The following is a 72,089-nucleotide window of genomic DNA, read 5'->3' as shown; positions in this document are numbered from 1 at the left end:
TTTTAGTTCATCAATGCCAGTCCAAAGGTCACCTAAAAATGAAGGATGAAAAACACGCAAACTGTGTAAAAATATTTGCACATCTACATTAAAAATTTGAAGGTTCTCTCCAGATAAGTAACATGCTGACAAATACACAGAGACTGGAAGTTTGAAGTGTTGAGACGTCTATTTCATTTGGGAACTAAACTAAAGTAAAAGTACAGCATGTACTGTGTCTTATGGACAAAGATAATAAATGATCATCTGTTTACAAAATTGAAAGCTAAACCCTCCAGTGTTCAGGACAATTTTTTCATAAACCTCCCCAATTTCTAAACCTTGCCAGTCCTTTTCTTTCATCCTTCTTCCCTTCCCTTCAACTCTTCTGTCAGAACAGGCCACTGGCTATGAAAGCTAGCAAATTTCCATAACTTTTACATCTGTTTCCTCCTGCCACCACTTGGTGAGTGATTTTTTATCTATGTAATTATATTATATTTTCAAACATTTATTATTTATGAAATTTAATTATTCATACATCAACAAAAGATATTCAAACACCTCAATATAGTGGTCCTGAAGATTTTAATGCACAGATGCACACAGAAGGTACCATTTCTGTACAGTTCCATAAACTGTTCAGACCCATGCACATCTTGTCATTTCTGGCTATCTATGAACAAAGTATTGACAGAAAACGCACAGGAAAGGATGAACATTTTGAACTGTGTACACCTACAGCTGTGCTGTACCAAAACTACAATTCGGTAGTGTTGAACACTACATAAACGACATAGTAAATATAAGCATTACTGGTTGTATTGGTAGTCTTTGCAGGGAAAGAAACATAAATGAATGTGTGTGAGAGACAAACTTGAAGCCAATGACTTCTCTTTGTTTTTCTTTGCACATAACGTAAACCACACATAGTTCAGTGTTAGTCCACTATGTATTGTATATTCTGTATTCTTACAAAATATAAAATGGATTTTATAAGTAATTAAAATTAGTTGATAACATAACTTCTGCACTTTTATGCAACCAAAGCAATTACTTTCAATTCAGATTCAGTTTACATGCACAAACATGAAAAAACCTATATTATTATTGATGTTTTTGGATTCAAAAGAACATTCTTCGTCATGATCAAAAGTAAGTGCAAAACTTGTTTATGAGTAGCAGACACATGTTTTTCAGAAGCTCAACAGAGCATTAAAGTGATGTTGGATGCGTTTTTGTTTTGCAATTTTTTTTTAAATTTTACCTCTCTTTAGGGTTTGCATTTTCTACCACTACATGACAAATCTGTAATTTTTTAATTTTTACAACAGCAGCACACTGTTTCATATTACAAATCAACCAATTTTTAATAAAACCTGGATTAAATATTGGCAATTTCGGTTTTGCTATAAATACTGTTTATTTTTAAGTAACATACTAGAGGATAAATACGTAGCACAAAAATTTTCCTTAGGTCACATGGCTCTTCATATATCCTTACTCAGTTTCTAGATGGTTCACCATCTCTGGTTTCTAGGGTAGCAAGGCACTGATTGTATACATAAACAAAATGATCAAAATGAGTAATGCCTGCGAAGAAGTCAACACACATAAAGTATAGACGATGTGGTTACTGCCCAAAGCTCCTGGAACTACTGTAGTTTACAGTGACTTACAATGGCCTATGGTAGTTTTACAACTATATTTACACCACATTTCTAAACTTACATTAAAGCTATTGTAATGGCATCAAGGATGTGGACACCATTTAAAGCCAGGATGGTCATTTTTGCCCCAGGATGCTGTGTGCAGGATGGTGTCTTGTGTTCTACCAGTACTACAATGAGCACATAATCAGAAGAGTTCAGTTAACATTAATATTCTTTATTCTGCAAGATTTGCATACAGAGGTTAATGATGGCATGTCACTGGCATATGTTAACAGCCAGACAGTGATTGCTACCTCAGCGTAACACATGCCGATGTGCTTGGATCACAGCAGTATGACTATGTAAGGCGATTGTGCTGCGTCAACAGAAGGCCATGGCTGGCTCTGCTGATGTAAGGTAGGCACACCTGATGGTCAGCAGGCTTATGTCACAGTGGACATGAACAGCAGCCTGGCATGCAGATGCCCAATGCTGAGCTTATGACCTTTGGAGATGCCTGGAAGAAATTAGAAACAGAGCAAGTATGAGTCTAATGTTCAGCCTGCATACTTTACAAATCAAGGTACCAGTGTTACGTCCGCGTTAACAGCCTTCCTTCCCTTCTGTTGTACTTCCACGAGTATGACAAGTTTGAGAACTTGGCACTACTGTCGTTTCATACTAGTTTACTTGTTCTCTCTAACTGAAGCATGTAGAAGTATAAGGCTGGTTGTGACTTATTGTTAGTTTGGAAGATGAATACACAGTCTTGCTGCTGTAAGGTGACACTGACAAGGTGAAATGACCTATCATCAAGATGAAATGGTATTTAATGAAACTGTGTCTTGTGAGGCTCTGGAGGGTGTAAGACAAAAAATAATTGATGCTAAGTACACCATTACATATGTGTTCCACTAGAGGAGAAGTGATGTCTGGGATAAATTTCATGCTATAGTCCACGCTCCAGGTGGACACCATACACATTTAGTCCAATGCAAACAAAATGCTTGTATTCTAACTTATTCCACATCCACCATGCAAAAACATTTGTGCTGCATCAAACAAAAATGGAGCACAGGGCAATCTCATTAGTATTTTCGTGCAAAAGGTGTGCACTACTTCTGTATTCATTTGGCTATGGCCTTTTGTTTATATGGTGACAGCAAGTTTTGTAGCTTATCTTTCACTTCTGTAATTTATTTTAATAATTAATCACCAATTAGAGATTGCACTTGATCCTCATGTCATATTTTCCTGATACTGTCATCACAGACTTGGAAAAGCCTTGAAAGTGAGTATATGTCAATGTAATTGTTAGACATTCTCTGAATAGATATTAACTAGTAAAATAAATATACAGCTGTCTTTGAAAACGTTTTGTCTATAAAAATGCACGTATAAACAGAACAATGTTCTCTTCTAGCCAGTCAGTCATTATACTGGCATATAACAGGCTTCTGCCATTTGGGCAACTTGGTCACTTTGTCATATTTCAACTTGCACTTGAGAATAGCTAAAATCACGACTGTGTGAAGTAAATGAATAGCAATTTGCAGTTTAAGGCAGAATTTTTTTTCAAATGGTTGCATACGTAGTATGAATGTAATGAGTCCACAGTTGTACTTGTGAACTTATGTACTCACTCTCCCTTCTGAATAAGTCGAATCCATTTGCACCCAACAGACTCAGGTGATGAGTGGGCTGCAGCAGAGACTCGCATGTTGAGCCTGTGAGCACATGGAGACAGTAAGTTCAGGGATTGTGTCACTGGACCTGCTGGTGAGGTTAAAGTGAGTATACAGAGCTCATTTCTGAACTCTAGTGTCCTGAGTGCCAGATGAAGACACCCCTGAGGGGATCTTCCCTTGGTAACACCAGTTCAAGAACGGGAACTGTCAGTTCTAGCAGTGGCTTGTAGACCAGCAGCTAGCTGATGACACTGCTAGGCAAAGTTGAAGCTACTAGACTTCAAATAGGACTGTCAGCTGGCCTGGAGACAGCATCGGCTGTACTCAAAAGTCTCCAAACCACTTGTTGTACAAATACAAGTGCTGGTACGAGATGAGCAGCAAGTATTTGTACTTGCTCTGCCCAGCTATGTTGTGACAGGGCCCTGCCTCTGGTCACGTAGGTTCTGTGGAAGCACAGTATTGTTCCTTGGCATTTGGCAATTCATTGTGGCAGATTGAGGCCTTGCACCACGCTGTGCCAGCACTATTCTATCACTGGCAGCAGGATTTTGTAGGCAGCTCACCTGTCTACCTATCAGGAAGTTGTGGAGTCTGAATGGGGGTTATTGCTGCTGCACTACAAAATCTTACAAACTGTGTAACAGATAACTAAGTCATCCATTTCTGATGGACAAGAGATTATAGGAAATGTCAACATTCACAACAGGACAAGAGCTGTGCCATAGGTGTACAGTTTACATAGTGTATGTATTACACTAGGTTCCTGAAGAGGGGCAGCAGCCTTCTCAGTAGTTGCAGGGGTAACAGTCTGGATGATTGACTGATATGGCCTTGTCACGCTAACCAAAGCGGCCTTGCTGTTGTGGTACTGCGAACGGCTGAAAGCAAAGGGAAACTACAGCCGTAATTTTTCCTGAGGGCATGCAGTTTTACTGTATGATTAAATGATGATGGCATCCTCTTGGGTAAAATATTCCGGAGGTAAAATAGTCCCCCATTCAGATCTCTGGGCGGGGACTACTCAAGAGGACGTTGTTATCAAGAGAAAGAAAACTGGCGTCGGAGCGTGGAAGGTCAGATCCCTTAATCGGGCAGGTAGGTTAGAAAATTTAAGAAGGGAAATGAATAGGTTAAAGTTAGAGATAGTGGGAATTAGTGAAGTTTGGTGGCAGGAGGAACAAGACTATTGGTAAGGTGAATACCAGGTTATAAATACAAAATCAAATAGGGGTAATGTAGGAGTAGGTTTAATAATGAATAAAAAAATAGGAGTGCGGGTTAGCTACTACAAACAGCATAGTGAACGCATTATTGTGGCCAAGATAGACACTAAGCCCACGCCTACTACAGTAGTACAAGTTTATATGCCAACTAGCTCTGCAGATGAAGAAATTGATGAAATGTATGATGAGATAAAAGAAATTATGCAGGTAGTGAAGGGAGACGAAAATTTAATAGTCATGGGTGACTGGAATTCAACTGTAGGAAAAGGAAGAGAAGGAAACGTAGTAGGTGAATATGGATCGGGGGTAAGAAATGAAAGAGGAAGCCGCCTGGTAGAATTTTGCACAGAGCATAACTTAATCATAGCTAACACTTGGTTCAAGAATCATGAAAGAAGGTTGTATACATGGAAGAACCCTGGAAATACTAGAAGGTTTCAGATAGGTTACATAATGGTGAGACAGAGATTTAGGAACCACGTTTTAAATTGTAAGCCATTTCCAGGGGCAGATGTGGACTCTGACCACAATCTATTGGTTATGAACTGTAGATTAAAACTGAAGAAACTGCAAAAAGGTGGGAATTTAAGGAGATGGGACCTGGATAAACTGAAAGAACCAGAGGTTGTACAGAGTTTCAGGGAGAGCATAAGGGAACAATTGACTGGAATGGGGGAAAGAAATACAGTAGAACAAGAATGGGTAGCTTTGAGGGATGAAATAGTGAAGGCAGCAGAGGATCAAGTAGGTAAAAAGATGAGGGTTAGTAGAAAAACCTTGGGTAACAGAAGAGATACTGAATGTAATTGATGAAAGGAGAAAATATAAAACTGCAGTAAATGAAGCAGGCAAAAAGGAATACAAACATCTCAAAAATGAGATTGACATGATGTGCAAAATGGCTAAGCAGGGATGGCTAGAGGACAAATGTAAGGATGTAGAGGCTTATCTCACAAGGGTTAAGATAGATACTGCCTAGAGGAAAATTAAAGAGACCTTTGGAGAAAAGATAACCACTTGTATGAATATCAAGAGCTCAGATGGAAACCCAGTTCTAAGCAAAGAAGGGAAAGCAGAAAGGTGGAAGTAGTATATAGAGGGTCTATACGGGGGCGATGTCCTTGAGGACAATGTTATGGAAATGGAAGAGGATGTAGATGAAGATGAAATGGGAGATATGATACTGTGTGAAGAGTTTGACAGAGCACTGAAAGACCTGTGTTGAAACAAGGCCCTGGGAGTAGACAACATTCCATGGGAACTACTGACGGCCTTGGGAGAGCCAGTCCCAACAAAACTCTACCATCTGGTGAGCAAGATGTATGAGACAGGCGAAATACCCTCAGACTTCAAGAAGAATATAATAATTCCAATACCAAAGAAAGCAGGTGTTGAAAGATGTGAAAATTACCGAACTACCAGTTTAATAAGTCACAGCTGCAAAATACTAACGCGAATTCTTTACAGACGAATGGAAAAACTAGTAGAAGCCGACCTCGGGGAAGATCAGTTTGGATTCTGTAGAAATGTTGGAACACATGAGGCAATACTGACCTTACGACTTATCTTAGAAGAAAGATTAAGGAAAGGCAAACCTGCGTTTATAGCATTTGTAGACTTAGAGAAAGCTTTTGACAATGTTGACTGGAATACTCTCTCTCAAATTCTGAAGGTGGCAGGGATAAAATACAGGAAGCGAAAGGCTATTTACAATTTGTACAGAAACCAGATGGTAGTTATAAGAGTCGAGGGACATTAAAGGGAAGCAGTGGTTGGGAAGGGAGTGAGACAGGATTGTAGCCTCTCCCCAATGCTATGCAATCTGTATATTGAGCAAGCGGTAAAGGAAACAAAAGAAACGTTCGGAGTAGGCATTAAAATCCCTGGAGAAGAAATAAAAACATTGAGGTTCGCCGATGACATTGTAATTCTGTCAGAGACAGCAAAGGACTTGGAAGAGCAGTTGAACAGAATGTACAGTGTCTTGAAAGGAGGGCATATGATGAACATCAACAAAAGTAAAATGAGGATAATGGAATGTAGTTGAATTAAGTTGGGTGATGTTGAGGGAATTAGATTAGGAAATGAGACACTTAAAGTAGTAAAGGAGTTTTGCTATTTGGGGAGCAAAATAACTGATTATGGTCGAAGTAGAGAGGATATAAAATGTAGACTGGCAATGGCAAGGAAAGTGTTTCTGAAGAAGAGAAATTTGTTAACATCGAGTATAGATTTAAGTGTCAGGAAGTCGTTTCTGAAAGTACTTGTATGGAGTGTAGCCATGAATGGAAGTGAAACATGGACGATTAATAGTTTAGACAAGAAGAGAATAGAAGCTTTCGAAATGTGGTGCTACAGAAGAATGCTGAAGATTAGATGGGTAGATCAAATAACTAATGAGGAGGTATTGAATAGAATTGGGGAGAAGAGGAGTTTGTGGCACAACTTGACTAGAAGAAGGGATTGGTTGGTAGGACATGTTCTGAGGCATTAAAGGATCACCAATTTAGTACTGGAGGGCAGCATGGAAGGTAAAAACCGTAGAGGGAGACCAAGAGATGAATACACTAAGCAGATTCAGAAGGATGTAGGTTGCAGTAGGTACTGGGGAGATGAAGAGGCTTGCACAGGATAGAGTAGCATGAAGAGCTGCATCAAACCAGTCTCAGGACTGAAGACCACGACAACAACAACAACATGTATTACAGACAAGCAATCTGTTCTCCTGCAGTGAGTGGCCAATCTATTAGTATAAAGAAAAATTGTTCATGTGGCTATCAAATAAATTTCATGATACAATAAAAGTGAAGTTAAAAAGTTTTTAATGTGGTTCATAATGAATGCAATATATGAGAATGATCTCACAGACAATCAGTATATTTCTTCACCATGTTTCTTTCACCATATGATGTTTTGATTACAAAACCACCATGAAGGAATACTGCATCATTGAAGTCCTTCATCCTTCTTGCACAATAAAACAGTATAACCTATCTACCAAAAGAAAGTAACTGACATAACTTGATCTAAATATATCCACTTAACTGAAATCGAGTTTGTTTGTATCTTTATTTAACGAAGTGAAGAATTCATCCAGTGTAGTAGGGATTGTGGAGTGTAGCTAGGAAGGAACACTGAACTACTAACTTATATTGAATGTGACAGTTAATTTTCTGGAAGGGTTACCAAAATCAGATCAGAAACTACTGAAGGAAAAGCCATCTTTAAATCTCTGCTGATCTGGAAAATCTGTTAATTCACAAACCAGACTCAAAGGTGCAATCTAATTTTAACACCTAAAATAAAGTTCATCTTGGCAGTGACAAATCTTAAGAGCAACAAAAGGAAACACTGCAGAAAACTCTCCAGAAATATTTAGCCCAGTGTAAGACAGGAGCTCAGGTAATAAGACAGGAGCTCAGGTAACCCTGACCCAGGTACCAGCCCAGATGCAGGCTACTTAGCATTGGAAAATGCATAAAGCAATAATGATGCAGCACTCAGATCAGCATGTAGAAAGCACATCTGCAGCAAGCAAAGGGTTAATCCAACAGATGTCTGAAAGATACTAGAGATTCCTGCAGATAATGTCAGTTTCAGTCACAATATTTAGGATGACCAGTGACTGATAATTTTGCTTCATGAAATTAGTCAGGCATATTCCTACTCTATAATTTACAATATAATGTACTAGTTTTAATCCATCCTCACATGGGACATAAAAGCTGTGGTGGACATGGAGCTGTACGAGTTTTGTGATGCCACTTGCTGTTATTTCACATAGAGGAGGCATTGCCATGTGTGAAATGTGAAATAAATTCTGCAATATTTCAATTTCTTGGCTTGGGGGAGGGGGCCAAACAGCAAAGTCATTAGTCCCATCAGATTAGGGAAGGATGGGGAAGGAAGTCAGCTGTGCCCTTTCAAAGGAACCATCCCCGCATTTGCCTGAAGCGATTTAGGGAAATAACAGAAAATCTAAATCAGAATGGCCTGCAAAGGTTTGAATCATTGTCCTCCCAAATGCGAGTCCAGCGTGCTAACCATTGCACCACCTCGCTCTGTGTGATATTTCAGCAATGGCTACCAGAAGCTCCAATGTTAGGTGCATCGCGAAACCCTTTAGGCAGATAGCATTCAGGATCAGAAAGAAAGCTAGTGTGGACAAGGCTGACTGCAACCATCTGCAAGTTGTGGCTCGTATCAGCACCAGCTATGCCTATCACTTGGGTTCCAAGACCATCCTCACTTGATACAGGCAGTTAGCAGATGTGGTGCAGGTAGCTGGCCTTGCAAATGGGGTACAGGTGGAGCTCACAATTTGCAGCATTGTTCCCAGAGTCGAGCACGGTCCTTTGGTTTGGAGCCTTGTGGACAATCTCAATCAAAAGCTTCATTGACTCTGTAATGGTCTTGGCTGAAGATTTCCAAGCCTACATTATCAGTGGAAAATTGTAGGACTCCCCTCGACAGATCAGAGGGCACTATACAAAGGAAGCAGCTACTTGGGTAGCAGAGTATTTGTGGAGTGGAGAACACCTGGGAGTCTTTTAGGCTAGGTGGTAGGCTGAGGTTCTCAGATGAACACTCACCAGGTGACTCGCAGATAGTGAAATTGAAGCTCGTTAAGAGTAGAAACACTTTGTCAAAATTTTATCAGTAAATTTTCAGAGCAGTCATAACAAAGTTTCCGAATTCACTGCCCTACCTACAGGAAACGTCTCATGCTCAAATTATTCTTGGACCTAAGAGCTGGCTGAAATCTGAAGTAGGAAGCTCAGTGATATTTAGCAATTCATGGAACATATTTCAAAAAGACAGATTAGACACCATAAGAGGGTGTTTTCATCATGTGTGCATTGCAGTTGACAAAAATATTGTCTCTACTGAGGATGAGTTTGAGTGTGACAGTGAAGTTATTATTGGGTCACATATAGCAGGTCTAGGTGAAATCAACTTAACTGTTCGATGTTTGTACTGGCCACCTGATTCCACTGTTGTGGTTTTACAGTTATTGATAGAAAATCTATGGTCGGTAGTATGAAAATACTCAGATGATGCAATATTAGCTAGAGGCAATTTTAACCTACCAAGTACAGACTCAGACGTCTATGGATTCACTGCAGGGGGTACAGATAGTCTTGCAAAGTTCTTTTGAATATATTTCCCAAAAACTGTCTTGAGCAGCTAGTTTGACAGCCCACATGCAATGGAAATATTTTAGACCTCATAGCTACAAACAGGCCAGACCTAATCATTGGCTTCAGTTTAAAGAAAGGAGATTAGTTACCATGATGTTTTCATAGTTACTTTGGTTACTAAAGTTAACAAATCAATCAAGAAGTCTAGGACAACATTTCTGCTATGAAGAGTAGATAGACAGTTGTTAGCATCCCATTTTGATAATGAATTGACAACATTTACTTCCAGTACTATGGACTGAAACAACCAGAGCTTGTAGAGAGTTTCAGAGAAAGCATTAGGGAACGATTGACAAGAATAGGGGAAAGAGATACAGTAGCAGAAGAATGGGTAGCTTTGAGAGATGAAATAGTGAAGGCAGCAGCAAATCAAGTAGGTAAAAAGACGAGGACTAGTAGAAATCAATGGGTAACAGAAGAGATCAGGAATATAATTGATGAAAGGATAAAATATAAAAATGCTTTAAATGAAGCAGGCAAAAAGGAATACAATAGTCTCAAAAATGATAGTGACAGGGAGTGCAAAATGGCTAAGAGGGACAGTTAGAGGACAAATGCAAGGGCATAGAAGCATGTATCACTAATGGTAAGGTAGATAATGCCTATAGGAAAATTAACGAAACCTTTGGCGAAAAGAGAACCACCCGTATAAATATCAAACCAGTCCTTAGCAAAGAAGGGAAAGCAGAAAAAATACAGTGTGAGTTAGGAGAAAAGGTACAAGCTTTGAGATGCGATAGTATTAATGATTCTGAACAAAAAACTTCATGTGGACTTATGCCCTATTGCGAATGGTTTCCAAGATAGAAGACATTTAATATCACTTTTGTACATTTTCTTTAATAACTCGAAAACCCCACACTCCAATGAAAACGTGTCTCAGTACACACTTAAACTAAATTAAATTTGCTACAAAAAAGGTCCTATTTATTTTTTGTCTAGGACTACCAGTTTGCATGAAGAGATCGTGAGAATATTGAAAGTCTTGCTTGATGTGTGAGTGCTGTAACTTACGTACTTTTTGTAGGCCAGTTTCGGGTAGTTTCCTGACTTGATTGACCACAAGCGTCCTGTATCAAAATGTTCATCTCAACTTCCTGTATTCTACTGTGGTACGTTGTAAACAATGACAATGAATAATACAGAAAATAAACAGAAATGTATATTAAAAGTGTTTTATCTCGGAAACCATTCAGAAATGGGCATATGTCCACATCAAGTTTTTTGTTCAGAATCACTAGTGCTATCACCCATCAAAACACATACCTTTTCTCCTGACTCACCCTGTATTGGGTCTATACAAGGGCAAAGTACTTGAGAGCAATATTGTGGTAATGGAAGAGGACGTAGATGAAGATGAAATGTGAGATATGATACCACCTGAAGAATTTGACAGAGCACTGAAAGACCTAAGTCAAAACAAGGTCCCAGAAGTAGACAACATTCCATTAGAACTACTAATAGCCTAGGGAGAGCCAGCCATGACAAAACTCTTCCATCTGGTGAGCAAGATGTATGAGACAGGCAAAATACCCTAATATAACAATTACAATCCCAAAGAAAGCAGGTGCTGACAGGTGTGAAAATTACCGAACTATCAGTTTAATAAGCCATGACTGCAAGATATTAACAAGACTTGTTTACAGATGAACGGAAAAAACTGGTACAAGCCAACCTTGGCAAAAACATCAATTTGGATTCCATAGAAATGTTGGAACAAGCAAGGCAATACTGGCCCTACGACTTATCTTAGAAGGTAGATTAAGGAAAGGCAAACCAATGTTTCTAGCATTTGCAGGCTTGGAGAAAGCTTTTGAGCTTTTGACAATGTCAACTGGAATACTTTCTTTCAAATTCTGAAGGTGGCAGGTATAAAATACAGGGAGCAAAAGGCTATTTACAGTTTGTAGAGAAACTAGATGGCAGTTACACGAGTCAAGGGGTACAAAATGGAAGCAGTGGTTGAGAAGGGAGTGAGACAGGGTTGAAGCCTATCTCCGATGTTATTCAATGTGGATATTGAGCAAGCAGTGAAGGAAACAAAAGAAAAATTTGGAGTAGGAATTAAAACTCATGGAGAAGAAATAAAACTTTGAGTTTTGCTGATGACACTGTAATTCTGCCGGAGACAACAAAGGACCTGCAAGACCAGCTGAATGGAATGGACAGTGTCTTGAAGGAGGATATAAGATGAACATCAACAAAAGCAAAATGAGGATAATGGAATGTAGTCAAATTAAATCAGGTGAGTCTGAAGGAATTAGATTAGGGAATGAGAGACTTAAGGTAGTAAATGAGTTTTCCTGTTTGGGAAGCAAAATAACTGATAACTGTCAAAGTAGGGAGATATAAAATGTAGAGTGGCTATGGCAAGGAAAGTGTTTCTGCAGAAGAGAAATTTATTAACATCGAGTATAGATTTAAATGTCAGGAAGTCTTTTTTGAAAGTATTTGTATGGAGTGTAACCACGTAAGGAAGTGAAATATGGACTTTAACGTAATTTAGACAAGAAGAGAATAGAAGCTTTTGAAATGTGGCACTACAGAAAAATGCTGAAGATTTTATGGTTAGATCATGCAATTAAAGAGGAGGTACTGAACAGAACTGGGGAGAAGAGGAATTTGTGGCACAACTTGACTAGAAGAAGGGATCGGTTTGTAGGACATGTTCTGAGGCATCAAGGGCTTACCAATTTAGCATTGGAGGGAAGCTTGGAGGGTAAAAATCATAGAGGGAGACCAAGAGATGACCACACTAAGCAGATTCAGAAGGATGTAGGTTGCAGTAGTTATTCAGAGATGAAGAGGCTTGCACAGGTAGAGTAACATGGAGACCTGCATCAAACCAGTCTCTGGACTGATGACCACAACAGCAACAACTATGGACATAGAGGAATTATGGGCAAATTTTAAACAGATTGTAAATCATACTCCGGAGAAGAATGTGCCACATAAATGGATTAAGGATTAGAAAGACGCACCATGGTTTAACAACAAAATTAGAAAAATGCTGAGGAAGCAAAGGCTGTTCCTCTCTCAGTTCAAAAGAGAATGCCTAAATAATGACAGGCAAAAGTTAACAGAAATTTGTTTGTTTGTAAAAAAAAATTGATGCATAAAGCTTACAACAACTTCCACCATCATACGTTAGCAGTAGATCTTGCTGAGAAACAGAGAAAATTCTGGTCCTGCATAAAATCACAAAGTGGGTCTAAGGTTTCTGTTCTGTCACTTGTTGACCAGTCTGGTGTGGCAGTAGACGATAGCAAAAGTAAAGCCAAAGTTTTAAATTTCACACTCAAGAAATAATTCACGTAGGAGATCATACAAACATGCCATTGCTTCACCATCACACAGACTCCCGTAGGGAGGACATAGTAATAAGTAACACTGGCATAGAGAAACAAATGAAAGTGTTTGAACCAACTGTAAGGCACAGCCAGGAGAATATACCGATTTAGATCACAGTTTAGTAATAATGAAGAGTAGGCTGAAGTTTAAGAAACTAGTCAGGAAGAATAAATGCCCAAAGAAATGGAAGGGGATACTGAATTACTAAGGAATGAAGTGATAGGTTTGAAGTTCTCTGAGGCTATAGATACTGCAATAATGAACAACTCAGTAGGCATTTCAGTTGAAGAAGAATGGACGTCTCTAAAAAGAGCAATCACAGAAGTTGGAATGAAAAACATAGATACAAGAAAGGTAATCGCAAAGAAATCAGTGGTAACAGAAGAAATACTTCAGCTGATTGATGAAAGAAGGAAGTACAAAAAATATTAAGAGAAATTCAGAAATATAGAAATTAATAAGAAGTTCAGGGAAAACTAAGGCGAAATGGGTACATGAAAAATGTGAAGGAATGATAAAGAAATGATTACCGGAAGGACTGACTTTGCTCATAGTCTTTGGTGAAATTAAAAGCAAAAGCCTTAACGTAAAGAGTGAAATGGGAATTCCACTGTAAATGCAGAGGAGAGTGCAGACCAGTGGAAAGAGTACAGTGAAGTCACTAGGTCCTGATAGAATTCCTATTTGGTTTTACAAAGAGTAATCTACAACACTGGGCCCCTTCCTTAGCTTGCATTTATTGTGAGTCTCTCTCCCAGTGCAAAGAGCCAAGCGTCTGGAAAAAAGCAACAGGTGACTCTTGTACAGAAGAAGTGTAAAAGAATGAACTGCCAAAATTGTAGTCCATGTCTTTAACACTGGTTTTCTGCAGAACCTTTAAACCTATTCTCAGTTACAATATATAATTAATTCCCTTGAGAGAGGAAAGCTTCTTCCACAAATCAGCACAGTTTTAGAAAGCACCCCTCTTGCAAAACTCAGCTTGCCCTTTTCTCACATGAGATCCTGTGAACCATGGATGAAGGGCAACAAGTGGTTTATGTAAAGTAGGTAAGTGAGTGGCTCAAAGACTTACTAAGTAACATAACCAGTGTTACGGTATATTGATAATTTTTACTTATGGACTGTCTGACAGCAACTGAATAAAACACAATTTTAGTGCCATATGCGTTTCGCCTTTATTTTCTGCAAGGCATCATCAGTGGCCTGGAATATGTACATATGTTCGCTATTTAATTTACATTTTTGTCACTGTGCCTATAGGTTATAAACAGTTCTGGTGGTTGGTATTTCCTATTAAGTAGTAATGTTTTGAATTGTACTTACAGGTTGCATGGACAATTTCTTACATATTACGCTCCTGTTGCATTTTATGTGTTATTCTTCTTCTTATGAACGCCACATTCGACAGCGCTGTGAACTGAACGCTTGTTTTAATGCAATGATTTGGTTTCTGTTGCCGACTGTCAAATGTTTTTGCCAAAGATCGAATGTAATTGCCAACCCTATGAGTGTAACTATTGAAGTATCTGTGGTCTGTTCGTGTATGCATATGTGTGTATGTTTCTGTGTGTGTGTATCTGTGTGTTTTGGTGTGATATATATTTTTTTGTGCTGTGTGTGTGTGTGTGTGTGTGTGTGTGTGTCCGTCTAGATGGTGTGGGGAAGAGTCTTTTGGTTTTATGTTATCATTTCCTTTACTAAGTGTAGTAGGGAGCCTGTGCTGATGTGCGTTTGTTCATTTATCACGTTTGTTTTCTGCTATGGTTTTCTGGATGTAGAAATTTTCTTGCATTTGTATAAGATGTTTGTCATGGTTGCTTATTCTCATTATTTTCATTTCTTGTTCCATGTTTGTAGGATGATGGTTATAGTATTTTAAATGCTCTGCAAATGTGGAATGGTTTGTTTTATACTTCCAACATCTGATATGTTCTTTGTATCTTGTTTCAAAATTCCTGTGTGTCATGCCTATGTATACTGCATCACAACTTTGACATTCAAGTTTATATATTCCTGATTGTTGGAATTTGTCCCTCGTGGTAGCTGGCTGGCTTAGGTGTGATTGAAGGGTTTGCCCAGGCTTATATGCTATTTTGAAACCCTGTCTCTTTAGGATGTTTGCAACTCTGTGTGTTGGTTTATGTGTGTAGGTCATGGTGTTCCATCTGGTTCTTTTCTGTGTGGCGTTGTCCTTGTGTGTGTTTGTTGAGTGTGTTTGTAAGTTTTCAGCTTGTGAGTTCATTTGTATTCTGGGAATGTTGTGTTTGTTTTGTATTTGTGTTTTTATTTTTTGATTGAGCCTGTGTACCACATGTGTGTCATACCCGTTGTTCCTAGCTATTTGTATGATTGTACTCATTTCTTGTTCATAGTTTCTCTTGCTGAGTGGGATTCTGTTTAATCTATGTAACATGTGTCTTTGTGTTGCAAGTTTTTGGCTGTGGGGTTGGTTGGATGTGGAATGTATTATTGTGTCTGTGGCTGTTGGTTTTCTAAAGATGTTAAATGTATGTTTGCCATTTTCTTTTTTAATTGTACTGTCAAGAAAATTATTTGATTTTCTTTTTCTTTTTCAAGTGTGAATTTTATGTTCTGATGAGCTTTGTTTATTTCTGAATGGAGTTCATCTATTTTTTCACTTGGCTCATCTACCAGACAAATAATGTCATCCACATATCTGTACCAATATATGATTTTGAAACTTTCATTTGTGGTTATCTTTTCAAATATCTGATTTTCTAGGTGACTGATGAAAATGTTTGCTAGTGTTCCCGATATTGGGGATCCCATAGGCAGTCCATCAGTTTGTAGATAATATTCTTTCTCAAACTGAAAGTAGTTTTGTTCAGTTGTCAGTCTGAGCATATCTGTTATTTCCTTTATTGCGTCTGTGGTGAGGTTGCTGTGGGATAAGAGATTTTGTTGTATGATTTCTATTGTTTCTGTGATGGGGAAGGAGGTATACATACTTTCTATATCGAATGAAATCAGAGATGCTGTGTGTGGTACCTGTATGTTCTGTATGTTTTCTATTAGGTTTCCTGTGTTTATCACTGTTCTGTTGTTTTCTACTTTATAGTGTTTTGTAACTAACTTTTGGAGGTGTTTGGCTATGCGGTATGTTGGGGCTTTCTTGAAGTTGACAACAGCTCTCATTGGCATTCCGTCTTTATGTACTTTTGGTTGAATGCGGAGTATTGGTGCTTGTGGGTTTTTCTGTGTTAAGTAGTATTTCTGTTTGTCTGTGAGTGTGTGTTCAATGTTTTTCAGTGTTCGTTTCACATTTGCCTGGAATCGTGTAGTTGGATCTGACCAGTTTTTGTATGGCATTGGTGTTTATGTATTCCTCGGTTTTTGCGATGTATTGCTCTTTATCCATGAATACTGTTACATTTCCCTTGTCTGCTCTTGTTATTAAAATGTTATCGTTTGTTAACTTTTGTTTTAACCTTTTCATAGTGGCACTAAAATTGTGTTTTATTCAGTTGCTGTCAGACGGCCCATAAGTAAAAATTATCAATATACCGTAATATTACATGCAACTGAGGAAGACAGGACTACAAAAAGGTGAAGATAACCAGCGTGTTGTCCTCGACGGCAAGTGTTCATCAGAGACAAGAGTATTGTCAAGAGTGCCTCAGGGAAGTGCGATAGGACCACTATTATTTTATATATACATAAATGATCTGATGGACAGGGTAAGCAACAGTCTGTGGCTGTTTGCTGATGATGCTGCAGTGTGTGGGAAGGTGTCACTGTTGAGTGACTGTAGGAGGAAACAAGATGACTTAGACAAAAACTCTAGTTTGTCTGATAAATGGTAGCCACCTCTAAATGTAGTAAATATAAGTTACTGAAGATGAGTAGGAAAAAGAAACCCATAATGTTTGAATACGATATCTGTAGTATGATACTTGACACAGTCACAACGATTAAGTATCTCGTCATAACATTGCAAAGCAATATGAAATGGAATTAAAATGTAAGGGCTGTAGTAGGGAGGACGAGTAGTAGACTTCGACTTATTAGGAGAATTTTAAGAAAGTGTGGTTCATCTATAAAGGAGATCGCACATAGAACACTAGCGCAACCAATTGTTGTGTACTGTTTCAGTGTTTGGGATCAGCAACAAGTTGGATTAAAGAAAGACCTAAAGCAATTCAGAGGTGTGCTGCTGGATTTGTCACTGTTAGGTTTGAACAACATGCAAATATTACAGAGATGCTTTGGGGAGCCAAATGGGAATCACTACAGGGAATGCAACATTCTTTTCAAAGAGCACTATTGAGAAAATTTAAAGACCGGGCATTTGAGGTTGGCTGCAGAGTGGTTCTACTGCCACCAACATACATTTCATGTGAGGACCATGAAGATAAATTAGAGAGATTAAGGCTAGTATGGAGGCTTATAGTCAGTCATTTTTCACTTGCTCTTTTTGCGAGTAGAACAGAAAAGGAAATGACCCTTGGACTGTCTCCCCGGAGGGTGAAATGGGACATCAGAATGATAGTAGATTTGTTCAATTAATTTCTTTTTCTCCCCTTGGCCACAGTACATCAGGAGCAACTGGATGGAGGTGTCGGTTTGCCTCTTATGTGAAACATTAGATGCCCAGCATTACTGGCAGCACAAAGAGTGGGGCCAAGTGCGGTGTCACTCAAATGCCACTGCCAGCGATGTCTCTGGCTGCAATCATGACAACAGCACAGCGGCACATCTGATGGTGGCCTTGAACATCAACAAGTGGGCAGCTCCCTCATGACTCAGGGCAGGCTGCCCTGTCCCATGTTCAAACAATTGACCCCCATACTGGATTCCAGGATGTCACTCTGAGAGTCGCAGGCTCATGTTGTAGGCTGTGATACTGAGGCAGTAATCATCTAGTATACAAATGGCTGAGTACTTATACACTACAGACTATGTTCATTTAGGGCTTAAGGCACGTACTCTAATCACTTCCATGGTGGCAAGTGAGGAAAGGCTTCAATCCTTCCACTAGCGTGTTGCACTGTCGGCTGTTGCGTCTCGTCACAACACAATGCCAGTCAGTCATATTTTGCTTTCCAATGCATAACGCTCTCACCCGCCTATGGCTGGTTCTGTTACAATGCACTTCCACTCTAGCATATTTTTTGGCCCAGTACAGTCAAACACTACATTGCCCTCCTTTTTATCAAGACCCAGTCCCTCGAGTCAACTATATTAGATTATCCTTTATACTAAGTTCCTCGTAATAGGCCCCTCTGCCCCTATTTTGCCTCTTAACAATTATTCTAATCAATAGTGATTGTTGTGTAGAGCACAAGAGCACTTGAATACCCTAAGTTTTTACACCTTGCAGGTTTATTGGTTATTTTTCTTTGAATGCTGTTAAACATAATGTATATACAGTAGCCTGAAATACACAGCACTAAATCCACCATGCTGTGCTACATTGCTCCTCTAGACTCTGTGAAACTGAGCATCAGGGTCGTGACCACACCTTCACCCGTGTACATTTTAAGTAGCATCTGCACATATGCAACTGGTGCGACGTAATTGCCTTACGGGCCAAATATATACCAATTTGATAAAAAATTGTGCAGTTCATGGCATGCACTGCTAGTCCGTTCCACTCGATTACAAGTTTATGTCAATGCCATCAGGTGGAAGCAAACTGCAGCAGACTTATCCATGTTTGCTTGTCATAAATCCCACTAGGTAGTAGCACACTCCACAGATAATGCAATTCACTCACTATATAGTAAAATAAGGTCTGACATCAGTATATGTTACAGTTTTATTCATAGAAAAACCTGTTTTGTGGAATTCTGAATGAGATGTAGTGTATTAAGTTTTGGATTTAATCATACAGTAATCCAATTGAGGCAGTAAGAACAATAAAGCACATCCTCAGTAATTATGGGACTGTAGCACTTATTCAAGCTCCTAGCACCTGTTGATCTTATGGTGTGTAAGGTTTATCTATACTGTAGACCTACATTGTATGTATATCTCGACATTCAAGAAAAGCTGTCTCATTGGTTTCTCTAATATTCATTTGAATATGGGAGGTTGCAGACGATGTGCTTTTGGCCCTTATGGGTTCAGGGCCTCATTTGTATTCTATTCAAGTGACCTTGTTGGTAGATAGTACAACTGGAATTTAATAATTTCCACAAATGGCAGTTTGCGTTTGGAGTTGGTTGTTTATTGCGCAGGAATCAGCCTTCCTGTGCAGTGTCAGCATAAACTCTGTTGAACCTATACTGACCACTAACAGAAAAGAAAATTACCAGGATAAGTTAGTCGCAAAGGAAGTAGAGCCTTCCAGACCAGACCTGTTGCCTGAGACAGTGATGAAATCAAATAAGCATGTCTACAAGTGAAGATTTAATGAAGCATAAGTTGTCGTGTGGTTGCAATGTAAGAATGCCTGATTTTCAGACCGAAAATTAATTCGTTAATTAATACATGTATTAGGAATCTTGCACATTTGTCTGAAAAAATAAAAAGCCATGTAAACTCCCATTTACACAAAAATGTGAAACAGGGAGTAATGAAAGCTGAAACATTATTTTATTCTTGCCATAAACTGAACTTAGTTATATACAAAACAGTATTCCACAAAAACAATTCCTCCTTTTTTCAGACAAGTTATGCATATTATTATTATTATTATTATTATTATTATTATTATTGACAGTGGCTGAAGCTGTATAAATATTTTGATAAGCAAACTGTTATACAGCAGATGCTATTAATTTCACGCTCTCATATTTACCTGAATTTAAAAATTTGTGAACACTCAGAATGTATTCCTATGAGCCACCACTGATTCTAACAATTAGTTCTCTTAACCCTATCACTTAATCTTACAAATTTTCACACTGGTCCACTCCTTAACTCAAACACCATGGAACTTATTTCATTACAACAGTTCTTGCACAATCATTTCTAACTATCTATTCCCAATTTACAAACTAAAATGAATCAATTATTCTTAATACTACCCCACTGTGCATTCAGCTTCCTTCTGCTGCAAAAGCTCGGAGCATCCAGTCAACGGGAATCTGAAAGACTGTTAGTGACGAAGCAAGTTGGGATATTTTTTCTTCCCCTCTTGTTTTGCCATCTGCCTACTTAAATTCGTTTTACATTTTTTAAATAATTACCATTAACATACATGAGTATAATCTGTATTTTCATAACAAAGAAAGATTGACCCTCAGTTTTAAAGAATATAACACCAGACCTAATTTTGTGCTTAGTTTTATGTATGTAATTGATTTTCTAATTTATTTTGATTATTCTTAGTCTCTTTCATTACAGGATGAAATCAGTAATTGTTTCGTAACTTAAATTCTATTGTTGAAATAAACAAATATAAATTCTGTACTAACATTTGGAAAACAAAATACTAGTAATCTTAAAGTGTTTATTTGGCTCTATTCAAAAACATGTTAGCACAGCCAGCCCTTTATTAATTCCAAAGTAATTAACAGTTTTGTCAAAGTATTGTTTGCATAACTATATATTTTAATTTCATCATTTAAACAAATAATTCGGCCTAAAACTTGTAGTAGAAGAAACTGTGAAAAGGAACAAATGTTTCAATGTATTCAGTTAATTTAATGAGTTAAGTTTTAATTGTAATTTCTGTAAATTAAACTTCAAACAATGTATAGTTTCAGCACCTATTATTGTGATGATATATAAGGGCCCAGTTTTTGGTCATGAGTCAGTCAGTCCACGGCTGACTTTCAGACAAGGGACCTGTGTTGGTTAGAAGAATAACAATGCTCAACTTAACAGTGTAGTAAGTGTTACGCAATTAGGCCATGTGTTAAAACAGTGACAGTGTCTGCTCCATATGTACATTTCTATTCTTCATTAACTGTGAATTTTTTGGTTACGCTTTTACTGCTCATAGATGTTCAACAGTAAACTACTGTAGCATTATGTGGATGGTTCGCCTGTTAACTATTAATGAGGCTTATAGGAAGTTAGAACAATAGTGCACTGGCCATAAATAACTGTATATTATTGGGGGTTGTGTTAAAGTGAAAGTAAAAGACTATGAAACGCAACTGTGCATCTGACGGCTACATCATTTACAGAAGACAGTAGTGCACAGCCACCCCCTATTTTTTCAGCCAGTACGTCAACACTGAGGACAACAAACAAAGAAACAACGTAGGTGAACTGCTACATGTTGGTCTGAGGTCAGTCCTTTGCTTTGTCTTCTACAAACCAAAACAAGTACTACACTCAGCAGAATAAGTGTCGCTGCAGCGGTTGTTATGGCAATAGTTGATGTCTCTTTCTGGTAATGAATTCTCCAATATGAATTTACATGCTGAAACGCGACTGGGTTTCCAGAGAGGCCGTCCCTCCTGCTGAAAATAAGCATATTTATAGACTGCATTAATTCCAGGCCTAGATTTAAGATGGTTAGATTTCTGATAGGCAGCACTTCCATAGGCTCCTGTGGCCAACACAAACGTGGCTGCAAAATATTCAGATGAGTTATCCCCGAAATTGTGGCAGGCAGACGGAAAGTAGGCCCCATTATCTCTCACATTGTTCCATTTAATAACAAACTACTGCTGTTTAATTCTAGCCTCTTTGCTGACATAAGCTTCCCCTGCTCTAGCCACTACTACTATACTGTTGAAGGCAGAGTGCGACCAATGTGCCTCGAGCTGCTCAGTTTGTAGTTCAAAAAATGGCTCTGAGCACTATGGGACTCAACTGCTGTGGTCATTAGTCCCCTAGAACTTAGAACTACTTAAACCTAACTAACCTAAGGACATCACACACATCCATGCCCGAGGCAGGATTCGAACCTGCGACCGTAGCAGTTACATGGTTCCGGACTGCGCGCCTAGAACCGCGAGACCACCGCGGCCATCTCAGTTTGTAGTTTCTTGATATTCTGATTAACTGCCTCTTCTACACCTCTGGCATACCCCATTACTTCTCCAGTCAGTTGGTGTATAGTCCTGTGTTACTCAGTACATCCTTCTCTAAACTCCACCTACAGTCAGGAATACTATTACATTCCTCCTCCTTTAATTCATTGCTGCTCCACAACTGCTTGTACTAATTACACTAGATTTATACCTAACCTAAAGAAAATATTAACTGATTATTTCCTAGGCCTCAATCCAGACGGGTTCCTTGTTACCATCTCATTCACAACCTCTTGTTTACCTTCTGATACCTTTCTCCTCATTCTCCCTTTCTGGTCTGCATCTCCCATCCCTGGAATAACTTCTGGGCTCACTTGAAAAGGATTAATCCACCTTACAGGCACAATTATCATTCTCGTTGGCAATTGAATCTTCACATTTACTGGCAACGTACCTGCACCAGTTGGTATAGCCCCTGATACTTTGAAAAAAAAAAATAAAAAAAAAAACTTTGTCTTTCCCTTCAGCATACACAAGGTTGATAGCATCACCCATTGACCAATCTTATACTGTGACATTCTTGATGTACAGCCCACTGCTTCTCCCTGTTTCTCCAGTGCTTGTGTATTTGCCCTCAGTACTCTATTCCAGATTTCCCTAATCACTCTAGCAAATTCCTTAACAGTCTCTCCAGTCTTCCACTTCTTCACTTTCAATATGTCGAATGGAATGGTGATGGCATTTTATGACTATAAACTACTTCATAAGGCGATATTCCTGTATTCGTATGCTGCTTTGAGTAGGAGGCAGAGACAAAATACTTCAAATAGACATCCCAGTTGGTGTGATGTGAGTCAACATGGTAGACAAGCATCTTCCTGATTGTCTATGCAGTCTTTCAGTTCTTCCCTTAGCTTGTGGAAGGAAAGAACTCACCCTTAGCTTCTTCACATTCAATAACTTCACAATTCCTTGAATAGATCTGAAATAAAGTTCGTTCCCTGGTCTGTTGTTATTGTTTCCGGCACACCAAACGTCAATATCCAATTAATCACAAGTGCTTGTGCCACTGTTTCTGCCTGCTGGTTTGACACTGCAACCATGTCCACATATTGTGAGAAATGATGTATGATTGTGAGTACATACTTATTCCTTGCAGGTGTTTTACTGACTGGACCTAAAACATGAATCACTAGAAATTTGAATGGTGCTAAGACTTCAGGTGACTTCTGCAATGGTACTCTTTTTCGATACAAATCTGCTCCCTGTGCGCACTGTATGCAATTCCACACATGCTGGTTTACATCTGTCTGCCTATTCCTACAACAATACCTTTCCACTACCCTTCTGTTGGTAGATTTACAACCTGCATGCCCCACTGATATATGACCATGAGCTTCTTGCAGAACTTCATTTCTTAGCTTCTCTTTAACTACTGTCTGCATTCTCAACTTGGTTTCTCTGCATGGTAACCCATCCTGCATAAAAAATTGTGGCTCCTTAAAAGACTGCTTACGTTCATCATCTGCTCTCTGTGCAGATTGCCCCCAATACGTAATACGTTATTTTTCTACTTAAGCCATCCACATTTCATGGGGTCAAAATCCAATTCACTTAGTCTTACTGCCCATTGTGCCAACCTATTGGAAGGATCCTTTAACCCCAACAATCCTTTTAATGCCACATGATCTGTTATTATTCTAAACTGTTTACCATAAACATAACATTTGAAATATGTGATTCCATAAATAGGTCTTTACATCTCTTTCTCTGTTGTGGAATAATTTCTTTCTTCAGAACTTAGTTGCATCAATGCATAAGCTTCTACCTCTTGAGACAACACACAGCAAAGTGCATAGTTTGATGCATTGCCTGATAACACAAATTCTCTATTAAAATCTGGAAATACCAATACTGCACTCAATATCTTCTTTTAGCTCCTCAAAAGTATGCTGGCACTCTTCTGACCACACACATTTAGTACCCCTTTTCGACCAATTGTGTCAACGGTCTGGCAATATCCACAAATCATTTTACCAACCGGCAGTAATAGTTTGCGAGTCCCAAGAATGATTGCAACTCATTTACAGATTCCAGTACAGAAAATTCATCTACAGATCTAATTAATCTTGAGCCTGAGACATGACCTAGGTATGCTACATCTTCCATCACAAAATTAAACTTTTAACCTTAGTAATACTTCCCTTAATCGCTGCATATGCTGTTCCATATCACTCCCATAGACGATTATCTCATCCAGATACACTAAGCACTGCCATGGTTTCAAACCTCTGAGTATTCCATCCAACACCCTCTGAAACGTTGCAGGTGCATTTTTTAATCTGAATGGCATTCCTCTGAGTTGGTAGTGTCCCCAGAGCGCCAAACATGCTGTTTTTTGTCAAGCCTGCAGTGCATCCTCTACTCTACAAAGCATTGTTGAAAAATACTTGAATTGCCCTAAATGATCAAGATTCCTGTGATGTTTGGCAAAGGGTAGGCATCTGTTATGGTTTTCGCAATTAGGTGTCTGTAATCATAACAAAACCTATATTTTCGTGTTCCATCTGTGATTTTTTTGTCATGATGACTATTCCTGACCCCCATAGACTATTACTTTTTTCAATTATTTCATCTTTCAGCTATTGATCGATAAATTCCTCCAAAATCGGCTGCAAGTACCTAGATATTCTGTATGGTTTGCAGTAGACTGGCAAATCATTTCCCATTGGAATGTGTTTCTGTGTAATATGTGTAGCTGATAATGGCCCTTTTGAAAAAAGTAAATCCTTAAACTCAAAAAGTACTTTTTCTATCTTGTCCCTATTGCTTCGCTCTAGGTGCTTCCCTTTTTCTTACAAGGCTGTTTCTATGGCATCCAGTGATTGTCTGTGGCTGTCACTCCTGGTGTCCCATTCTTCTTACTCCTGGATATCCATATTATCAATTAACAACTGCTTTGTTAATCCTATGTCCTCTGCACTAAAATTATCTAAAGAAACAAGTACCTTCTTTTCACCCTTTATTTCTTTTATGCACATCACACTTCATTTAACTAAGCAACCTGCCTGACCTAATACTTCATTTTCTTCTAACAGTTCCATCATATAAAAAATTCCTAACGGCAAGCTAGACTATACACTGACCCAAAGTGATTTCTCAGTACCCTGAGGTACACAATCATGTGAATCAAGTCTTAGTGTGGTTGCTCACAATTTAATCAGTTCGTCTTTTGTGACAGACTCCCCTTGTGACATCGTTACGCTGCAAATGCCTTCACCTGACAAACATTTTCCCATGTTCCACCCTAAGCTGCCGAAGCTCAATTAGGGCACAATGCTGATACACGAAATATAATCCCAGAATCATGTCCTATCCCTCACTCATGTGTGGCACACTGTTTAAATTGAACCACACCCAGGCAGAAGTCTATGGCCGCTGATCCTAATGGTGTGACATCTTTATGCCCCACTCCCCGCAATCTGCACCTTGGTGGATTCTGTTGCTTCTGTTTCACCACATCACTACTGGCAACCGACACAAATGCCACTACACCCAATAATATCCCGCAACCCTTTTTTTTCCTACTATTTCTTTTATCACACGATCCACCTCCGTATATGATTTCACAGCATCCAACCTTACTGGGAAGGGCTTTAGGTGGACCTGGGATTCCCCTTGGTGTTTAACACCTTATTCCTCCCCACTCTTCTACTTCTAAAATTATTACTTTCCCTTACTTTATTCACATCACCCTGAGGCTGGTGACACTGCCCCCTTCCAAGACCCATTCATCCACATCTGAAACATTTTTTATTAGCTGCAAACACCACCCATTTACCCCGCATTCCAATCGACAAATCGATCTTCTCCCATCCTATAGCTAACCACACTGCTGTGCGCAAATCCATTGGACCCCTGTCTGCACAGAGGTTGACATTTCCACATGCAACCCTTTTAAAAAAGCATTTATCACCCTCTGCTCAACTTCATGCAAAATAATTTCATTAACTCCAGTACTCTGTCCTAGTTCATAGGCACGTTCAATAATTTTCCTTATCCAATCTGCAAATTGTTCCACAGTTTCAGTTTTATTATTATTATTATTTCTTTCTTTTCTCAGACGTTATGTCTGGTCAAAAATGGAAAGTGACGCAGACCTTGATCAAGTGTGACTTCCTTTTAACTGTACGGTATATGTTATATTGCATTCAGGAACTTTCGGGTAATTGAACATGTATCAATAATTAGTGGATTTCTGTAGTTGTATATACAAGTTTGGATGTAGCTGTATTGCATTGATGTACTGGTGGATATTGTGTGGTATGACTCCTGTAGTTGATAGTGTAATTGGTATAATGTTAACTTTATCCTGATGCCACATGTCCTTGACTTCCTCAGCCAGTTGGATGTATTTTTCAATTTTTTCTCCTGTTTTCTTTTGTATATTTGTTGTATTGGGTATGGATATTTCGATTCGTTGTGTTAATTTTTCTTTTTATTGGTGAGTATGATGTCAGGTTTGTTATGTGGTGTTGTTTTATCTGTTATAATGGTTCTGTTCCAGTATAATTTGTATTCATCATTCTCCAGTACATTTTGTGGTGCATACTTGTATGTGGGAACGTGTTGTTTTATAAGTTCATGTTGTAAGGCAAGCTGTTGATGTATTATTTTTGCTACATTGTCATGTCTTCTGAGGTATTCTGTATTTGCTAGTATTGTACAACCGCTTGTGATGTGATCTACTGTTTCTATTTGTTGTCTGCAAAGTCTGCATTTATCTGTTGTGGTATTGGGATCTTTAATAATATGCTTGCTGTAACATCTGGTGTTTATTGTTTGATCCTGTATTGCAATCATGAATTCTTCCGTCTCACTGTATATATTGCCTTTTCTTAGCCATGTGTTGGATGCGTCTTGATTGATGTGTGGTTGTGTTAGATGATACGGGTGCTTGCCATGTAGTGTTTTCTTTTTCCAATTTACTTTCTTCGTGTCTGTTGATGTTATGTGATCTAGAGGGGTGTAGAAGTGGTTATGAAATTGCAGTGGTGTAGCCGATGTATTTATATGAGTGATTGCTTTTTGTATTTTGCTAGTTTCTGCTCGTTCTAGAAAGAATTTTCTTAAATTGTCTACCTGTCCATAATGCAGGTTTTTTTATGTCGATAAATCCCATTCCTCCTTCCTTTCTCCTTAATGTGAATCTTTCTGTTGCTGAATGTATGTGATGTATTCTATATTTGTGCCATTGTGATCGTGTAAGTGTATTGAGTGCTTCTAGGTCTGTGTTACTCCATTTCACTACTCCAAATGAGTAGGTCAATATTGGTATAGCATACGTATTTATAGCTTTTGTCTTGTTTCTTGCTGTCAATTCTGTTTTCAGTATTTTTGTTAGTCTTTGTCTATATTTTTCTTTTAGTTCTTCTTTAATATTTGCATTATCTATTCCTATTTTTTGTCTGTATCCTAGATATTTATAGGCATCTGTTTTTTCCATCGCTTCTATGCAGTCGCTGTGGTTATCCAATATGTAATCTTCTTGTTTAGTGTGTTTTCCCTTGACTATGCTATTTTTCTTACATTTGTCTGTTCCAAAAGCCATATTTATATCATTGCTGAATACTTCTGTCATCTTTAGTAATTGGTTGAGTAGTTGATTTGTTGCTGCCAGTAGTTTTAGATCATCCATGTATAGCAAATGTGTGATTTTGTGTGGGTATGTTCCAGTAATATTGTATCCATAATTTGTATTATTTAGCATGTTGGATAGTGGGTTCAGAGCAAGACAGAACCAGAAAGGACTTAGTGAGTCTCCTTGGTATATTCCACGCTTAATCTGTATTGGCTGTGATGTGATATTATTTGAATTTGTTTGGATATTAAGTGTGGTTTTCCAATTTTTCATTACTATGTTTAGGAACTGTATCAATTTAGGATCTACTTTGTATATTTCCAATATTTGTAGTAACCATGAGTGGGGTACACTATCACTATCACTATTAGTATTATTATTATTATTATTATTATTTATTACCCTAACTGTTACCTACAGCGTCTAGCACTATTTCATTTCATATGTCTCTGAATTAACTCTTTTTTAAATTCTTCAACTGATGCGGCTCTCTTAAGAGCTTCCGTGTAACCTACATAAGTTTTTGCTTCCCCTGTTAGTCTCAATTTTGCAACACTCAACAATTTCTTATCAGACCAAGCTTCCATCTGAGCCACATTTCCGAAGTCTCCCACTAAAGCCTGCACATCCTTGGTGCAATTTAACTTGCAAATGACAAATCTACACCCCACTGTGACAATCACAATTGTATCGACCCATGCAGTTCTGTATTCAGGGTTGTCACAAGTTTCACCTGGTGAAATTCCCTTATATTTCCCTGATTTCCAGACAAGTTTTAGGATTTTTCCCTGACAGATTTTGAGATCTCAAGGATAAGTTAAGATGTAAGGTGACAATCTGTCTTTGCAGCTACAGTACAAGAAACAACAGTGAAAATGAGGAAATATCTAAAAACAACTTGCAAGCAGATGGCGTTTGCTGATGTGAGCAAAAATCTTAGGTACTAACATCAACATCTTTCACAATTAACTGTTCGTAGATGGAGAAAGCAAGCCAAATGGAATATGTGTTTCATTAAGACCACTTATGTTATTTTATTTCAATAAAACGAAACACATTTGGTGAAAAAAATGCACCTTTCCTTGGAGTTGAGAGTCAGATTTAAAATACCTTCCCGATTTCAGAAATAATCTCAGAAAAATAGTAGACCTCTTGAAAGAAGTGTGTAAGGCAGGTAAGAATTCTGTGAACCAACACTGTAGGTGACTGCCAATAAAATGTTGCTTCTACTATGTTCGTTATTGTCGGTTATTATCTACTATGTTATATCTATTATTTTACAGGTATTATGTGATTTTTCTTTTGAGAAATATGTGATTACCTAGTGTACAAACCACCAGCAACTAACACAGTTTTCTTCTTCTTACTGTCCTTATTTTCTAATACATAAACTACTTTTGAAGTGACAAAATGTACTTGAACAAATAAAATTACTGTAAAACGCCGAACTCCACAATATACTTGCGGTGAAACAGATGCAATTTCTGAAATCCATCACCCATGGCCTCTGGCCTCCCTGCATTACGCCACACACAATCAGACCTGGCCTGCGGGCAGATCGCTAAGACTAGATCCAAAGGGCAGAGCCTTCACATTAGTGGGAACCGAATAGCTTCTGATCGGCAAGCCCAGTCCATTATAGATACCTTCAGAAACGGCCTGTGGTTTTGGCCCATCGCAGAAATCCACTCATGTGGCCTGCCATTCATGGGCCACAGACAGCAAGTCAATTAAATGAGAGCACGGTGATCAATCCATGCAACAGATTACTTTTTCAAAAACTCTGAGAATCAAAAATAATGAGCATTAATGGCAACTCACCATAAAGATGATTGCTGAGCCACAGACAGGCACATAGAAAAGACAATTATCCTCACACAACTAAATTTTCAGCCATAGCTTTTGTCAGAAAACGAGAGCACCCAAACATTCATACAATCACTCAGACACAAATCACGCACACACAACACCTGTCTAAGGCTACTGTGTCTACAGTCTGTGAGAATTAGATCCAAACAAACCACTCTTCAAGTCTCTCGTTGGCAGCTGCTAGGCTAGCAACAAGAAATGGTAACAGCACTGACTGCAAGCTGAGGGGAATAGTAGGAGGGGGATAAGCAGTGGTAATGAGAGAGTAGGGAAGCAGCACATATTCTCAGCTGCACCCAGCCAGTGACGATGCATGACACCTCAGTAAACAAACCATTTCATCTACTGAGGCAAAAAACAAGATTTTTCCAGTGTTTTTTTGAAATTTTACTGATGTGTTTGAAATTCTGATATTCCCTGATTTATAGAACCTGTGGCACCCCTGGTATTATCCGCTGTTAATTGTGCTACCTTTTCTACAATATGTTTACTGCTTCCAGCTCTGATACATCTCGAATCTCTGGTTCTGTCGAAGCTTTGTCCTTGATGACACTCATTATGAGGACTCAATTCTTATATCTAATCATGTTTCATCTCAACTCCCAGTATTGCCTAGCCATATGCCTCCATTGTTTACATGTATAACATTTTACTGGAACTGACCAAGCAAAGTGGTGTAGCAGATAGCACACTGGACTCGTGTTCAGGACAACGATGGGTCAAACCCATGTCTGTCAATCCTGATTTAGGTTTTCCATGATTTCCCTATATCACTTCAGGCAAATGCTGGGATGGTTGAAAGGGAACAGCCCATTTCCCCATCTTTCCCTAGTCCGAAGGGTCCGATGACCTAACTTTTTGGTCCCTCTTCCCCATCTTGACCAACTGTGGCGAAACAAGCATTGTGTCATTTGAGAGATACAGAGGCAAGCGAGCATGCCGGCACTTACCCCAGTTCACTGCTACTAATGCCACGTCATCATAGCACACCTGTGTGTAGCATACAAAGTATTGTACCATAATCGAAGAATGAAATTAAAAATTAAAGTTGCTTTTCCACACTTTGTCAACATATGCTTCAGCATATTAATGTTTAAATTGTCAAATCACAGAGTGATCAGATGAATATATTTCCCTAAATACATCATTAAAAAAAAAAAAAAAAAAAAAAAAAAAAAAAAAAAAAAAATTTTAAGTTACCTCTAATGGTTTTCAAGTAATTTACTAAAAATTAAATTTTAAACAAAAATGTCCTTATTGTAGTAAATTATCAGATGTATAAATGATGGTTCCGACTACAGCACTTGATTACACCTAGAACAAGTTTCAAGACTTTGATGTAAATAACAATCAATACAAGATCTCTTAAAGATGTAGTTCAGAGGTCACATTCTACTGTCAGTTCCACTCTAAAAATTCTGGACAGCTAAGTTTACATGTACGCGAGCTAAACCTTTTTCCGTGATTAAAGCCTACATAACTACATTCATACAAAAATTACAAAGATTCTAAACTGATACACAACAGTGTTGTAAAATGATGTGTGTCTAAGAAAGCGGCCATTTAGATACTGCTACTTGGGGATAGAGCGGATGACGGTAGATGTTCCCGACGGTCGTCCACTGCGCCCATATATAAATGCGGCCAGATAGGCAGTGACTTGACTTCACTTCACACCCAGCTTTCAATCGATATGCATCTGTCAAATGCCGGCTTATGCGCTGCGCTGCCTCGGATGATGTCACAGTTATGCTGCTGTTAAACGCATGTTTTTGGTTCAAATAGGAAGGAAACTTGCGAGAACTGTACTCTGTCCTGGATCGCTTAGATTTCACGAAAGTAACTGTTTGTGTGCCACCCATAATGTTAACAAAACCGTGTGGCAAATAGTGATATAATTTTTCCACCTTTGTGGCGAGCATTTAACTTTGATTATTTGAAGTCAGGACAAAAGACCATTTTATGGGAACTTACCATAGAGGTCACCTCTGAACTACTCATAGTGCTGTTTATGACAGAATCATCATCATCATCATCATCTTCATTATTATTATTATTATTATTATTATTATTATTATTACGTTGTGCGCGTGAAATTTTCTTAAACATAACTGAATCAGTTAGAACTCAAAACTTTTATTTCTAACTATAATTCCTGATCCCACTGAGTAAACAGAGAGTAGAAACATTTCTTTCAAGGAACAAAAGAAGAATGTCAACTCGTAGACTGGAAACTACGGTCAGTATGTTCTCCATCCCTTTCTGGCTTACCACAAAAATAGTTTTCAGGCTCTTGTCAGCAGACAGTGCCGCCACTCCACACAATCAACCAAATGGAACTGATTCCATACATGACGCTGAATGAACCTCAAGGCTGCTCTGTGCACATCTAACAGGCACAAACCAATCATGACATCCATTAACTCTAAAACTAGACAAATCCACTGGTTCTTTATTAGCAATAAAAACTACTTTAGAAAATTCATGACCGTCAAACTTCTTCTCTGTGACCAAAACACAATTTTTTGACTCGCTGTACTGTAGGCTGTAGGTTCAGACATTGTCCTAAGAAGGTGACATCAATGTACTGACATCTGTGTTAAATGACCCTTGGACTGTCACTTCTGAAGAGTGAAATGAGATGTCACGGCATCAGTAGATTTATTCCATTAATTTCTCTATTCCGGTCCTCAGCCATAGTACATCAGGAACATTTCGGTGAAGGCATCAGTTGGCTCTCGTGCGAAACAATAGACATCCAGCACTGCTGACAATACAAAAAACGGGGCCGAGTGTGGTGTCATTCGAATGCCATTGTCAGCAGCGTCTCCAGCTGCAACTGTGAAGACAGCACGGCGATGCAGCGGATCATGCCCATTAACTTCCTCCAATGATTGGGTGGCACCCTCGTGGCTCAGGGCAGACTGCCCTGTCTTATGGTTGAACAGCGGACCCCACACTGCATTCTGCGATGTCGTTCGAATGTCATCGGCTTACGGTGTAGGCTGTGATACTGAGACGAGAATCACTCAGGTCATGAAAGGCTGAGTACTTATACACTCCAGACTATGTTCGTTTCGAGCTTAAGGCGTGTACCCGAAACACTTCCAATGGTTTATATGCTACATAGTGGTACAGGATACCCCAGCCATGCACCTTATGGTGGCTTGCAAAGTATGTATGCAAATATCAATGTAGAGACAACTAACATAGGAAATTTACTCCCAACTATTTTTGTAAGCAAACTGTAGGATTTGTGAGCCAAATATAACCAACAATGGATGCAGGATAGCACTGGCTTTGAGAGAGAGAGAGAAAGAGAGAGAGAGAGAGAGAGAGAGAGAGAGAGAGAGAGAGAGAGAACGAGCGCTCTCGTGTGCATGTGGTCACGTACACATGCGCGTGCATGTGTTTTCTCTCTAAGCTAGGGAAAGGATTTGTCCAGAAGCTACAGGAATTTTCAGTCAGGTTTACACGCCTGTCGACAACTCAATGCCTCTAATACTCAATGATCCTATATTATTTACATCCTACCAGAACTCTCCATTACCAAATTTCACCATCTTTTTGATTTTTGTCTGTCAATTCTGCAAAAGGTATTCATACTGGGAAGAAATATACTCTTTCCTTCTGTCTTAGATATTGTGGATTTTACTTTTTCTCTCATTTCCAGTTAGAGTGCGTCTTTTTATAACAAAAATCTTTAAACTTAACTAAATTAAAATAACCACTGTAAAAAGCCTACTTACTCAAAATGCGTACAAATGAACAAAAAAGCAGAAACACTAACTTTCAAATCCAAGGATCCTTTCTTCCATGTGACAAGAGAGAGAGAGTTTCCTATTCCCATTTTATTACAGCTGCCTTTTCAACTTTACTACACTGAAATTATATAATGTGTTCAAAACAACAAAAATTACAAACTATTACATAGTAGCAGAGATCAGTATAGTATGTACAAATTATACAATCAATTTTATGTTCATTCATATTAGGGAGTAGTTCACAAAGCTACTTAAATCCAACATACAAACAAGAAATAAGTGCAGACCTAACACACACATACATCACAACATAACAGAGAATAAGATCATGGCAGTTACTATGCAGAATTAAATTTAACACTTAAAGCAGCAATTCAATAAACAGTCAAATTAAAATAGTAAATGCAAAACTATTAAAATAGGTCACAAATGCATAGCAATCATGACAGTACATGCACACATTTTCAACAAATGACAATAAATACTTGGCGTGACTAATATAAAACCAAAGTCAAAAATAAAAATTACAAATACAAGAACTTCTCCTTAACAGGAATAATGGGTAGGTAGAACAGCATAACATAAAACGATACAGCGCTCGGTCTCCAATTTATGTGATTATACTGGGGAGATGATCTCCTACCTCATTATATTTCTAATATCTGATACTTGTGAGTTATATCAGAAACAAGACATCAATTAATTTCCAAATAACTTGTGATACATAACAATAACTTTACTCACAAACAATAATGCCAAAGACTGGAGGTATGAAGATGAATTTAAAAAGTGAATAACTCTCAGATGGCATTGTTCGGACAAAATTTCACAGTTGGTTGTGGTCTGCCTGTGGATAAAGTAAAACTTGGAAGATAGTTTTACAATCTGGAATTTTTATTTGTGCTTCCTGCATCTCTTGAACTCTGAAGTATTAACAAACAAGAAGGGGGTGGGCGCAATTATCTCTTCCCTTCATTTTATTTTTGGTAACAGAGTTGTCTTTACAAGTCAAAGTATAAATATTATAAATAATTAAAAAGGAAGATAAAAGTTTATTCCCAGCAGTACTTGAGGAGGAAGAGGAGTTTCTGCTTATAAATCATGGAAAAGAGAACAACTAAAATAAAACACACTTGACGGACACAAATTAGAAAACATAATTAAACTTCTAACTTCCTGATTTCAAAACATCCTCCATTATGAGAAATAAAATAGAAAATGGGATAAAGCACACAAAATTCATTTAAGAGGTGAAACAAATACTCAAGGTCTTGCCTTCATGATCAATAGGATGTTCAGGAGCATGGCATTTGGTTTTACTGCAGAAGACAGTTCACCTGAGAGCACTCATTCTTCAATTTTCCTCCTCCTCCCTAATGTTTTGCATCTAACTAGCTGATTTTAACTTCTGTCAACTTTTTCACCCTGTAATTTCTTGACATATTCATCACTGGTAACTAATTGCCAATACTACCTAATCTGATCCTCAGCTATTAATCCATTGTTATTCTGTTGCCTTGCATCTTGTGTGTGTCTTGTTCCTGTGTGAGGAGTGACTACTACTTTTTTCCAGCACTGTAAATACTGACATTTATTATTTCTTTATTTTTCTTTCAACTCTCAAAGCAATGTCTTAAAATTTCTGGAAACTACTGATTCAACTACATTTTCTAATTAACATGCCTGTCAACCAAACTACAACTGTTCCAGTTTTCTTCAACTGTTCAGCACACACACCTCACCAGTGCCAAATACTGTTAAGGAATTAATTCTGACACATTCAGATGACACATACCACAAAGAATCCACTCCAATGGGACACTAATTCCAGAAAAATCCAAGCTGAGTCTCCTCAACAACCATCTCATAACTGTCATTCCGCTTACTCCTATACCTATGCCTAAACTCACTATGGCAACGTGTCTTTCATCCGTTAGTTCCTTACTGGTTCACCATACCACACAATGAAACAGAAACCAATCCCTGCATGTAGATTTTTAACCTAATGTGAAGCCACCAAAGCATAAAAGAAGTTTAAGTATCTCTTACTCCCTTTAGCTGCAAGCTAAATATGGGGTTTTAAAAATAGAGCAGTAGAACAGCTGAAATGGTTTTATACTAAATTATTACTTTATTGGTCTTTTGTATGCACGTAAATCTCGGTTTGGATAAAGGCTATGTATTTTGCTATACATGTATCTAAAGAAGAATAAAAGACTATCAAATTCTCCATCATATGAAGAGCTACTGGCAGTCACTAGCTCTACAAGGAATTGATGTATGGCCTCCACTGTTGCCAGATACCATCGTGGACTTCCCTTCTGATGGCGCCAAAACTGTGACAGCCTCGACTGAAGAATTACACACGGCAGTGCTGAAACAAAAATTTAAAACACTACAATATCAGTCATGAAAAAACCCAGCTGGTGATACATTAATGACCACTGTGATAATTCTATTCAACTTCCCAAGCTTTTTATTAATATGAGATTGGCTGTGACCAATTCATCTATTTCAAATCAACTGCTTCAGAAAAAAATTGCTCTGTTCACCATAACCTAAATTCTACATGATAAAAGTTGCTCCTATTGCAACGTAACAGACACTTTTCGTCACTAGATAAAACTGTGCTTTAAAGTATCCATTGCTATCCATATCAATGCTTTCTCTTATATTTACTTTGTCAGCTTTGTTTGTGTGTTCCAAGCTTTCCTATTTCGTTTGTCTTTCAGAAATTATCCCCAGCTCTGCTAACATATACTGAAAGTCAGAACCACATCTTACTCACATCGACATAATAAGATTTGTGGGGGATGGCTTGAGTCAACAAATCCTGCAAAGCCTGGTAAGAAATTACAGCCCAACTTGTTTTTGACACTTTTTTAGAGAAGCCTACTTTGAAGCAAGTGATTTATCTCAATTGATGCAGGAGATTAAAATACCTCGCTTCTGATTACCTGTTTCACTTAAAAGATAATGTTTTAATTAGCACCAATTAATTAAAACAATGATAAAGACATATCAATAACTTTTATAATACTCTGCCATGACAAACTCCAATTAAAGTTGTGTAATCCTCTCATCAAATAGAAATGTATGATGTGCATCACAATAACATTGTTTGATTTCTATTCTGGCACCTTTCTACTGTTTTTTGTTTTATTATGTTTTAGTCTGTTCACCCCTTTTGATCCAATTCAATCGAAACATTATAAACACAACTTCCCTGTGACCAGAACCAGCAATTTGTGAGGGATTCCCAATGTCATTTGGAGGCACTTGTACTGTCTGTATTATTAGCCATCAATATAGCTTAAATTTATACAATACTTAATTCCAATCATAACACAGTCATAATCATCCATTACAGTAAATTTTACAATATCACCATGACCTTTAATCCAAATACACAACATATCACCAGGACTTAATTTACATGTTCATTTTGAACAGATGCAAAATTTCTTATCAACGACGACAGATGCACTAGCAGAGGCAGAAAAAACCAAACAGTCTCGGACAATATCACTGTCTTATAGGCAACAACATCTTGAAGAGGCAAATTTTCTAATACTTGAATTCCTTACGTATTATTCTTGTGAATAGGAACTACAGCTAGGGTAATGAAACTTTGATGACAATGAACATCAATGGAATTTAAAGTGAAGGCAACTTACAACTGCAAAGAAATGTGTGACAAGCAAATAGCTATTAATCTTTACATCTTTTTTTGTAGATGTTAGGACACCACCTGTACACATGGTGTACTGTAACATGTTGTGGCATCTCAGCAAATGAGCTGTTATGTGACCAAGACTCTTTATATAGCAGCGCATCTACTGGCTGATGCAATCGAGCTTACAATGCATGGGAGAGTTCTCCACAGCAGCAGCTACATAAGTTTAGACCCGCTGCTGCCTTGGTGCACTTTTCTCAGCTCCAGGACAGTGCTTTGCAACAGCTTACGCAACTATCAGATACATAACAGCTCATTTGCCAAATGCCGCTACATCATACAGTTCACCTTGTGTATAGGTGGTGTCCTACCATCTACAAATAAATTTATGATGTGGGCATTACGTACAATTTTGCTACATCTACCACAACTTATCAAAAGTTGTTTTCAGGTCCAGCATTTCTCAATGGTTTTAAGTTCGACTTCACTTTATTGTTTATAGATGTAGACGGTGGTCAAAATTGGGTTACCCTAGAATTTATTTTGTGTTGACAAGAATAAGATGAAAGGAATTACAACTTCGGAAAATTTCCCTCATCATGATGTCATCGCCTACAAGGCACTGATGGTGTCTGAGATTGAGCACATTCTGCCTTCACTAGTGCATCTGTTGCCATTTATGAACCACTGTGTATTCATTCAACACAAATGTGTACATTAAATCCTGATGATATGCTGTCTATTTACAGTAAAGGTCATGGTGAATTGCAAAGTCTACTATGATGGGTGATTGTGCTTTATATACTTCATTTTAATAAATAAAACTACATATTGATCTTGTCAAACACCAAGATGTAATTGCCTCCTTTCATTTGCAGCCAATCTGGGCCCTCAGCACAGTTTCCTGTTACCTGTGGCTCCCTCTGGGTGCTTAATAGACTGTGTAAGCTGTTGCAATGTGCTGTCCTTGAGTTTATGACTCCCCTTATGAAACATTGTAATTCTGACACAGGTCTGGCCTAACGTCATGGTAATGAAATCATTGGCTATTAGCACGAAAGCAGCAGTCGCAACTGAAGGTAATTCTTTTTGGTAGTAGCACTTATGTGAGTGGCTGTCCTGATGAGAATCTTGACAGACACTTTAGCAGATAACAGATGTCCATATGTTTCCACAATTGCAATACATGATTTTTGCATAGGGCAGCACTGACTCAGTGAGGCAGCAACATATTTCAGTTGTTCAGAGCACTGATCTCATGTTGTTACTGTGCAGATTCAAACAAACAACCACAAGATTAAGTATATCCACAGTACCAGTGAATTTGGGTCTATATTAATACCAATTAAAATTAAACAAAAAGTTGATATCACCACCACTATTCTCCCTCTCCCCCCCCCCCTCCTCTCTCTCTCCCTCTCTCTCTCCCTCCCCCCCCCCCACAGACACACACACACACACACACACACACACACACACACACACACACACACACACAGAGAGAGAGAGAGAGAGAGAGAGAGAGAGAGAGAGAGAGAGAGAGAGATATTCTAAGGTGGAAATGGAATTAATAAAAGGCTTCAAGGAAAGAAAATGAACCTGGCAGGAAAAAAAGTAACTCAATATTTTACCTCTCAGACGAGGATCTTTGTAAATTCCTCGACTTTGATTCCATGTGCTATCAATAAAAACAGCTCTTGTGACAGGTAAATTGCCTTCTGTTATGCTCCATGTACTTTTTGTATCGTCCAGTACATTGCTGTTCGCAGATCTGAAATGAAAAGGAAACAGGAAACTATGATTAATTTTAATCAGTTACAAAAAACCTATGATCTACCTACAAAAGAAAAAGTATAAAAATCCAGGATGGTATGTAACAATATCGTGAAAAGGAAAGTTGTTACTCACTGTATAGTGGAGATACTGAGTTGCGGATAGGCACAACAAAATACAACTTTCAGCCAGTACAGCCTTCATCAGAATTAAATGGCAAACACACACACGCACATACAACCAAACGCAACTCACAGAGTGGTGTGTGTGAGAGTTGTATTTGTGTGAGTGTGTATGTGTGTGTTCACCATCTAATTCTGATGAAGGCCTTACTGGCCGAAAGCTATATTTGTGACAGTCTTTTTGTTGTGCTTATCCACGATTCAGCATCTCCGCTATATGGTGTTTAGCAACTTTCCTTTTCATAATACTGTTAGAAGTACGAAGGGACTTCAAAAATTCAGTTACACAAGCTGTCCCATGCTAAGACCACTGTGCAGCAAGAGTGGCACATTGTCAGAAGACAATACACATTCTGAGTTTTCTGCAGACACATTTCTGCTATGGTATGGTTAACAGGTGCATCACAGTGTGGGAAAAAAGCGGCATGGCAACCGGAAACATACTCCAAAGCTAAAGTATGCAGAAAGTATGATTCTTGTGGGCAAAACCTCTAAACTGTACACAGATTACCCATGAGATTCTGGCAGTATGTAGACCACATGCAATGTCGGTGTCCAGCCACAGTGAAATGGTGCGAACAATTTGACCCAGGCTGCACAGACGTGGATTAAGAGTCTACATCTTGCAACATGTGATTTCCATCTTTTCGGCAAGCTGAAAAAACATTGGGAGGGGGGGAAGGGTGCAAGGAGAGAGATTTTAATGTTATTTGGCCTACAATAATAACATGTAATTTACTTTTTGAAGTATCCTCGTATATCGTTTATTTGTGTGTGTGTGCGCGCGCGCGTGTTTTCCTTCATGTACAATGAATGCGAACAATTCCAATTTATATCATATATTATTCAAAAGCTTTAAGATCCTCTCAGTATAAACCCTGGTCTCTTAATCAATTAACAGTTCAGCAATTTGCCATTCCTCCCATGAACAATGGATCTTGCCAAGGTAGGGTGGCTTGAGTGCCGCAACCACATAAGACAGCCATAACCATAGGTGCAACCACAATGTAGAGACACCCGTGGTACAGTCAAACACGTCGCTGTTGATGAGGGGCAGCATCCTTTTCAGCAGTTGCAAGGGGAATGGTTTGGATGATTGACTGATCTGTCCTTGTAACATCAGCCAATATAGCCTTGCTGGTACTGTGAATGGTTGAATGCAAGAGAAACTACATCTGTTACTTTTCCCGAGAGCATGCAGTCTTCTGTATGGTTACATACATACTCTAGAACTGTAGCAAATGTGCTCCAGTTACATGGAATGAAGTATCTGATTGAGAAAATACAGGTACACAGAAGAAAATTGTATGCCGGAACGACACATCAGCACATGCCTAGTATATGGACATGGACACGGAACTGTGTGTCGAAGAGTTTGCTGCTTATCATACCAAGGGTCTGTCTACTCTCCTCCCCCCCCCCCCCCCTCCACATCCCATGTTCTTTCAGTAAAAAATAACCTTTTTATATAAACGTATGGTTCGCTCTCAACAGTGCTTAGCGTTACATAGATAGTACGGTACAATATATTAGAAAAACAAAGGAAAAAAATTACTTTTTCACTTTGTACACTTGGTAACGAATAGCTGTATTTATGTTACCAAGGTAAACACATATGAACAAAATCAGGGTTTAATCTTAGTTTAATTAAACAGTAATAAAAAACTAACATTATATTAGCCAAATGCTGGCTTTCCCCTCTGACAACCATGCCTCCATCCTTGCTACCCTCGCTGTTTTCCTTTCCCTGTTGCTTCATAACCTGGGTTGTGGGTAACTGAATCCACTTTCCCTTCTTCCCTTTCTTTCCCCTCTCTCCTCCCTGATAAAGGAACGAAGTTCCAAAAGCTAGGAATGTAAATTTTCTGTTCTGTTTTGTGTATCTATCGGCTGTACTGAGCTGAGGTAAGTACTGGCCAGCCCCTCTATCTCTTTGATAGTATTTGTTTCACATCTTTCATCATCTATGACAGATTGGTTGGATGGTTTGAAAGAGGGGGGGAAAGGGACCAAACTACGAGGTCATTGGTCCCTTGTTTCTAATAAAAAAAATGCCACAAGTGTAAGAATAAAACAGACAAGACATATAACACAAAACTGAAAGAAAGGGAAGACCACAAGAACAAAGAAAAGGCAACGAACACTAAAAGGAACAAAAGAGGACAAGAAAACAACAGAGATATGCAAGAAACAGTTAGAAGAGAGTAAAACAAGGAAGTAGATTACAGTGGCTGGCTGACAACGAAAATAAAAAGGAAAAGCCAGCCACCCTGCAACACATTAAAACTTCCATCCTAAAAGCACTAGGGTCGAGGACACAGAGGGACAAAGGACATGTGCTAAAACTCAGATTGAATGATAAAACCCACCCTCACGGATGAAACATAAAACCAAATCAAGGCATTGTCTACAAAAATCAATGATAACGAGTCAGGCAACCAAAGATCTACATCTACATCCACATCCATACTCCGAAATCCACCATACGGTGCATGGCAGAGGGTACCTCATACCACAACCAGCATCTTCTCTCCCTGTTCCACTCTCAAACAGAACGAGGGAAAAATGACTGCCTATATGCCTCTGTACTAGCCCTAATATCTCTTACCTTATCTTTGTGGTCAGTCCGCGAAATGTAAGTTGGCGGCAGTAAAATTGTACTGCAGTCAGCCTCAAATGCTGGTTCTCTAAATTTCCTCAGCAGTGATTCACGAAAAGAACGCCTCCTTTCCTCTAGAGACTCCCACCCGAGTTCCTGAAGCATTTCCGTAACACTTGCGTGATGATCAAACCTACCAGTAACAAATCTAGCAGCTCGCCTCTGAATTGCTTCTATGTCCTCCCTCAATCCGACCTGATAGGAATCCCAAACACTCGAGCAGTACTCAAGAATAGGTCATATTAGTGTTTTATAAGCGGTCTCCTTTACAGATGAACCACATCTTCCCAAAATTCTACCAATGAACCAAAGACGACTATCTGCCTTCCCCCACAACTGCCATTACATGCTTGTCCCACTTCATATCGCTCTGCAATGTTACGCCCAAATATTTAATCACCGTGACTGTTTCAAGTGCTACACTACTAATGGAGTATTCAAACATTACAGGATTATTTTTCCTATTCATCTGCATTAATTTACATTTATCTATATTTAGAGGTGGCTGCCATTCTTTACACCAATCACAAATCCTGTCTTAAGTCATCTTGTATCCTCCTACAGTCACTCAACGACGACACCTTCCCGTACACCACAGCATCATCAGCAAACAGCTGCACATTGCTATCCACCCTACCCAAAAGATCATTTATGTAGATAGAAAACAACAGTGGACCTACCACACTTCCCTGGGGCACTCCAGATGATACCCTCACCTCCGATGAACACACCATCGTGGACAAAGTACTGGGTTCTATTACTTCAGAAGTCTTCAAGCCACTCACATACTTAGGAACCAATCCCATATGCTCGTACCTTAGTTAGGGGTCACATGGCAGCCAAAGGAGGACAGAGCAGAATAATATGGGCCACTGTCAACCGGGCACTGCACCGACACTGAGGTGAGTCTTCACGGCGCAGGAGGTAGCCATGGGTCGCCCAGGGATGGTCAATGCGGAGCCGGCAGAGAACCACGAGAGGTCCTCATCGAGGACTTCCACAGATTCATGGTCCCCTTAATGGCTCACAGTTTGTTGTGCGTACTGAGATTTTGCAATTCCGTCTCCCAAAGCTGAAAAACCTTGTGGCATAATAATGAACGCAGGTCAGTTGCAGGGATGCCCATCTCCAGAAGTGGTTTCCGTGTAGCCTGTTTGGCCAGCCTGTCAGCAAGTGCATTTCCTGGGATTCCAATGTGACCAGGGGTACAGACGAACACCACTGAATGACTGGACCGTTCCAGGGCATATATGGACTCCTGGATGGACGCTACCAAAGGATGATGAGGGTAGCACTCATTGATAGTTTTCAGGCTGCTCAAGGGGTCAGTACATAAAAGAAAAGACTCCCCTGGGCAAGAATGGAGATACTGAAGTGCACGAGAAATGGCCACCAGCTCTGCAGTGAATACACTGCAGCCATCGGGTAAGCAATGCTGGTCAATATAGCCAACGTAAGCAAAGTCAAAGCGACCAGCAGGCACCGACCCGTTAGAGTAAACCACTTGAGAGCTCCGGAACACACCAAGAATCAAGAGGAAGTGACAGCGAAGAACCACACAGTTAAAGGAGTCCTTAGGGCCATGCACAAGGTCCAGATGAAGCTGCGGCTGAAGCGTACACCATGGAGGACCGTAAGTAGAGGTGGTAAAGGGAAGGACTCCAGTTCAGAGAGAAGGGAGAGGACGCGAACTGCAATCATTAGCCTCGACCTCGGCCGCCAATACGGGAGATGGACTGCCGCAGGCGGGAAAAGGAGACGGTACTTCGGATGTTCAGGAGAACTACGAATGTGTGCTGCATAACTGGCGAGCAGTTGTGCACGTCTCATCTGCAATGGAGGGACCAGTACGCTGGACACCAGACACATCCTAAAAGCTCCTGTCACCAGTTGAACCCCACAGTGGTGCAGCAGTACGAAATGCAGAAGTCGTCTGCATACAGAGACGGTGAGACGGAGGGCCCGACAGCTGCTGCTAGACCATTAATGGCCACTAAAAATAGAGACACACTTAATACAGAGCCCTGCAGAATTCCATTCTCCTGGATATGAATGGAACTATGGGAGGCACTAACTTGGACACAGAAAGTACGGAGCAACAGGAAGTTTCAGATAAAAATCAAGAGCAGGCCCTGGAGACCCCACTCATACAATGTGGCAAGGATATGATGTCACCAGGTCGTGTTGTATGGTGTTGGCCGCCCTGACATGGAGCCAGTAGGCCACGCAACTCCAGGACCCAACCCAAACGCAGACATACCACATGTTCCAGCAGGTTACAGAGGACACTGGTGAGGCTGATGGACTGATAGCTATCCACATCAAGCGGGTTTTTACTGGGTTTGAGCACTGGAATGATGGTGCTCTCCTGCTATTGCAATGGAAAGACACCATTGCACCACATCCGGTTGAAGATAACGAGGAGATGTCGTTTCTAGTCAGATGAGAGATGTTTAATCATCTGGCTGTGGATCCGATCAGGCCCAGGAGCTGTGTCAATGAATGAGAGGACGTTCCCTTCCAGCCACCATTTGAGAATGCGAAAGCTGGGGGGTAATTCTCTGACACAGAGGCTTGAACAAAGTGCTTGGCTATCACGTCTGCGTCGGTAGATAAGACGCCATTTATGGTAACACCAGGAAAACCTGTTGGGATCTAGTACCCGAAAAGACGTTTAATCTTTGACCAGATGTGGGAAGGTAACGTATGGTACCCAATGGTCGAGACGTAGCTCTCCCAACACTCCTGCTTCGGTTGTCTGAGAAGTTGGCGAATGTGGGCACGGAGCAGTTTAAAGGCTATGAGGTGCTCAAGGAATGGGTGCCACTTATGACGCTGTAGAGCTCGCCAACACTCTAATTTCTTTAGCGACTTCCGGTGACCACCACGGGACTGCCTAACGCCTCAGGCACCCTAAAGAGTGAGGGGTCGCGTTTTCTGCTACAGAAACAATTGTTGTAGTCACTGCTCAACCGTCACATCGATGTTACAGTGTGCGGGAGAGTCAACAGTGACAGCAGAGGTGAAAGTTTTCCAGTCCGTCTTGTTTATAGCCCATCTGGGCAGGCATCCATGGGTCTGACACAGGGGCAGTGACAGGAAGATGGCGGAAGTGGTCACTACCACACAGGTCATCACATACTCTCCAGTGGATAGATGGGAGAAGTTCTGGGCTGCAAACTGATAAATCAATGACCAAGTAAATACCATGAGCCACATTGAAATGTGTGGTGGCCCCAGTATTTAAGAGGCAGAGGTCGAACTGAGACAGAAAGTTTCGACATCTCTGCCTCGGCCATTAAGCACAGTGCTACCCGACAAGGGGTTATGGGCATAAAAATCTCCCAAAAGTAGAAAAGGTTTAGGTAGTTGATCAATCAGTGCAGCTAATACATTCAGGGGTACTGCATCATCTGGTGGAAGATATACATTGCAGACAGTTATTTCCTGCATCGTCCTTATTCTGACAGCCACAGATTCAAGACGGGTTTGAAGGGGCACAGGTTCACTACAGACTAAGTCTACGACATAAACGCAAACACCACCTGACACTCAATTATAGTCGCTATGGTTCCTGGAATATCCCTTATAGCCATGGACGGCAGAGGTCCACATTGCCGGGAACCAGGCTTCATGGAGGCCAATGCAGATAGCAGGTGTAAAGCTTAGCTCAGCAAGCGGTCGAAAAAACCACGACAATTTCACTGGAGGATGATGTCATGAGACTGGGAAGGCAAGGAACATTCAATGAGTTAGTTTACGCCTCAGAGTCACCAGCTGCGACTTATTGCCTGAGTAGTCTATATCCATTGTGTCTGATGGTCTGGCAAGATCTAGGTCGATAGCGGACACTGAAATCTCCACCCCATCCTCAGATGCAGAGCTTGTAGGCAGTGATGTTGTGGGTGCCAACACAATTTCTTTGGTCTTCGGGGTATTCTTTTTGGATTTCTCTCGCTGCTCCTTGGTTTTCCCTGGTTGGGAGGACTTCACTGGCTCAGTCTCCGGGATTGAGGATGAGCGTGAAGCCCTACGACCAGCTGCTTTTGGGCTCTTCAGCCACTGGCGGGTGTCATCTTTCCCACTAGCAGAAACCTGGGAAGGGAGTGACCCGAGAGACCCCTTCCTAGCGAGAGAAGCCTACGACGACTTACGCTTCTCCGACTTAGAAGTGGGGATGGATGTCCCCGATGGTTGGGGGGGGGGGGGGGGGGGGGGTTTGCTCTCGAAGTAAGTGGTGCAAGAGCAACAGGGAGGGGAATGCCCCCCACCATCAAGGGGGCAGCTGTAGTCTTCCGGCTCTGAGAGATGACTGGTGCTGGTGGAGCTGATGGTGCCAGAACTGTTGTAGCGATGGCGTAAGACGATGTCATAAGCACAGGATGCAGGCATTCAAATTTTCTCTTAGCCTCAGTGTAGGTCAGTCGGTCCAGAGTCTTGTACTCCATGATTTTCCTTTCTTCCTGGAGAATCCTGCAGTCTGCCGAGCAAGGCAAATGGTGCTCACCACAGCTGACACAGATGGGAGGCGGGGCATGTGGGGTATTGGGGTGCGATGGGCATCCACAATCTTTACATATGATGCTGGAAGTACAGCAGGAAGACATATGGCCGAACTTCCAGCACTCAAAGCATCACATCGGGTGAGGGATATAGGGCTTTACATCACAGCAGCAGACCATCACCTAGACCTTCTTGGGCAATGTATCACCCTCGAAGGCCAAGATGAAGGCACCGGTAGCAACCTGATTATCCCTTGGACCCCGGTGAACACACCGGACAAACTGCACACCTTGCCGCTCTAAATTGGCGCCCAGACTTCAAAAGAAGGTCCTTGTGAAATATGATACCCTGGACCATATTTAAGCTCTTATGGGGCATGATGGTTACAGAAATATCCCCCAGCTTGTCACAAGCAATTAACACCTGTGACTGGGCAGAGGATGCTGTATTGATCAAGACTGAAGCAGATCTCATTTTGGACAAGCCCTCCACCTACCCAAACTTGTCCTCTGAATGCTCAACAAAAAACTGAGGCTTCATCATCATGAAAGATTCCCCATCAGCTCTCGAACATACAAGGTACTGGGGCGAATAAGATCTGCTGCTATCCTTAGCCTGACGTTACTCCCATGGTGTGGCCAGGGAGGGGAACAATTTGGGGTCATACTTCTGTGCACTGAATTGAGCTCATGAACGCTTACAGACTGCTGGCGTTTTACCACCAGCAAGAGATGATGGACTACGCTTCATCGTGTGTCATCCACCCTGATGCCACCCACTCCGACTAGGGCTCTCCCCACAGGTGCCACCCAGTTGATATTTAAGTCTTTTGTACTGACTCCCACCAGAGAGACCTAGAAAACCTCAGCTTCACATTGATATGGCTTACAAAAAACTCACATGACAAATTCTTGAGTACCACTCGGCAGTCCAGAACCCTTACTGGGATTGGTTAATAGAAGAGATAGATCCAATGAAGAGCTGCCTGTTTTGTCAAGGCTTCATTCAATCGGTGCAAGAGCACTGGAGAGATTCTCAACAAACTGCAGTGGCATACATTACAAGGGCGGAAATGTGAGTCACACAGAGGTTTACTGTTAAATTCCTAATAACATATGTTTCAAGAAGAAATGAGCAAAGAATTTGTGCAGGGGCTTACCACCAGTTTCTCTTCCCACGCACCACTACTATACACTGGAAGGTGACACACAGAGTATATATGTATAACAAAGAAAACAATCAATTTTTAACAATATAATGTAATTGGATAGATAAAAAGTCTACTCACCAAGTAGTGGCAGAACATGGTATATGACATGTCTTGGCAGACACTATGCTGCTTCTGCACCCATCTTGACTTGCCCTCTGCACCCTCCTACCACCATCTATACCAGCCCTGTAACTGGCAAATCATATGCTATCAAAGGGAGAGCAACCTGCCACACAACACGTCATATACCAGCTGTTATGTGAACACTGTTTGGACTTTTACATTGGCATGACTACCACCAAATTAACAGTTAGGATGAATGGGCATAGGGTGTATACCGGCAACACACAATATCCTGTTGCAGAGCATGCTCTACAACTTGACAATCATGACCTCAGTGCCTGTTTCACCACATGCACCATTTGGATCTTCTCCCACACACCAGTTGCTCAGAACACTGCAGGTGGGAACTACCACTACAACATGTCCTTGGTTCTCGCCACCCACCTGGCCTTAATTTATGTAAATTTCTTCCATGTCAGCATTTCTTCACGGTAACTACTCCTTTCTTCACTCCATGTTAGTTTTCTGTATCTATCATTTGTTACCTGTCTATTTTTTGCTGTGCCCCTTCCACCCTCTTATATACAATGCACTTAGCTTTTCACTCATATTAACTCGTACATGATGTTTTAGCAGTAATATTTGTCTTGCATATTACCATGTCTTCCAACACTACTTAAGCTGTCAGGTTTTCAAATCTCATCTGGTGCAGTCCCCAGTCATCGGCCTTTCCTTCTCATCCGGTCCAGTAAGTCTCCCCAGACCCACAATTCTGGGTAACTTTTCTTAAATCTATCCCTTTTCCTAGACCTCTCCAGTCCTTTTCCTTCACCCCTCTTCCTTCCTCTTCAACCCTTCTGCTTGAAGAAGGAACCACTGACTCCAAAAGCTTGCCTAATTATAACCTCCTTTTCTGTATGCCTAATTATAACCTCCTTTTTGTGTGTGTTCTGCCGTTGCTTGGTGAGTAGACATTTTATCCATTCAATTACATTACAGAGTATATACAGGGCTATTACAAATGATTGAAGCGATTTCATAAATTCACTGTAGCTCCATTCATTTGCATATGGTCACGACACACTACAGATACGTAGAAAAATTCATAAAGTTTTGTTCGGCTGAAGCCGTGCTTCAGGTTTCTGCCGCCAGAGAGCTCGAGAGCGCAGTGAGACAAAATGGCGACAGGAGCCGAGAAAGCGTATGTCGTGCTTGAAATGCACTCGCATCAGTCAGTCATAACAGTGCAACGACACTTCAGGACGAAGTTCAACAAAGATCCACCAACTGCAAACTCCATTCGGCGATGGTATGCGCAGTTTAAAGCTTCTGGATGCCTCTGCAAGGGGAAATCAACGGGTCGGCCTGCAGTGAGCGAAGAAACACTTGAAAGCATGCGGGCAAGTTTCACGCGTAGCCCGCGGAAGTCGACGAATAAAGCAAGCAGGGAGCTAAACGTACCACAGCCGACGGTTTGGAAAATCTTACGGAAAAGGCTAAGGCAGAAGCCTTACCGTCTACAATTGCTACAAGCCCTGACACCCGATGACAAAGTCAAACGCTTTGAATTTTCGGTGCGGTGGAGATCATGATCAGCAATTTATGTCATGGCCTCCACGCTCTCCCGACTTAATCCCATGCGATTTCTTTCTGTGGGGTTATGTGAAAGATTCAGTGTTTAAACCTCCTCTACCAAGAAACGTGCCAGAACTGCGAGCTTGCATCAACGATGCTTTCGAACTCATTGATGGGGACATGCTGCGCCGAGTGTGGGAGGAACTTGATTATCGGCTTGATGTCTGCCGAATCACTAAAGGGGCACATATCGAACATTTGTGAATGCCTAAAAAAACTTTTTGAGTTTTTTTATGTGTGTGCAAAGCATTGTGAAAATATCTCAAATAATAAAGTTATTGTAGAGCTGTGAAATCGCTTCAATCATTTGTAATAACCCTGTACGTAGATGTATTAAATCAAAACAATAACTTCTGTGACTTCATAAACAATTGATGGATGGTGCTGTGTCCTTGCAAATTTATTCAGAGTTCTCAAATGATAATAAAAGCAAATGTTCTTTGGTTTTGTCTTTTATCAGTGACATTTTCATCACTCAAAGTTTTTGAACAGAAATTTTTTACCCAAGTATTAAAAGGGGTAGGACTAGTCTTTAAACCAGTTGTTGACAAAATTTTAATTCATTCCTCTCAAGCTAACAAATGGTTACTATCACAGTGCCAACTTGTAAGCAAATAGCCCTCTTTCAACATTGACATCAGGCTACTACTACAGACCACTCTGTCACAAAAACTCAGTTTCCAAAAAATAATGTACAAACAAAATACAAATTTTCACTATTTTATTCTATCTCTGTTTGTGGACAAAAGATGACACACACCACACCACCATTACTTTGCAAGTCAAGGCCGACATCCTGTGTCAGTTGGTTCAACCAACTTTCCACAAATATACAGTTGCTTATCAATGTCTGAGAGAAAGAATAAATTTAGCTCCATCACCACACAGGATACTTACCTTGGTTGTATGAAGAGTTCTTCAATTGTAGATGCTGCCTTTCCTGGATATACAAGAACGACCTGTAATAATGATGATGATAATGATAAGGATAGATAAAATTTTAAATTTAACAGTTTTAAAAATGGCTGTTACTCAGCAACCGTATACTAGTTTCAACATACGATTATACAGCCAATCGATTGCAAATAACCATTAGGTACATTGACCTAGATTTCGACACCTACTAAGGGTGCCTTTATCAGAATGAAATTTTGATAAATTCTACAAAATAATACATAGAAATTGAGTATGACAAAAAACACATTAGCCAAGGTGACTGAAATAAGCAGATGTCATACAGGAATGTGCCATTACTGCACCCAAATTCCTATACGAAATCTGTGTATTTAGGTCCCCCTGCCTGCCTTTACATTTTTGACATGTAGTTTAGGACACCCTGTGTATTTTCAGCAACTGATTTTGCTTGTGTTACTGTGATGACTCCCATGTCATTTGCAGATGACCCTGATATGAAATAAATAAATAAAATTTAAAATTTTTTCAACATAGGATTATACAGCCAACCGGTTGCAAATAACTGTTAGGTACTTTGACCTAGGTTTCAACACCTACTAAGGGTGTCTTCATCAGAATGAAATTTTGATAAATCCTATAAAATAATACATAGAAAATTAAGAATGACAAAAAACACGTTAACCAAGATGACAATTTTCAAAGCGTACAAAGGTTACTTACGTAAAATTACATTGCTAAAAAGCAATGGTCAGAATTTAGCAGCTATGCCCAAGTCAAAAGTGAAATAAAACATTCCAGCCTTTGCCACATGTACCTAGACAGGAACATCATCAGACTGACTGGCTCAGTGGCTTACATTGCTGCCATGAAAACAATACAAGTTGCACTACCAATCAGGAGCGGACAGTGACATGAGCCCATTTGAAACACTACATTATAAATAATTGAAAAAATGACAGTTAATATAAAATATAAAGGAAGAGAGCTTAATGTCATTTTGAAAGCACACAGTACTCAAGCAGATTAAGTAAAACTAACAGATATCTGTTAGGCTTTACAGAAATTACTGTTACGTAAAGGACAGAAAGATAAGAAAAATTTTACAAACAGCTGTACAATCCAAAAAGTATTTGCATGAAGGTAACTTCAGTAGCACATATCTTTGAGACTCAAAGAAAATAATGTTTCGGAACCAGGAGCAGGAAAATGTAGTAAAAATAGAGCAATCAAAATTTCGCAAGCAGTGAATTAAACCATTGAAAACATTTTTGTTATATAGTTGAAACTGTTCATTGAGGATGAATACGCCTGAAAATCCTCAGTTCTTTGAGCCTGTGACCTTTCTTTTCTCTATCTAAAGGGAAATTTCTTCACTGCATTTTGGTTTGTGTCCGGAAATTAGCAGCTGATAACCAAAAGCGGAATTATGTACATTAGTGCCTCTTTCTCCCAACAAATGTTCTTTGTACCTGACACTAAAAGGCTTTCCAGTTTGTCCTTTATGGACACACATCATAAGTGATTTTATACACTCCTGAATTGCGTATAGGAGCTACTGTGGACTTGAGATTATGAATGAAATATTTTTGCAAGTTATCGTTCGAGAAAAAGGTAACTTTGAATTCCATATTTTTTAATCAGAAGATGACAAATTTGATACAAAATAGAGCCTAAAAATGGAATCAAGAAAACATCTGTACTTCTTACTTTCAGAAACAGCACTGCTGCCGAAGTGGTCACTTTAGTGTCAGTTTTGACTTTGAAGATCTTGTCAGCTAACATTAGATCATAGCCGTTATTAACTGCAATAGTTTTTATTACATTCATCTTTTCATTAAGCTTTTCAGGTGACAAGGTACAGAAACCGCATGATGATGCTGAATGGAAAAATGCTTTCTTATGGGAATGAGGATGCGCTGACTAACAGGCACAATTTGATCTGTATTACTGGCTTTTTGGAAAACACCGAAAGAAATTCTGTCATTGTCAATAGCAACAACCGAGATCCAAATAATTAATCTGACAGTTGTTATTATCGAATTCTCATATGAAGCTGATTTTTTCATGAAGACATGAAGAAAATCTCGAACAAACAGTGAATTCCTTCCCGCATATGATTAAAATGTCTATATGTACCAACAATATGACAAAATACCAAGATCATCAGCTGAAAAATTACTGAAGAATGTCTCATCCAAAAAATTAATGAAAATATCGGCCAAGATGCCTGCCAGTGGATTGCCCACTGACAAGTCATCAGGCTGATGGCAATGTCTGCCAGTGGAAACAAAATAGTTGTCTTTTACTATATTCTTAGCAAACGAATTAGGTCAGTGATTTGCTCATCAGAAATATCTTTTTAAAAAGTATGTAGGTTTTTTTCAACAATGTCAATGGTGGTTTGAAGAAGTACATTAGTATATAGGTTCGTGATATCTAATAAAAACAATTTAGTGTCTTGGTCACGCTGCAAATCTTTGATTTTACTGACTGGATGTTGGCTATTGATGGCAGAATAATTATTTCTAAAAATAAATGACTTTTTTTTATTTTTTTCTTGAAGAAACCTTGCTAACTCTTGATATGCACAGTTCATACTGTTCACAATCAGAAGTATTGGATGGTGACTTTTATATACTTTAGATTGGGAACTCAACATCTGGGACCAGTGGATTCATATTAATTAGATTTTTATATGACATGGTTTGAGCAAATGCATAGTGCTGTTAACAGTAAGTCTAATTACTTTTTATATCATGGAGGAACAGATCCTCATCTAGCTCCAAAACATTATTCGCCTCAAAAATTGTAATGTCTTAGACTTATATTCATTCTGAGTAGCAATGATTTCAGCATTCCCTTTGTCAGACTTCATTACAGAGCACTGTTTTCTTTTTCAGCTTGGCATTAATATTTTTAATCAATTTCTTATCAAGATAGGAGGTTTTAACTGCATGTTTCTAAAAACTTCTACATAAATCATGAGCTACCCTTATTTCTCAAGACCCGTCTACTTTGACTCTATCAAAGTAGACACTTGTCGACAAACATTAAGTTCTCTTCCTTTATATTTTGTTTTTAAAATTAACTGTCATTTTTTTCAATTATTTCTGATATAATGTTTCAAATGGGCACATGTCACCATCTGTTGTTGATAGGCGGCATGACTTGTATTGTTCTCATGGAGGCAATGTAAGCCACTGGGCCAAGTCTGGTGTTTTTCCTAGCTACGTACATGTGGTAAAGGCTGGAATGTTTTATTTCACTTTTGACTGGAGCACAGCTGCTAAATTCTGACCACTTTATTTTCGCAATGTAATTTTATGTAAGTAACCTTTGTACACCTTGAAAATTGTCATCTTTGTTAATATGTTTTTGTTATGCTTAATTTTCTATGTATTTTATAGGAGTTATCAAAATCTCATTCTGATGAGAACTCCCTTCTTAGTAGGTGTTGAAACCTAGGTCAAAGTACCTAAGAATTGAAACTTCCTGGCAGATTAAAACTGTGTGCCCGACCGAGACTCGAACTCGGGACCTTTGCCTTTCGCGGGCAAGTGCTCTACCAACTGAGCTACCGAAGCACGACTCACGCCCGGTACTCACAGCTTTACTTCTACCAGTACCTCATCTCCTACCTTCCAAACTTTACAGAAGCTCTCCTGCGAAACTTGCAGAACTAGCACTCCTGAAAGAAAGGATACTGCGGAGACATGGCTTAGCCACAGCCTGGGGGATGTTTCCAGAATTCTGGCTACCTAAGAATTATTTGCAACCGGTTGGCTGTATAATCCTATGTTGGAAAAAAAAAATTAAATTTTATTGATTTACTTCATTTCAGCATCATCTCCAAGTGACATGGTAGTCATCCAGTAACACAAGCAAAATCAGTAGCTGAAAATATACAGGGTGTCCTAAACTATATGTTAAAAATGTAAAGGCAGGTAGAGGGGGCCTAAATATGCAGATTTCATATAGGACTTTTGTGTGTGGTAATGACACAGTCCTGTATGACCTCTGTTCATTTCAGTCCCCTCTAACTGCCATTGCAGTTTTGACATATAGTTTAGACCACAGAAAAATTTAAAGTATGCTCTCTATGGATTGGGCAGGTGGTCAGCCATGGCCTTGATGAAGGAACCATCCCACCATTTACCAAGAGTGTGGACTAAATTTTATTTAAACATTACAACAATATTTCTGCACTGATGGAAAAATTAAATTAACAATATGGTAATTATAATGGAAAATATCTTCAACATGGTGCATCTTCATGTTTTTGCAGGGTAAAGATTGTTCCATAAAATTTCAGGTGTGCAGTCACATAAATTGTTTCTTTTTCTAAATTTTGGCTGAATACCATCCAGCCATCTTCAGAGTGAACCAAGGTGACTAACACTCCTTTTAAACTTGAGGACCCAATCACTGCAGATGCAGCCACAGCTACACAAGGTGCCCGAGACGTTGATAGGCAGCAAAGAAGTGTAACATATGCATGGAATTTAAATCTATGGTTGCGCAGCCGATCCGCACGGTGATATTGATATGTCACAGAGAGCTGTACCATCGCGATGACTTTGTGATTTAATTACAGAAACTGCCGGATTCCATGATTTGTCCAAGCTGAAGCCACTATCTCTATTAATTAAATTTGTCGCCAACGGATTTTCAATTGCTTCTTTCACTACTGAGTCCCAGAAAGATAAAGTCGAGGATAAAATTTCGACATTATCATACACCATAGAATACCCAGTGTCAATACAGTGTTCTGCCACTGCAGATTTATTAGGCTGTAAGAGACGGGTATACCTGCGGTGCTCTGTGCACCTCTCCTGGACTGTATGTGTCGTCTGTCCGATGTATGAATGGCCACACTCACAGGGGATCTTATAAACCCCACCATCCTATTTTTGCTGAAAGGCTTTCCACATACGGCAGGAAAGCCATGGATTTAAAACTGTCCGTGTCTTCGTCCGCTTTTCTTGTGTCCACTGTTGATTTCATTTGTAGTGTCTTACGTATCTGCTGGGGAGAGTACCCACTGGCTTCAAAAACTCTTCTCGGGTGTAGAAGCTCGTCTTCCAGACTGCTCTTGTCAGCAATGATGTGTGCTCTGTGTACTAGAGTTCTGAGTGCACTCATTGTCAGCGTAGGATGCTGGCAGCTATTTGCATTTAAATATAAATCCGTATGGGTTAGTTTTCGATACACTGCATGTCCCAAAGTGCCATCATCTTTGCGCCGTATCAACACATCCAAAAATGGAAGGCATCCATTTTTTTTCAATTTCCATTGTGAATTGAATTTGTCTGTGGATAGAATTCAGATGATTTAAAAATTCTTTCAGCTCGTCTTCACCACAGGGCCACACTACAAACATGTCACCAACATATGTCCAAAACACTGTAGGTTTCAAGTTAGCAGATTCCAGCGCTTTCTCCTCGAAGTCCTCCACAAAAAAGTTGGCCACCAAGGGTGACATAGGACTACCGATGGCGATACCATCAGTCTGTTCATAAAATTCATTATAGAATAATAAAATGTCAAGGTCAAAACATGTTCAAATAAAGCTGAAATCTTTTTATCGAAAGTCTTTCTAATGAGAGAGAACGATTCCGAAAGAGGAACCTTTGTGAACAACAACACTATATCGAATCTGACTAACATATAAGAATTTTTCAGTTTGAGTGATTTCAGTTTGTCAATGAAGTCCACAGAGCTATATATGTGATGAGCGTATTTTCCCACCAGAGGCCTTAATAACATCACTAAGTGTTTGGCACAATCATAGGTTGGAAAGCCGATATTACTCACTTTTGGACGTAGAGGAACACCATTCTTGTGGATCTTTAGAAGTCCATAAAGCCTTCGAGGAATTGCACCACTTGGTTTCAATCTTCACACAACTTCTGGTGGAAGGGGGGAGGCATTCAGCAGCAAAGCAGTCTTCCTTACCACCTGGTTGGTGGGGTCTTTACTGGTCTCCCGGTATCTGCTGTCACTCAGTAAACTGTTCATTTTTTCATGATAGTCATCATAAGATATTAAGACAGTGTCATTACCTTTATCAGCTGGAAGAACCACTGTCTCAGAATCCTGGTGAAGTTTACACAGTGCAGGCCTCTCTGCCACAGAAATGTTAATCCTTTGTGTGTGAGCCTTCATAACTGCTCAACAAGTTTCGCATCTTACTTGTTCTGCTGACTGCAGTCATTCATACATCGGACAGATGACACGTTCAGTCTAGGAGAGATGCACAGAGCACCACAGGTACACCCGTCTCTTACAGCCTAATAAATCTGTGGCAGAGCACTGTACTGACACTGGGCACTCTATGGTGTACGATAATATCGAAATTTTATCCTCGACTTTATCTTTCTGGGACTAAGTAGTGAAAGAAGCAACTGAAGGTTGGTTGGCGAAGAATTTAATTAATAGAGATAGCAGCTTAAGCTTGGACAAATTATGGAATCCGGCAATTTCTGTAATTAAATCGTAAAGACTTCCCGACGGTACATCTCTCCATGACACATCAATTTCACCGTGTGGATCGACTGCGCAGCCATAGTTTTAATTTCCATGCATATGTTACACCTCTTTGCCACCTATCGACGTCTCTGGTGCCTTGTGTACCTTTGGCAACATACGCAGTGGTTCGACCCTCGAGTTTAAAAGGACGGAGCAAGTGCTGGAGCGTTAGTCATCTCAGCTCACTTTGAAGATGGCTGGATGGTATTCAGCCAAAATGTTAGAAGAAGAAACTGAATTTATGCGGCTACACGCCCAAAATTTTATGGAACATCTTCCAAATTAATCATCTGCTATATTCGTCAAATCCTCCTTGTGTTTCAGACCAAAATGTTCAGAAATGTAAAATTGTACACTTCGCAAATGAAAAACACACTATCCTACGGCTATGATACCAATGAATCAGACAATCCGTACGAACACCTGAGTGTAGGCTCAGTCATGGGTAAAACACGCAGTAGTTTTTGGTTTATTGGTAGAATACTGGGGAAATGCAATAAATCTACATACACAAATTGGCTTACAAATCACTCGAGTGACCCACTCTAAGAATACTGCTCAAGTGTGTGGGACCTATACCAAACAGGACTAATGTGGAATATTGAATGTATATACAGATGGGCAACACGAATGGTCAGAGGTTTGTTTGACCCATGGCAGAGTGTCACAGAGGTGCTAAAGAAACTGAACTGGCAGACTCTTGAAGATAGGTGTAAACTATCCCAAGAAAGCCTACTTACAAAGTTTCAAAAATTGGCTTGAAAAGATTACCCTATGAATATACTACAACCCCTTAAGTTTGTAGCACACACAGAGGGATTTAAACAATCATTCTTCCTATGCCCCAAAAGTGAACAGAGTAGAAAGAAACCCTAACTGGTACAATGGGACATATGCTCTGTCATGCACTTCACAGTGGTTTGCGGAGTATAGATGTACATGTAGCAGGAAAAAAAAATGCAATAAACATCTACATAATTTCTAAGTTTCAGGTCAGTCCTTTCCATTTTTGTAATAATACTGTCACTTCTTCAGTTTGGCTAATACTTCTTTATTTTGTAATCCACAATCAAGCTTCATTTTACTATCCTTCAACAACAGAATGTTCGTAGAGGTTTTACTTAACGACTTGCCCTTTTCTGTAGATTGATGGTAAAAGAGATTCCGCCATTATTATTATTTCTTAAGGGTCAATATATAACATCAGAAAATACATTCCATTGTTGCAGCTTTCTGTCAGATAGTACAAGCCAATCACTTAAATTCTTCTATGACATGCATTCAAATTATATCACTTTCAATGTTTTTCTCAGGACTGGAAACAGACAGAGACATGCAGTTTGTTTTAAAATATGCATGCACTCATTGTGAGTGTGTGACAGAAATGGTAGCATTGTACAGTACATCATGCAGAACTCTAGCGGCAGTGGTGAGTGAGAACTGTTTTTGATAATTAAAATAATGTTTTCATTACAGGAATAGCTTGTAATAATTCATTTCTTCCATTTGTGTCCTGTGACACTGATTGAATTTCACTGCCAGCTGAGTGAGATATGCAGTGAGGGTGTCATGAATGTGTCTAACGTACAATCATGGGTGTGACAGTTCAAAGAAGGCAGAATGTTGTGTGGCGACAAACCAAGACAATGTCAGTCTCACACCAGTCAGTCTGATGACACGATTGAGTATGTGGAAAAATTTGTTTTGGAGGATTGCAAAATGAGTGTGAAACACATTGCCTTCAAAGTTGGTATTTCCATAGGATCTGTGCACACAACCCTGCATGAATAACTAAAAATTTGGAAAGGGTCCACGAGATGGGTGCCACGAATGCTGACAGATGATGACAAAGCTGTGCATGTGGCACATTGCTGGCAATGTTGACATGTAACGGAGGCAAGAATAGGACATCCTTTTCATCAATTGTGACAATGTATGAGACATGCAGGATGTTTTTCAATCATGAATTGAAGCGCCAGTCGGCTCAATGAAAGCACATGCACTCTTCGCCGCTAAAAACCTTTCAGGTAAGTGCCAGTGCTGAAAAAATTAAAGTGGCCATATTCTGGGACAGCAATGGCGTAAACCTTACTCATTCTGTTTCAAAAGGCACTATGGTGACAGGTGCATCCCACCAAGATGTTTTGAAGAATAAGCTACCTACAGCATTTCATACTGAAAAGGCTGCACGTGTTCTCTTTCACCAAGACAACACACCACCCCATCAGGCGAACGAGACACTGCAGTTTCTTCTTATCAACAATGGTGAGGTGATTTCCCGTGCTCTCTAGTTACCTGAGCTGTCTGCTATAGACTTTTGGTTGTTTGCAATAATGAAACACATACTCCACAGTCGCATATTAACACTACTGCATCAGCGATTTTCTGGTGATCAAAACAGACTCCTAAAGAAGCGTTTGCAATAGCTATGGAATCACGGTGTTGGTGTGAAAAATGTTTATGGCTGAATGGAGATTATGTTAAGAAGTGACAAGTTTCACTGTTTTCGTATGATTAGTTTGTAACAGAAAAAAACCTGAGATGTTATAAGTTGAAGGTACCTAATAACAGCTTACATATGTGATTTTATTTCCTAGATGACAAAATTTAACCTGTTTCGTAAGTGCTCCTCCCAGCTCTAATATTTTATACAGCATTTTTCTTTCTTATGTTGTTCCTCAATACTTTAGCTTATTCTTAAAATGAAACCTGTTAGCAGTTAACCCATTAACTTGTAAGAGTTGTAATGAATTTTCTTTTTGCTTTTTTGTACAACTTATCTTTCTGTACACATCAAAGCTATTTTTAGCTCACAAGTAATAAAATCACCACAAGTTTTCTACACTGACATGTTCATTATGAAACAGACAGCTCCTTGAATTATTCCCACAGCCACTCTTAAATAGCCCATCACCATACAATTTCCCTTCCACTTGTTTTTGTTTAAAATCCCTTGTAATGGAATTCACTATTAATTTACAAGAAGAGCAAGACTGCTTTCAACAACAAGTAATAGGAACCAAATGAATAAAGCCATTTATGGATGAAGTTAAATATTCAATACTAGTGACCGGATCTGACCCGTGGTGTACAAAACATTCAGTAACATCATAAACAAACTAAGTCTTCTACTCTTACATTCTTTGCTTTTGCCAACTCATAATTAAATCTCACCTTCCAACTTAATCTAGAACTTGGGATAAACTAAAGATCAGTCTGTGCCACTACAACTAGGTTTCTTGCTTTCATATTTGCTGGTTTTGTCAACTAACTGAACTTTGAGAATAAGCACCAAAAAGGTAACATCACCGCAGCCATTACATTACATCGCTGGTCAAAGTCGACAACTAGAATTGAACATCCCTCTTGACCCCCCACCCAAATTACCGTTTTTAAAAATGTTTGTTCTGTAGCATTCAGACAATTTTAAACCACTGCACGCAGGATTATGACTACACCAGAATGAGAAAACGGGTAAATTGCACACTATACCAATTGTCCAATGTCCAGAAGTGACAATTTATAGCATCAGTGCATATGTGGAAGCCCAAGTTTTACAGGAAACAAAACAATATAATACTAAATCAAGAGGCTGGCATGGTAAATACACCTGAAAATGTAGTTTACCTTCTCTTCCTCTTCATAATGTGGTATATCTGGATACGTGTAAATCTTTACGTCATCTGGAGCAAGAATTGCAGCATGTGCAGCAGTACTTTTCCCATCAATTTCACGCGCATGTTTTATTATATCAACCTTCACCGGCAACTGTAAAATGCATCTGATTAGTGCTTCAAAGAAATAACTAATGTATTTTGAATCAGTAACTGTAATAACATTATAATTTTAATTATTATATATTTTTGGATTTCTGTAAAAAATTTAAATCTGTTGCATTACCAACTTTTTCATATAAAATAACTATAGTACATTCCTGTCTGTTGTTACACTGTCACAACTCAGTTATTAATGGCTACACAGGAATTCAAGATGTCAGAACCTTATACTTAGTAGGGTGAAGGCTCTAGTTTTGGCCACTACCCCACTTATGGCCACCTTGATGTCAAAGGTTAATTTTTAAGCTTCTCTGGAATACCAGCCAGTTCTACTATAGATTATTATAAACTTTGTGAAAGGCTCTCTTCATTTGTCTACATAATAATTCTTTTGTCTGTTTTTGTTTGGAGACATCATTTTGTGAAATGATCAGTGTTGCAGAAGCTGGGTTTTGCAGAAGTTTTCTTTAAGCAACACATGATCTGTTTTTTTGTATTTTACATGTTTAAATAAAACATCAGAAGAAACTTAATCTGTTCAGAGGTAAGATAAGACATTATATTTTCATTTCTTTTAAGTTTTATATCGCTCAGCCTAAAAACATGTTATCAAAAGTAAGTGGCCATTAACAGATCCATATTTAGCCCTGGTTCCGTGTTATGGCCACGAATGTGGCCGTAAGTGGAGACATATATGTATCCTGTTTTGGCCACTTCTAAAAACTGATACAAAAACATCAATATTAGTGTTCTGTCCTACATTACACTAGGCTAATTTTATTTAAATAGGCTTATTAAAATATTTTTGGTATTTTTATATCAATATATACCTCATTGTTAGTATTGTCTTGGCATATCATACTAATTTACCTATGCTTGAAAGATACAAAATATGCAATAGGCACTATTCAAATATGCAACATTCTTTAACTAAATCTTTGTGCATTATTTATAGGAAAAATGAGTCAACCAAAGAATAAGAAGTTTCAGTATTCTCCCAGCAAAGTTAAAGATGCTCTAAAGGCTGTTGATGAGGGAATGAAGGTTGCTACTGCAAGCAAGTTGTACAAAGTTCCAAGGACAACATTAAGAAACAAAATTTCTGGTGTATCTCCAAAAGAATCTACAGGGCACTGTGGTCCACATTCTGTCTTAGGACAACAAATTGAAAAAAAATTGGTGGACTGGGTTTTGGACTGTTCTAGCATGGGATTTCCAGTTACTAAAGAAAATCTCTGTGCATCTGTGCACAAACTTATTGAGAATGCAGATATGGAAAGTTGTAAGGCTACATTTACTAACAATCGACCTGGAAAAAAGTGGTATTATGGATTTCTTAAGAGGCACAAGGTTCTGTCACAAAAACATGCAGAATATGTCAATAGGTCTAGAGGTTCTGTTACAGAAGAGAAAATAAGAAACTGGTTTCACGAAGTATCCATCACTTTAAATGATATAGATGTGTTAAATGACCCAAATAGAATTTTTAATATGGATGAAACTTCTTTTTTTCTGGCTCCTAAAGGGGAATTAATCATAGGTCCTCGTGGCCATCATGTTTATGAAGAGTCGTGTAACTCTGACAAAGATAACGTTACTACATTGTTTGCAGTGAATGCTGCTGGAAAATTTGCTCCTCCCTTAACACTGTTCAAATATGCAAGGATTCCAGCATCATTGGTGAAAGCAGCTCCTCCAAACTGGGGCATTGGAAAAACAGAAAATGGGTGGATGACAGGTGAAAGTTTTTTTGAGTATATAACAAATATATTTGATCCGTTCTTGAAAGAAGCTGAAATTCCCCGGCCTGTAGTAATATTTTTAGATGGGCACTGCTCTCATTTGACACTTCATTTGAGCCGATATTGTAGGGAAAATCAGATCATTCTAGTTGCTCTCCATCCCAATTCTACACACATCTTGCAACCATTAGATGTAGCTGTCTTTGGACCTATGAAAAAAATGTGGAAGAAGATTGTTCAGAAATGGCGTTTTGAAAATAATGGCACTGAAATTTCAAAATCTGATGTACCTTCTGTTCTGTCACAAATTATTACAGAACCTAAAATGGAGGCAAATATTCATGCTGGTTTCAGGGCCACTGGTCTGTTTCCATTTAATGTGGACAATGTAGATTACAGCAAGATAGTTGTTCGTAGTATACCAGCCTCAACCACAGTTCAGACAATTGAGTAACTTCAGAGACATTTCTCATACATAGAAAAGCAAATTGATCCTGTCCTTCTAGATGAGTTCAGAGCAACCAAGAGAAGCAATCATGAGTGGGAAGGAAATCAAGAAGCATTATTACTTTTCAAGTTCTGGAGAAAAATAGCTGATGAGGTTGAAATGCATGGTGCTAGTGGTAACACTGATGACATTCTGACAGATAGCATAGCGCCTCCCTCTGAAGATAATCAAACAGAGAATGTTTCACAAAACGCAGACAGACTTAATCAAAATGTTGATAATATTGACATATTTTCAACACGCAATTCAGATATTCCTTCAACACCCACCAACAGTCTTATTCCTGCAGATATATCAACAACCCCCAACAGTATTTCACATAATTCAGTTACTCCAATATCCAACCATAGTCCATCTTCAGTGTGTATCCAAGTGACACCACCAAAATCATTAGCAACAGTTTTTGAAAGTGTCATCACTTGGCCAGAACCTAAACAACGAGGCACAAAGAGAAAGAAAGAACATACACCCACTGTTGTGACTAGTGACAAGTGGGTGGAATATCATGAACTGAAGGAAAAAGAGAAGCAGGAGAAGGAGCAGGAAAAAAGGAAGAGAAAAGCTATGAAGGAATTAAAGTCCAAAGAGCAGCACTTGGCATTCTCACACGTAAAAAAGGGGAAAACAAGAAACAGACAAGAGTTAAGTGATAGGCCAACAAGTTCTTCCGAGGAACGAGAATGGACGGACAATGGAAGCAGTTTCGATGACTATGTAGAAGGAGATGAAGATGAAATACCAGAAAATGTGAAACTATCTTCGAGTGAGAATTTGAAAGTAGGGGACTTTATTTTGGTAAAATTTAGTTTAACAGGAAATAGAAGAACAAGACCTGCAATTTTTAAGTATGTATCTGTAATTTTGAAAGTGCTTTCTGACTCTGAATATGAAATTCAGTGCCTAAAAAGTTCTAATGTTCAGAAAACTTGTTTCGAATACATTGCAAATGATGTTTCGACTATAACGGGTGAAGATATTATAGGGAAACTGCCAGATCCAGTCTTGATGCAAGAAGGACGTTCATTAAAAACAAAGTTCCCTGGTTCCATTGATACTCGTGAGAAATAAACTTGTGTGGAAATTGATTTAAGTAATTACTGGGACAATTCTTTGCCTAACGAATTTTTTTTTCTGTTCATTCAGTTTCTGTACCTTTTACCTATTTGATGTATGTTTGTTGTCTTATATACTTGTATAAAGCAGAAATTACTTTCTGGCACATGGATTGACAATTATTTTAGCCATAGTTTTATTATAATATGAAGTGGCCATAAGTGGGGAAACAACTGGCCATAGGTGGGGTTAACATGGCCAAAACTGGGGAAATGCGCCATTTATTTTTCAATATTTTTTTCTGCTTTTGTTAAATAACTTAGAATATTTGTTTTTACATGGTTGTAATGTGTAGACTTTGAAGCAATAGATACAATTTTTTTAAGTAATTCGTATACTTTCTTCCTATACTAAAAATGTGGTGTATCTCGAATTGCCCTTAATGTGGCCATAACTGGGGCCTCGACCCTATGCTATGGAATAAACTTCAGTGTTTAAAATAAATTTTTTACATGACAGGAAATTACTATTTGAATTGTATGAGAAAGCTCTCCACAGGCATAGTACAAAAGTCTACTCAAATAGTTTTCACGTACAGCCACAAATGTGAGCCGAAGATCGAAGCATCACAGCATCAACACATGCGACTCTGGGGCTCTCCTTGTGGAACGAATGAAATGACATTTGAATCATCTAAGAATCATGTCTTGTGACGCACACTCTGCTTAAACACAAGGTTGGAGGAAAAAAACATTTTCAGAGCAGAATTTACAAAAATTTTCCCAACAAAACATTTTTGTTCTTTATTTAAAAATTAATGTATCCGGGTCGACAGAAGCGTCCGATCCCATGCGTCGGCTTTGACCCGTGACGTAAGGGTGTTGTCGTGTGTGACGTCACGACGGCGCGGTGTTTGGTTTGAGTGTGGCTGTCTCCAGTTCTGTTTTATCTTATTTTATTTACTTTTCTAATCTGTTCGTTCTATCTCGTGAGATTTTTTTTTTTTTTTAAACACTTATTACTTATTTTAATTATCTGTTTCCTCGAAGTTTTGTTTTAGTTTATTATATTTATCTTTCTGATCTGTTCGTTCTATCCCGTGAGATTTTTTTTTAAAAAAGACAAAAAACACTAATCAGCTACTGAAGCATTTTTATCTTCTATGGGTTGCAGGGGTTACGACCCCTGGGGAGGTGGGTGGGTATTCATGCATGGCTGTCTTCACTTACACGTTGTAGCTACGCAAGGCGTCTAAATTTGTTTATATTTAGTTTGCCCCCCACCCAAAACACCCCATTTCCCGCGCTTGTCCCGTTGGTGTCATTAGGCTTCTTGTGGAAAGTGTGTGTGTTTGTTTTTGTTTCCGCCATATTTGTGACGTCATGGGTCAAAGCAGACGGGTGGGATCGGACGCTTCCGTATTTCCAATGTATCCATGTTATGCCTAGTGGTAGTTGGGTTCTGTGGCAGTGGCTTAAATAACTTGTAAAACTACAGCAACTATCCACTTTTTCCAGACCTTTATTTATGCCAAGATGTGTTATGGGCTTTCACCTATCTTCAATTGGTGTTATATATATATATGCACTTTCTATATATATATATATATATATATATATATTATTCGTCAATACAATGCTTTTGTTGGCTTCAATTTGAATGCTGCAGCTGCATTCTATTCTTTAACTTCTACCTTAATTTTGTACATATGGGTACAGCATTTACACTTTTAGCCTAACTGGTGAATTGATGCAGCGTATCGTTCAACATGTGGCCAACTTACCAACACAGTCAGCAAAAATGTTGTACTGATGAGGATATAAATACATCACAACAAGTGAAGATGGGTATAAGATCAAAATGTGTCTGGGGATGAATAAAATTCGATAAAAAGTGGCCAGCTGCTCTATATCTCCACAAAACTGCTTGTATGTTGGCGCTTATTAGCACAAAGCTCTTTAGCTGTGAATATTTATATATGAATAGCTGGTGTACTGTATCCAAGGCACAATTTGATTTTCTATTTTGGTTCTTTCACATATTCTTGTATATACACAACTTCCTGGTGTAGGTAGCAACACAAATAGCAGTAAAGTTTTATATGATGATCAGTGGAAGTGGTGGGCTAATACGTGTAAGCTGCTGTGAGCACTGTTAAGTAGTTGAAAATGTTACTGAACATGTAATTTGTTCATAAAATGAGATATTTATACTCAGCTACATGACACATGCTAGTCACTAAATGTAATAACTCTGAAAAATGTTTGGCTTGTAAAATATCACTGAACACAAGCTAAGCAGTAGAAACTGGACACACTTTTGGAACAATATTTGTGTCTGGTGAATGATACAATTTCCAATTGAATAAACAATGTATGCCACAGAAGAAATCGTTTAGCATTAAAGTAGTTACTCATTTTTATGCACTTTCACAACAATCTCTAGCCAACAAATGATAATTAAACCATTAAAGTGACTAGGCCTAGGCTAAAAATGTGGGAAGATTTATGGAAATCTGCAATCCGATTCATTTATGGAATCAGGCAGTATGGTAAATTATAACACCACTGCTCATCGCTGTAATTATTTAATGGTGTGATAATCTGCTCACCTTTACCTTAGGAATGCGAGATTGTAACTCATCAACCGCAATATAACATGTGTAACAAAAATATTTTCTGGACTTCCCGCACTTACTACAGCTGCTTCGCTCATCGATATCGTCCAAAATCATCCAGTTACCTATTTTCATACCTTCGAAAGGATCATCGTCCGGGGCAGGGTGAAACTTCGGATTCATTTTCGTTTCTGAATGTATACGGAATGGTAACAGGTTTGTGTTGGGGTTCTACAATAACACTTCAATCAGCTCACAAATAAGGACGACAACACGAATGTTAAACCTACTGTACAACCGCAAATACATTAACTGTAAAAACACTAAAAACTATCGCTCACACCAAAACACAACAACACATCAACGTCTCTGGATATTCGATCAAGGAATTTAGCAATAGAAGGCAGAATTTTCCCTGCGCTAATATTTTAACTAATTAATTATTTTATTGTATTGGCTTCTAGAACACAGACTTTTTAGCCATCACAATTTAAATCTATTGATACTCTTACAAATAGCAAGGTTACATTTGTTCCTCGTTATTTATATATGTCTTCAGATACAGGTTGATATAAAGACACAATTGAATTTTATGTCTACTTTAGCTATAAGTCTGGTATTTTCCCAGACGGGTTAAAATATGCCATTCTCAGGCCTCTCTACAAAAAGGGGGACAACACAGATGTCAATAATTATCGGCCAGTATTCTTGCTTGCAGTATTTTCAAAAATCTTCTAGAAACTAATGTACTCAACAGTGGTTAACGATCTCAACAGTAATGGGATGCTTAGTAAATTACAGTTCGGATTTCAAAAATGCTGTTCCACTGAGACAGCAATATACCATTTCACTGTTCACATAATACAGTCTTTAAATAGTAAAATGTCACCAATGAGTAATTTAAGTCATACCTACAATACAGGAAACAAGAAGTTTCTTTATATGGGTCAAGTGATTTAAATAAGTTTGCCACTTCATCTAACTGGGGTGAAATTAGATTAGGTGTTCCACAGGGTTCAATCACGGATCCCCTTTTGTTCTTGATATATGTGAACGACCTCCCTTCTTATCTGAAACAAGGAGCTAAACTGACACTGTTTGCTGATGATACAAGCATCATTATTAATCCAGTAAAAGAAACTGCAATCGAAAATTATACAAATAAGGTCTTTGAAAAAGTCATTAATTGATTTCCTGCAAATGGGCTTGTTCTAAACTTTGAAAAAACACAGTACATCCAATTTTCTACTGCAAAAAGTACAGTTTCTTCAATAAATATAACTCATCAACAGAAGTCAGTAGACAGGGTAGGGCATACTAAGTTTTTGGAGGCATACTAAGTTTTTGGAGGCATACTAAGTTTTTGGATGTACATATAGATTAATTGCCAATTTTGAGGATATAGAAACTAGTAAGCTAACATACATTGCATACTTTCACTCTCTGATGTCATACAGAATTATATTTTGGGGTAATTCAACACTTAGACAAAAAGTATTCACTGCCCAAAAGAAAGTGGTCAGAATAATTGCGGGGTTCATAGTCGCACATCTTGTAGGCATCTTTTTAAAAGATTCGGAATTCTTACAACAGCCTCACAGTACATTTACTCACAAATGAAATTTATTCTCAACAACATGGACCAATTTAAAAACAACAGTGACATTCATGATTATAATACCAGAAAAAAGAAAGACCTACACTACCCTTTACCTAATCTATCTTTGGCACAGAAAGGGGTAAAATATAATACTATAAAAAATTTTTACATATTATCAGATTAAATAAAATGTCTGATAGACAGCAGTAATAGCTTCAAAAATATATTGACATCACATCTCCTTAACAACTTCTTCTATAGCATAGATGTATTCTTGAAAAGGAACAAATAAATCTATACATATAGTATATGCATGTTGTGCCATTTAAGGGAATGGGGTGAATCATAGAAATATTAATGTTTAACACTGTACTGTAATATATATGTATATATATATATTAAAAAATCTTGTTTCATATGTGCATTTCTTGTACACTTGACACATTCCAAATCATAACAGCTACTGTACTGTGGGATTGATCAACGGAACACGCAACCAACTAACTAACTATAGCATCATAGGTTCTCCTGATTGTGTCTCTGAGAATCAGGATTGTGCAAAGCGACTGGCAGTGACCACGTCTTAAGAGCTCCTTCAAAAAGTTGACTCTGCCTTTCTCACAGTGTCTACACTGAAATAAGATTGCCTCCAATACCCACATCCTATGTAAATGGGCAGGGAAAGAGCTATGATTGAGATGCATTCTCACAATGGATGTTACAATTTTCCTTGAATATTTGGACTTCGCAAACCATCGCTGCCTTGGTATGAACGTCTGTATATGTGCATAGATTTTACCTCTTCTTTTTTGACTTTCATTCCATTCTTCCTGCTGTAAGAGAAGCGCTTGTTCTTTTACTATTAGGAGATATTTGGTGTATGGGAGTTTAATGACCATAGGTCAGAGCTTATCAGTATCGAATAAATGCTGTACCTTCTGCTTTAAAAGGTGGAACGTATTGTCACTTACCCCACATATTATTTGTATGCCTTCCATATACCTTTCTAATGTATGTACTGATTGAAACATAAAACATTCCGACAAAACTTCGATGTCTGAGTGCTGCAATATAATAAATGTAGAGCAGATAGCTTATTTTCGTCTTTCCAGTTTGCAAATGGCATGCTAATCTGGCTTAACACAAGTCAATGGCATCTTTTTTTAAATATCGGGAACCTATAGTCTTCGAAATTGGTTTGTGCTTCTTCATTTGATCCTTCTGATACAGTTTCTGTTGCTGTCAGTCCTTGTACCATAACAGTTTTGCACGAAGTCTAGCGATCTGCACATTTCGATACTCCACACGCTTTTTCTAGACTGCACTTAATTTTACCAATTCATCGTCAAAGCAGGTTGGTGTTGACGATTCAGAAGAATCTGGCACTAATATATGGAGAGTTGAACTGGGCTGCTTCTGTGCCATAGCGTGTTTTACAGCTTTAGACGGATTGTCGAACCTTTGTGGTAGTTTCTTCTTCATCATCAGTTGAGGTGGCTTATTTGGAAAGTCAAACAATGTGGTTAACTGCATTCCACACGAGTTTATTCTTGTCTGCATTCACAAACTGATTTTGTTCGACGTTTAGCGGACAAAACTTAACGTTATTATAAAGATAAACAGGGCTTTCTTCATGAGATCTTCTCGTCTGCTATTCACTAGCCATTTTCTGCTCCTAAAACGAACCATTAATCATCGATATACCTGTAGTTTGCAGGCGAATCCTGACAATAAAGTTTAGTAACATGATGGTATGTTCCTCTCTGGGTTCTTTAGGAAACCTGAAAAAAGACAGATGTGGTATCTTCTTCCTGTTGTTGCTACAATTTATTGTGCTACGCTACGCTCCCATTTGGAAAACACACTCTACAAACCAAAATAAACAACTACTAGTCCCTTTCGCTTTTACTATCGTCCCAATCTCAGCAGTTGAACTTACTGGCCGCTTGGCGCGCTGCTGGCGTAGTAGACAACAAAATCGAGGCGAAGTGTCGCGATTGTTATGTTAGACTGTAGTTCACACATACAAACGTCCTTCGTCCCGTCACCGCCCCAACGTCATACACACACGTTTCGAATAGGTCTCGCTGTTTGTCCCAAGGCCAATAGGAGCGCGTGGCGCCAAGTGTCCTTATCTTAAAAATGGTGCGTTGTCGACCTACACAACGTTAGTAATTTTGGTTGCTAGTGGACCACCTATCCAGGGTTAAAATTTCGTGACACAATTTTTCTCCACCCTGTGTAACAGCGAAAGTTTCAGCTAGAAATATGGTAGTGTCGCCTGGTAGTTGATTCTTTCTTCTGCAGATTCTGGACATGAGAAGGTGCATCTGGCACGATTTGCCGTCCCCATTTCTTGGGCCACCTGTAAATAGTTGAAGATATCCTACCCATTTTTCTGACAGGTATGATGTTCGTGAAAACTGCCCATATTTTTCTCCTTTGCTGGAAAATAAGACGTTTGTTACAAGAATATTGTGATAAGACCTGCGGTAGCTATATAGGAACATTGGGAGAGTCTCACTTCGGTGTATTTTATTTTGTAGATATTTCCAGCATTAGTATCGATTGTAGATATAAAACTGCTGTCTCCTCACATTTCTGTTATTCCCGATTTGAGAGAGCATTTTGCATTTCTTTATCAGTGGATGTTTAATGCCATTCGTTGTAAGATATAACGATCACTCTTCTGTGAATATGCAAAGGCATTTCTGATGCTTTCCGAAGGAGAGCATTAGCGGGGGAAGAATGCATAGCTTCGAGGCAGATGCATAATCTTCTGTACTGCACTTTATCGAGCAACGTTAGGTACCTGGTAGCAGCATTGTGATAGAACGTGCATCTATAGTCTATGCAGAAATGTATCAACTTGTGATATAGAGTGAGCAGAATGTTGGGGTGAGCCCCCCACCATACTCTTGTCACCGATCCGAAAATAATTCAATGATTTTTCCCATGTGACTAACCCAACTCATTCTGGAATCGAAGAGAACACCAAGAAACCTAGCCTGAGATTTTAGTGGTATTTTATAACTAGAGAGTCTTACACTGTTCAGGCATCTAGATGTTCGTGAAAGAGAAAAGTACCGATTTTTCTGGCGAAATCTGTAACCCGTAGCTATGTAATGTAAAATCCCATGCACCCATCGCCTTTGGTAGTTCACACACAGGCTGATCTATCCCATTGGTCCACACATACAGACTAATATCATCTGCGCACTCGAAAATTTTAACTGCAGAAAGAATAATTCTCTCCATCTCGTTAGCATATAGCGCAAATAGTATGGAGCTGAGGGAAGTTCCTTGCAGAAGACGTGCTGTAAGACGACATGGCCCAATTCCTTTATCTCGGAACTGAACCCATATATGTCTTTTGGAAAGGAAGGTGCTGATTCCATAAATCATTCGTGGCGGATTCCAATGGTTTCCAACTTCTGTATCAACATAGATATACGAACATACACTCCAACTATAACCAGGAGGAGCTTCTACACTCTCTTTTCTTGTTGTTGGTTCATAAATATTTGAGGTTAAGATATTTAAATTATTTATTGTTCCTTTGCCTTTTCTAAAACCATACTGACTCAATGAAAGTATCTGATTCGATTCCAGCTACCATTCCAAACGATTTTTTACCAGGCGCTCTAAGATTTTGCTGATATAAGAAGATAGAGCAATTGGTCTATATGATTTGACCTGCTCATTATCTTTAAGTGGTTTCAGTATAGGTACCACTACTTGAGTTGTCCAATCCTCTATTAATATGTAGTTCATCCATATTTGGTTAACTATGTGTAACACTTTTCTGAATGCTACTTCTGGGAGATTTTCTATCATCTGGCAGTGTATTCCATCCTTACCAGGCGTGGAAGTCACATCCTTTTTAATATCTTTCGTCAGTTCTCCAAACAAAAATGGTACCAAAAGCAGGCGGTAATAATTTGATTGCTCTGTAGGACAAAATGGTGGTTGGTTTATTTGTCTTTCAGTAAGAATGCCAAATTAAATCATTAACAGTTCTACAAACTCAGACTTCTTTAACTTAAACGTGACCATATTTCATTACAATAGCTAATCATTGTTTCTTTGCTGTTAGGCAAACAATGGAGATTTATTGCCATAAGTGCTAAAATTTCAAGAGGGCAGAGAGAAATTGATCCTCTAGTTACCACCTAGTATTTCTGACACTGGGTTATCTGAAGTTTTAAAATCTGTCATCTATCACCAATTATGCGATTGTTTGTAACATAGTAGCATTCTTTCTGCTGCAAAATATAGCCGTAGGAGGGAAAAATCTACTGCTCATGCTCCTGATTCTTTGATTAAAAAGGTGCTTAGTGCTTATGAGGAGAATAATGTGGCTTTGGCTACTTTTTGCGAC

At 39.0% G+C, this 72,089-nt stretch overlaps 1 protein-coding gene across 3 annotated transcripts; it reads right to left on the bottom strand.

The window, feature by feature from the left end:
* Nucleotides 1-33,176: 33,176 nt before the first annotated feature.
* On the bottom strand, nt 33,177-66,465 carry LOC126458410 (tRNA-uridine aminocarboxypropyltransferase 1). Of its 3 annotated transcripts, none has more exons than XM_050095428.1 (5): nt 66,109-66,465; nt 60,040-60,180; nt 49,867-49,928; nt 38,576-38,715; nt 33,177-35,642 (listed from the first exon to the last, which is right to left on the bottom strand). In XM_050095428.1, the coding sequence occupies exons 1-5, from the start codon at nt 66,289-66,291 to the stop codon at nt 35,395-35,397; spliced, it is 774 nt and encodes a 257-aa protein (XP_049951385.1). In that variant the 5' UTR covers nt 66,292-66,465; the 3' UTR covers nt 33,177-35,394. The 3 variants fall into 3 exon arrangements, with proteins under 3 accessions (XP_049951385.1, XP_049951386.1, XP_049951384.1); XM_050095429.1 differs by having other exon boundaries at nt 66,246-66,465; XM_050095427.1 differs by having other exon boundaries at nt 33,178-35,642; nt 66,103-66,465.
* Between the last annotated feature and the right edge of the window lie 5,624 nt (nt 66,466-72,089).

This window comes from Schistocerca serialis, chromosome 2 (assembly GCF_023864345.2).
Source record: "Schistocerca serialis cubense isolate TAMUIC-IGC-003099 chromosome 2, iqSchSeri2.2, whole genome shotgun sequence".
Taxonomy (NCBI): domain Eukaryota; kingdom Metazoa; phylum Arthropoda; class Insecta; order Orthoptera; family Acrididae; genus Schistocerca; species Schistocerca serialis.
Note: the sequence above shows the minus strand (reverse complement) of the source record. Positions and strands in the feature narration are given on the sequence as shown.

Coding starts and splice junctions, on each gene's coding strand:
- LOC126458410 (XM_050095427.1), bottom strand. CDS start 66,291: ATGAATCCGAAGTTTCACCCTGCCCCGGACGATGATCCTTTCGAAGGT. Junction 49,929..60,039: donor ATTATGAAGAGGAAGAGAAG/GTAAACTACATT, acceptor TCATTATTACAG/GTCGTTCTTGTATATCCAGG. Junction 35,643..38,575: donor CAAAGATCCTCGTCTGAGAG/GTAAAATATTGA, acceptor TTTTTGTTTCAG/CACTGCCGTGTGTAATTCTT.